This window comes from Tenrec ecaudatus, chromosome 14, assembly GCF_050624435.1.
Source record: "Tenrec ecaudatus isolate mTenEca1 chromosome 14, mTenEca1.hap1, whole genome shotgun sequence".
Taxonomy (NCBI): Eukaryota; Metazoa; Chordata; class Mammalia; order Afrosoricida; family Tenrecidae; genus Tenrec; species Tenrec ecaudatus.
In genome coordinates, this window is record NC_134543.1 from 27,470,205 (window position 1) to 27,540,256 (window position 70,052).

Here is a 70,052-nt window from a genome sequence, read left to right on the forward strand (position 1 = left end):
TACTCCCTGACTGGTCGGCAACTCGAGCTGAGCCGAGGACAATCACCGGCTTTGCGATTGATTTCCTGGAAGGGGGCAGCCAAGCAGTGGGCCTATGACGGATGTGCGCCGGAGGGTGGCTGTCTGGGGTCTGTCACGTGGACATGAGCACAGTGCCCACCAGCTCCGCAGCCCGGTGATGGATGTGCGCTGGAGGAACGCCGGGATGTGTCACGTGGATGTGTGCTGCAGGGTGGCCACCCGGGTCTGTCGCGTGGACACGAGCAGTTCCACATCGAGGCTGCCGTGCCTGGAGAGGTACTCGGACTGGGCACCCGGTAGTGCACCGAGGAATTGTCCACGAAACCAGGTGTGCACAGGCTCACTTGTGCAGACCCACTGGCCGCAGCGAACAGTTTCATAGGCCAAGAGAGGTAAATTCCACGTGGCACTGGGCACAGCAGATTCATAAGTAAGCACAAGCAAGCCTGTGCTTGGCTTGCTCACTGGTAAGCCACCACTGTCCAAAGGCACCTTACCCGAGCAAGGGGTAGTGGGGGAGACAGGGAGCCACAGTGAGTCCTCCCTCAGCCCCACAGGCTGTGCTGACCAGCTCCTCACTGCAGTCACACCGCGTGGCAGGCTTGTCCCTTACTCCTGGACAACAGGCAGAAGAGGGAGGAGGCAGGCTCAGGCAAGGACCTCTGCTGGGCAGTGGATGCCCGAAGAGGGCACTGGTCTCAGGAACCACCACACGCTGGGCTCCCTGTACTCTCCTGATCTCTTCTATTCGGGGTTGCTTCCAGAGTCTTCCTGGCCTTCCAGATCTCTGGACGCCTTCCCACAAGTGTTTGCGTCGCGGTCAGAGGCCTCTGTCCCTCTTCCTGGACGCCTGGCCCCTTTCTGCGGCATCCCCGTGGCCTGGCCGGATCAACAGTCCCCTTCGAAGCGCTCACCCCTTCTTGCAGGAGAGTCAGCCCTGCTGGTGTTCGGATGATTGGAGAGTCCCAGCTCTGACAGGGAGCGGTTCCTTCATCTGTCAAAGCGGGCTGGAGACAGCGGCCCAGCCACAGCCAGAAGCACTCCTGGTCCCTCCTAGTGCTGCACACTGTCGCCCTCCTCCTCTGAGGGCCTTTGTGCGACCAGGGCCAGGCTGCAGACCTGGAGTGAGGAGGAAAGAGGGGTGGGCTGCCCGTAAACCAGGCCTGGGGGCTGATGGCACTTCCGCAGGGAAGAGGGAACAGTCTGGTGGTGGGGGAAACCAGGAAGGAAAATAACACAGATGAAACAAACCCAACCCACCGCCATGGAGCCTGGTCCTTCTCTGAAACCGCCAGGGTGGCCAGGAGCCGCACCCACCCCCAAGGCAAAGCCTTGGGTTGCAGGTCCGCTGGTGCTGGTGCTGGTCCGCTGGCGCACTGGTCTGAGGGGAGGCTGCCAAGGTTCCTGGCAGAAAAGGCGTTTCCTTCCCGGCTCCTTCCCTGCCTGAGGACAGAGGCGCTGCCCCAGCAGAGGAACCTATTGTCTGCACTGAGCTTCCTGGAAGCCAAAACAGTGTCAGGTCCGGCAACCAGGGCCTGTCCTCCACCTTGGCCAGCCCGGTCACACAGTGTCCTTGCCCAAGCTTCCAGGAGGACTGCCTGCTCCCTGTCCCCAAGCCCTGTCCAGCTTATCTCAAACACCTGCGGCATCCCTCTGACTGGTTCTCTTTCCCATCCCACTGACTCTCGGCCTTTGCATAAGCCAGGGTTTTCACATTTTGCGTGCAGGCCCCAGAACCCCCAGGGAGGCTGGGTTGACACAGTGCTCAGCTCACCTCAGAGCTCCTGACTCAGCAGGACTGGGCTCCGCCCCGGTTTTGCATTTCTAACAAGTTCCCTGGAGATGTGGATGCTGTTGGCCCTGGGACCACACGTTGAGGATCCTGGGTACCAGCTGGCCTGGAATAGTTCTCACTTCCCCTGGGGAAGTCTTGCCTTGCCCCCTTGAAGAGAGGAAGGCCCACCCCTGTGCTCGCTGGGGCCCAGCACTGGAGTTCCTATATGGCAGGGCTGGGCAGCCTTTTCTTCTGCCATGGACAATTCAGAGACTTACAGCATCACTCACAGCCATTCTGGTCCACCCTTTAATTAACTCACCCCGAATGTGACAGCTGAGCAGCCTCATGGTGGCATAGCGGGTTACAAGCTGGACTAGCAGTTCAAACCACCCAGCTGCTCCTGGTTGGGTGTGTGTGTGGGGTGGCGGGGATGAGACTCTCCATTCCTATACAGAGTTACAGTCTCGGAGACCCACAGGGGCAGCTCCACCGTGTCCTCCAGGGTCGCCGTGAGTCAGAACTGACTCAGTGGTTGTGAGTTTTAGTTGTTGACGGGATGGCTGGAGCTGCTTCTCTGTGGTGAGGCATGTGATATTAGTGGGTATTGATGATTGTGTGGGCTTCATACAGCCCGTGGGCCAGATGTCCCCTGCTCAGGGGCACAAAATGAGCTCCTCTGCCCCCAGTACTCACACGGCACCTGCAAATCACTGCTAGAACTCACTCGCATTGAGTCACGTCGATGCTGACTCAGCGACCCTTCAGGACAGAGTAGAACCCCCCGGGGGCTTCCAAGACTGACTCTTTCCCAGCATAGAAAGTCTCCTCTTTCTCCCCTGGAGCATCTGGTGGTCTTAAACTGCTGACCTCTTGGTGAGCAGCCTGATGCGTAACCTACTATATGGCCCGGGCCCCTAAGCACTGTCGACAGTTATTAAAATAAGCCCTGGTGATGCAGTGGTTAAGTGTTTGGCTGCTGGCTGGAAGGCTAGAGGTTTAACGACAGCCAGGGATTCGTCGGGAGAAAGAACTGGTGATGGAGCAATTCCACTAGGTCACACGGGGTCACCATGAGTCCAATAGCACCAGCCAGGGGATTGGAGCAGCACGGAGCCACCACCCGCAGCTGCACCGCCCCGTGAGGGGAGGCTGGGGTGTTGCCGGATGCTAAATAGATTTCAGGAGATCTTGCTGACTAAGACTGACAAGGAGACAAGCCCAGGGTCTCCCACTACAGCCCGGCTGCTTCCCCCACGTGGATGGTGCTGGCCCGGCGCGGAGCTGACTCACCACCGGGAGGAGGTGCTGATCAGTATGCAGGGCAGGTGCCCGCAGGAAAGCTGTCCCACGCAGCAGCTCTTGATGTGCGCCTCTGATTAATGTGGCAGAGAGAACGCTGCAGCTTTTTCCTGAATGGTCTCCACGTGGAGCCGGAGTCATTAGCACTGTGTCTCCCGCCTGCCGTGACCTGCTGACCACCCTAAGTAGATAAAAATGAAAATGGCCGAGACAGCGGCAAGGCTCCAAGACAAACGGCCCGGTGGCTTCGCAGCCACCCGAGCGCCGCTGTTTCTAGGGAAGGTCTCCGGCTCAGCACCCCCTCTCCCTTCGATATGGCACCACCCCTCCCCTCGAGGCTTCTGTACCCCGATTCCCAGGGGGGAGAGTCTGACTCAGGAAGGGCGCCCAGGCATGCAGGCTCGGTTCATGGGCTCTCACTGGGTGCTGCCCAGGTGCAAGAAAGACAGAGCAGAGGAGGAAGGGGCTCCAGGCCAAGGGACTCGCTGGGCTCAGCAGGGGTGGGGCAGGGCATGGAGGGATCCTGGTGGCTCATGGTGCGTAGGAATGGTGCAGAAAACAGGTCTGGTGTATGGGAGGTGGGAGGTGCTCTTTGGAGGGGACCATGATGAAAATCTATGGCCAACTTGATTTCCCCAAAAACACCAAACTCACTGCCGGGGAATTGATTCTGACACGCGGGGACTGCCCTTGTGGGTTTCAGAGCCTTTACAGACGTAGAACACCTGGTCATGCTCCTTCGGAGCGGATAGTGGTTTCGAACTGCTGACCTTATGCTTAGTTCCACAAGGAACCAGTGCATGACCAGGGCTCACCCCAAGGGGCTAGATAGTTTTTGCTATTGGTGTGGGGGAAACAATACTGACTCACAGCGACCCCATGTGACAGGGTAGAACCCCACCACGGGAGTCTGGAGGTTGCTTTGTCTGTTGCCTTGTTCGGCGTGCTTTTTGATGAGCCGGGCAACTGCTGTGCCACCCAGGCACCTCAAGAGGGTGACTAATCCCAAACCAAGCCTGCTGTGGGCCTGATTCCCACTCACCTTGCCGCTCGAGAGCAGAAGAGCCTCACTGCCGCATCTATCCCTCACGGCAGCGGCTGATGGCTCTCAACTCCCGCCTTTCGGTTCGTAGCCTGGCACTTAACCAGTGTGCCAGCAAGGCTCCTTGTGGGGTGGATAAGGGGATCCAGTCTCAACGTGGGGAGCGGTTAAGACGCTACCACCGTCATTCAGGTGGGAAATGCTGCCCGCGTGAACTCACTCCATCTCCCACCTCGTCAGTGCCCTGTGAGCCTCCATCCCCCATCCCCTTGGCTGGCATATTTCACTGCCACCTCTACTTGGCGCCTTGTGGCTACAGTGTGCGCTAACTAAAGGCTCGTGGCTTTCTCCCTCCCATCTACGCCGTCACGATCAGGAACACTCTACGGGCACCTGCCCTCTGCACCACACAGGCTCCCCAGGAGCCAGATGCCAGCAGTTTGGTTTGGCCCGTACTGACGGGGAAGCTCTGAGCTGGGCAAAGGGTTCATGAACTCAGCTGCTCTCTGACAGGTTGGAGGCTCAGGTCCACTCGAGGCCCCACAGAAACGTGGGCCGTTTACTTCTGGAAGAATCAGCCGCTGGAACCTCGAGCCGGCGATGAGCCGAGGGCCATTGGTATTTGCGGTCTCTGGTCCTGCTGCAGGAAGAGCCCATGGAAGGTTCCCTCCAAGTCTCTGGAGCCTGGCGGGCCTTCCTCTGTTCTGTGCTTTTCCGTGGCTGTGGGGGCTCGGGCTCAGGTTGCCACGCTGTTTGAAACGATTGCGTTGGGAGCTGGGTGGAGTTTTTCTCCTCACTCCTCTCTTTTCCTTCTTTGGGTCTCGCTTTCCCCATGCGCGGTAGGGATGCGGACAGGAAGGTGGGAAACAGCTACTGGCCTTGCTGGGGAGAGTCACAGTGCCACCAGAAGCCAGCGTGTCGGTTTCTCAGTCCCACCCTGCGCCTCTGCCACCTCCCCCTCCTGATATCCAGCGCCCTCTCAGCATCTGCTTACCAGAAACCAGGCCTCTGAACTCAGCCTGGGCTGGAAGGGAATGCGCAATGGTGCTAATTGCGGAGCAGGCAGGAGAGGTGGGGAGGCGGCAACTGGGAGAGAAATCATTTTGTGATGCGCCAATTACTGATCAGCTGGGACATAATTGCAGGGCTGCCATCCTGGCTGCTAGAGGTACCAGGCCTCCCTCTCATTAATCAACGATAATCCAGAATTACGACCCTTAATGATTTGCAAAGACACTTATGCACACACGCACACATGCTCGGTACGGACACAAGTAATTGATAATCAACCATGTAATTTGAGGCAATAATTCTGTCCGGACCAGATGACAGGCTCCACCCTGCCAACAGAAGAGAGCCCAAATCACAAATGACCTCTGCATGCGGGGGGCACATTCCCTGGGTACCCATGGGGCCTCCCGAGTGTCTGGGAGGTGGGGACGGTGATTTGTTGTCATCTCGTATTTGAGCATATCTGTGTCTTCTCCTGTCCACACACGATTCGGACCTGTGGGGGAGGGGCCCTGGCGGCCAGAAGTTAAGCTTTTACTGTTAACAGATAGTCAGTGTGAACGGACCGGCCTTTCCATGGGACCACATATGGGATGGATTTCAACCCTAAAGGTGTACAGCCTTGGAAGGGGCAGATCCACCCTGTCCTATTACAGGGCTCCTTTGAGTCCGAATCCACCATGGGCTTAGGGTTTCTGGTTTTGTTATTTATGGCATTAAAAAAAAAAAAAGAAAAGCTCCTTGCCATGGTCGCCGATCTAGGATGCCAACCCAATGGTCGCAATGATCAGTGTGTATTCAAACAACCAGGTGAGACGGTGAACACTGGGATTTCCCGGGGGCCACACCAGGAAGCTTAGACCCAAAGACGTGATGCGGCTTTCCCGGATCCGCAGATTTAAGAACACCTCCCCTCCCCCAAGTGGTTTGAATGCAACTAGCGCTCGGAGCACAGTTTAAGAAACCTCCCCCTAATACGGATTGAGTCGTGTGGGCGCCCCCCTTGCCCCACCAAGCCACAGGGTTACTGTGAGCAGCTAGGCTTGGAGTTTTAATCCACTGGGGGATGGGTGTTCTGTCTGATGCTTAAGGAGGGAGATTGGTGTCGGATGTGTCTTGAGTCAGTGTCTCTTGAGCTATGAAAGATCAACAAGCGAGTGAGGAAGCCGAGCTGAGGAGCAGGAGCTGAGGAGGGCTGCAGAGAGAAATGTGTTTGTCCAAGCCACTCCTTTGTTGCTGCTCTGCGACCGCCACACTGGATAACCAAGGCCATTCCCGACGCACACTGCCCGCTGGCATTGCGTGAGATGCTTGTAGAACATTCTGGAGTCCGGAGTCAACCCGTGGAGATGTGGACCTCGGTCATTGCTCTCACGCGCATGCTGAGCCTCAGGATACGGTTTCTACACCACCACCGGGGATCAGGACAGCCAGCCAGGTGTGAGATCTTTTCATCTCAGCTCAGCCGTCCTGACAGCTGTCCTCCCAACCTGTCCCTGCCCTCTACCTCCTGCCTCCCTTGTGGCAAGCTTGATGGCCCAGGTGCAACGCTTGAGGATTTGTGAAGATGCAAATTCTGGTTCGGCACGTGGAGGTAGGAGGGCTGCGTTCCCAGGTGACCTGCATGTCCGACGGCCTGGCAGTCAGACCTTTCCTTCAAGGTCCTGGGAAAAACGCGTGCCTTCAGCACCAGGAACGCCTGTTTCTCCGTCTCATCTGGTTCTTGGTCTATCAAGATGACCCTGGCTCAGCTGGCGAAGTGCCTGGGAGGAAGGGAGCTTGCGTTAGGTTCTTTCAGGTTCCTGGGAGGGACATGCTTGAGTTGGCTTGAGCGAGGAGCCTCGGAAAGCAGGGGAAATGGTCAAATGTCAGACAGACAAGCTCAGGCAAACACTTGTGAAACCACTCTGGGGCCAGGCACAGGGCACAGAGGAGGCATTAGGTAGGAGGCCAGTCACATAGATCTTAAGCATGTGCCTTATACTGAGTTAACAAAAATGAACCCACCTCACTGCCATCGAGTCATACTGACCCACCCTCCTTTGTGGATTTCAGAGACTGTAACTGTTTATATGAGTAGAAAGCCCAGGCTCTCTGCCTCAAGCTGCTGGTGGCTTTGAACTTCCAACCATGAGGATTGCAGCCCAATGCATAACCACTATACCACCAGGGCTCCTTATACTTGGGGCTAGCAGGCATCAATAAGGTCCTGAACATAAGAGCTTCCTGGGACTAAGCAGAGCACGTGGAAGAAAGAGCACACAGCTGACAATGAGGAAGCATTGGCAGGCTGAGTCTCCTCCCATTCTTCTTCTTCTTCTTTTTTGTTTTTAGTTCAAGGATCATTTGTTGGCCTTTAGGAGTGTTTTCCAGTCCAGTCTGTTGGGGCACCACGCCCTGGCCCCAAAGTTCACCTTCAGCATTCCCTGGAGATCTCGCCGCTCCATTCCCTTGCTGTTCCGCTGCGCTCCCCCAGTGCTTTGCCTTGGTGTGGCGGGATCAGGTCGGGCGCAATTCCCACACTGTGTCTCCGGTGCTGTCCCCGCAGGGCCATGGGTCAGTGAGGGGCATCATGTCTCATAGTGTGGCTGGCCATGTGGTCCTCTCTGGAGTGGTTGCTCTAATTGAGGTCATCGTCCGCTAGGCCTGGTGGGCCAGGATGTGCTCCACTCTCTCCTCCTCCCCCATCATCTGCTCCTGTGAGCTCTGATCATATATGTCCTCACAAGCAGGGAAGCCTATGTCTCCTCCATCTGAACCTGTGCTGCCCTTGTGACTTGCTTTGACTCGCTGAATGGTGAAAGAGACACTTCGCAGGTCCAGAGCAAGACTTTTAAGGAGCCTGGCAACTTCTGCTTTCATTCTCTTGAAAGCCAGCTGCCATGTAAGACATCCAACTGCCCTGAAATCACCATGCCTGGCCTCCTGGAGAGGCCGTGTAAAGAGCACTGAGGCACCCCTTTGGGTCACTCCCCTCCAGCCTAGCCCTCAATTGAATGCAGCCAAGTTGAGCAGAAGAACCAGCCAGCTGAGCCCTGCCCAAAGTTATGACTCAGAATCATGAGAAACTGAGTGTTGTCTTGGGAGGGGTTGCTACACAGTAACAGATAACTGAAACACCTGTAGTCTTGTCTGACACTTCTGACACTCACAGATGTGTCCAGTAGCCTTGTCAGGCCTCAGTTTCCTGATTTGTGAAACAAGGGTTAAATGAGATCATGTATATAAAACCCTAAACAGGAGTACATTTAAAATAAGTGAAAATTTTTTAAAAGAGTAAGTAAATGGGGGAGACGGGTAGCCCGGTACACAAGGTCTGGCATGTTGCTTCCACTCAATTCACACTGAGAGTCTGTGATTACTAATGAGGCAAGGGCATGGGTCACTGCCCCACACTCAGCCCTGAGGGGCAGCTGTTCAGACCATGTTGTCCTGGGTCCTTATATGAGTAGCCCCCACGCGCCTCTGTCACCATGGCAGTGCAGTGCCCAAGAGAGGTTGGAGGCTTCTGAGACCCACTGACAGGGATGTAAACGTTTCTCTGCCACTTTCTAGCTTTGTGATCTCAAGTGAGTATTTAAGGTCTGAGCCTTGGCTTCTTCATCTGAAAAGAAAGGAAGTCTACCGAGTTCCTCCTCCAGGAAGCCTACCCTGATGAGCCTCTCCCCACGATTCCCTACATAGAACTTTATCTGGACCTACTGACAAGATAGGTGCTAATTTCTGAACTTTCAAGAGAGGGCAGAAGTGAACGCTGTTGGCTGAAAGGGGAGTGTGGGTGACCTTTGACTATATTTGGTTAATAATATTGAATCCAAGGAGTCTGTTAAGAGTATGGTCCTCATAACACACCGCTCCCTGTGGAGCTCTTTGCCTTTGGAGTTGGGTGGGACTTGGCACTGGACACGAAGCGGGTTGTTGTGTTCAAGTGCGTCTGTGAGTATACATAGGTGGACATGGCTCCTCCCCTGCAGCTCTTAAGAGCTAGGCGTTGAAGATACAAGAGTAACCCTTGCAGGAAGCCAAAGGAACAATTTCGCATCCGCCTCAGCCCACCAGCTCTACCTGCAGAGCACAGCCACACGTAGGCCCTTCCCACCAGGCTGACCGCCATTCCACCCTCCACCCCCATGCCTCTTTCAGCGGGGCCCCTGCGCGCCCATCCTCACCCTCTCCAGAGTGAACCTCTGACAAAGCAGACAGATGTCACCCATCTGCTGAAGCCCCTGCGATGGCTCCCATCCCACTCGGTGAACACCAGTGTCCTCCTAAGGCGGACACTGCGCGCCCCTCCCCACTGCCTCTCAAGCCTCCGGTGCGAGGCCTCCCTTTGTGATCTCCAGAACCGAACTCTCTGGCCACCAGACACTGGCCACCTCAGGACCTCTGGGGGGCCAGTATCCCTGCCTCCAGCGCTCTTCCCCCGGCGACAGGACGCACTCGCTTCCCTCCTGCAGGTCCCTACCTAATGCCACCTGCTTTCTTAGTGAGACTTCCCTGGTCCCCTCCTTAAAACTGCCCCCCTCTCCTAGGGAAGGAGCTCTCCTGGCCAAGTGCTCAGCTGCTAACCAGAAGGTGTGCCGGTCAGACCCCATGCGCTGATCTGCAGGCAAAAGAGGGATCGCCTGGACACCCTACGGAGCAGTTCCACTGCCCTTCAGGCCCGCTGTGAGTTAGAACCAACTGGGCCGCACACAGCTACAGCCCAGGGCACCCGAGCCCCGTGTTGGCTTTGGTTTTCTTCATATCGCCATCCCTTTACTTTTCTGGCCTCGAACACCACACCTTTCTTGTGCGTGTACGCTCCCATGTGGACAGGGATTTGTGCCTGGTTTCTCACAGCCGTTGCTGCCATTCCTGGCACTGGCTCATGGACAGTGTGTCAGGTGAATGAATACAGCAGCACACCCACCCAAGCGGAGTGAGACAAGACCGCAGGCAGCCTCCAAAAGTGACCCAGGTTTCCTCCAGCGTGGTCTAGGTTTCGAAACCGGTGTTCAAGCTTTCCTCCAGCGCCCACCAGTTTGCGGTCTTCACGTTTGTGCGTGCGTGCACGCGTGTTCGAGAGGGAGCGCGTGCCAGCCCTTTAGCGTGAGCGATAAAGGCCGGGGGGTTGGAAACTTGATGACTGTGGTTGCGGATGTTAATAAAACTCACTCACGGAGACGAGGCATTCCCAACTGCCTGAACTCAAACAAACCAAACTCCCTGCCACCAAGTCCCTTCGGGGCCCTGCCAAGTCAGACAAGAATTGCCCAGGGGCCGGGGGACAGCAGGAGCCCAGGTTGCAGGTACAGGCAGGGGCACCTGACTGAGACCTGAGGTTCCTGAGAGCGGGGAGAGGGTCTTACTGGGAAGGACATTTCTCAGAAGAGGAACGGTTCCTGCCCCCGTTCTGTCCGGGCAATGCCGTGAGGCTGGCCAGGCCAGCTCATTCCAGACCTACGGGCCAAAGATTCGCCTGGAGGCCCACTTGCAGCGCAGGCCACTGTTTGGGCAGCTCTTCCTGTTTACCCAATGCTTCCACGTCCCCTCTGATGACCTCTCCTTAGAGCTTAGGGCTCCATTACCCAGAGCAGCCAGGCTGGGGGGGTCTGCAGGGTACCACCAGGTCCCACCCTGAGGGAAGCTGGGGAGATCAGCTGCCATAGGAACCAACAGCGCAGCAGCTCAGGTTCAAGGGGAAGCTGTTGGAGGTGACTTTCAGTGCCCCCCAAATGATTGAGTCTCTGAGATCTCTACCCTCTCCTTTCTGGAGGCTACTGTGGGCTAGACCACTACATTCACCCCCAAGCAATCGGTCCAAGAGCCCTGTGCTCTGTCCCGTATTGGGAACCCAGAGCCGTTTCTGTCCAACAAGGGTGCTCACCCAGAGTCGTGGTCTCTATGAGTTCTACTTCAGGAATGTCACCTGCCTGCCACCCTGTTTGCATCCCCACCGAAGCCTGACACTTGGGTGCTCTGTGATGCAGCATCAGGCTACTTGACACTGCAGCTAACCAGGTGCCCCCGGAGGCCACCTGAGTGGAGCAAGCCAGCACCTTTGCTCCCAGCCAGCAGGGGGCACAAACACATTGCTTTCCAATGGACTTTCCACAAACTCTCACAGCCCCCTTGCCACCTCTCTGCTCTCACGATTGTGATGCTTCAGTGTATAAGCTGCTGGGCGGGAGAAAGAGGAGGCTGTCTGCGCTCCTGAATAGTCTCAGAAACCAAACCATCCTGTGGGGTTCATTACAACTTAGAATCAACTTGATGGCAGGAGCCATTGGTGCCTACGGAGCCCTGATGGCTCAGTGGTTAAGTGCTTGGCTGCTTGCCTAAGGGTCTTTGGTTCAAGCCCACCAGTGGCATTGCACCAGGGAAGAAAGATGTGGTGGTCTGCTTCTGTCAAGATTCTAAACTCACTGGCATCCAGTGGAGTCTGACCCTATAGGACAAGGTAGAATAGCCTCTGTGGAGTTTGTGAAAACTGTAATTCTTTATGGGAGTAGAAAGCCTCATTTTTCCTCTATAGAGAGGCTGGTGGTTTCAAACTACTGACCTTGTGGTTAGCAACCCAACACGTAACTACTCCACCACTAGACCTCCTTCCGCAAAGAGTACAGTCTTGGAAACCCTGTGGGGCCGTTCTACTCTGCCCTATATAGGGTAGCTGTGGGTCAGAATCAAGTTGACAGTGATGGGTTAGGTTTGGTTTGTTAGTGCTGAGCAGGGTGTTAGGCATATGGAGACCCTCCTTCAACCAGCCTATTCAATGTCAAACGGAAACGAAACCCAATCCCTAGTCCCGGGCTATAAATCTTTATGGGAGCAGACAGACTCATCTTTCTCCCTCAGAGTGGCTGGTGGGTTTGAACCACCAACCTGGAGGCTGGCAGTCCAGTGCTCATCAGGATATGCCACCAAGGCCCCTGGCTTTTAACAGCAAGAACTCTATCAGACTGTGCTTGGCCTCGCCAGCAGGCAGCCCTGCAGGCACACGTGGGATCATACTCACCAGGGACTGTGCTAGGACCCAAGGCACATAAGGACGCCCCAGTTTATAATAAGAATGTGCAGGCTTGGCACCAACTGCTTTGTCACCTGCCATGGAGGCCACCCTTTCTGTTCCCAAAGGCAGGCAAGGACAGGGGCCCAGCCTGGCTCAAGTGGGATGGACTGCTTCTTGGAAGAGGAATGGTCCTGCCCAGGTCTGGCCCAGTTCCAGCCTCCAAGTGGACTGTCGCTCTTCCCCAATGCTCTGGCCGGGCACCTTGAGCAGGGCTGCTAGCACCCAGCTGCTCTTTGGGGCATCCAAGAACACTCCTGCTGGTGTCTATTCCAGCCACTTGGCACGCGCCGGGGAGTGTTCTGGGTGGTGACGTTGGTTGGTTGGTTGGGGGAAGAGGCAAGGGAAAGCCCCAGGGGAGGCAGAGAAGGTTTCAGAACTCTTCCCAGCATGTCTATCTAATCCTTACCCTCACCCCATGCCATTTTACAGACAAGGAAACCGGCCCAGAGAGGGGAGACCACAGGCTTAAGGTCGCCCAGCTTGCAGGGACCCCGGCCGGGACTGAAGCCCAGCTTCCTGGTTGCCAGTCCCCAGCAGTCTTCAGTCCCTCCAACAAGTGGTCCCCAGTGTCGGGTGTATTTTGCTCACGACAGACTTCACTGGCCACCTCCTAGCCGAGGTCTGATGATCTGAGCTTACGACTGCCAGCCTTTGCTGTCTTTCTGTTTGTACCTCTGGGCATCCGTCATATGTACTTAGGTAGAATGCTGCAGCGGGTCACATCCTGGTGGTGTAGTGAATTATTCACTGGGCTGCTCACCGCAAGATCAGTGGTTCAAAACCACCAACCCCATCTTGGGAGGAAAATGAGGTTGTCTGTTCCCATCAAGATTTACAGTCTGGAGACCATTCTCTGTCCTAGAGGGTTACTGTGAGTCAGAATTGGCTCGACGGCAGTGGGTCTGGGTCATCCTCGGATGCTCTCTTTCAGATATCTGTTCCCGGCTTCATAAGCCACGTCGATGACAGAAGATGCAATAATGAAAACTTTAAAAAAAAAGAAGCAAAGATATTGAACGTAGGCCAGGACCCATTTCTGACGGAGTTCTTGGGATAAAACCTTGTTGTAAGTGGGGGACTACTTATATTCTCTGGGGATTCACATAGCTTCTATTCTTCATCACCCCCCACCCCCCTGCCAAGTCCCTCATTAAACCCCGATCCTCCCACTCAAGGCCCAGCCCTGCCCTGGCTTCTGGGAAGCCTTCTCCGCTGAAACCGTTCGCTGGAACCGTGTGTTCCCCTGATCACGCCTCGCGGGTCCTTGCCTTCTCTTCCACTGACCGCATCCGCTGGCCCCAGACGATAGGTCAAATCTCGGAAACAAGTGTCCCAGGCAGGCACAGGGAGCCGGGCACGGGTGAACTTGAACCTGGCTCCCGCCCTAACTCTAAGAGGTCACTTGACTTCTCTCGGCCTATTTCCCCTCTGGTCTAGATCCAGGCTTCTTGGCCTCTGTCCCTGGAGTCCGCCTTGGTGGGGAGTGACAGGCCCCCTGCGCTACCCCACCGCCCCGCACCCCCCATTTTGCTTTCTTTTGTGGAGGGAAAGAAGAGCCTGGAGGCTGAGGGCGCGTTGAAATCCGGTCTACACTCATCCTGGTGCTGTGCGGGCATCTTGCTCCCAAGAGTCAAAACCAGTTGCTCTTGAGAGAATTCTGACTCCTGGTGACCCCGTGTGGGTCAGAGCGGAGCTGTGCATCCCCAGGTTTTCCAGGGCTGGTATTTGGGAAGAAGGTTGCCAGGCCTTCCTTCCAAGGTGCTGCAGGCAGACTTGCTGGCAATCAAGCACATGGACCCACCCAGGGTCCTCATGGCTCATGAGCCAGCGTCTCACGGGGAGGTGTCTCACGTAGAGGGATGTCAACAAATGTTTGGGGAGCTGAATTGTCAGTGCTGGGCAGCAGGGCGTGTTAGACTGAGCCAAGCAGGGAGACGCTCCACAGGAAAACCTAACTCACCACCGTAGAGTTGATCCTAACTCTCAGCAACCCCACAGGGCAGGGCAGACCCGACGCCGTGGGTTACCTAGATGCTTTACCTCTCTCCCTCAGCGCAGCTGGTGGTTTTGAACCGCTGACCTCATGGTTAGCAGCCAAAGGAACCCATAACCCACTGCACACCCAGGACTCTGAGGGAGAGACAGACAGGAAGTAGGCAAGCAGAGCCCCACCCCGACACAGTCTACTAAGGGGAGCCTGCCTTGGAAATGGGGCCCAGGCTGTCCCGGTGCGTGACGTCGGTTCCCCGCCTCTTCCAGGCTCCCTCCTGGCTTGCCTCTCCCATAACCCTGCCGATGGTGCCACCGTGTCCTTGCACAAACCCTGCCCAGGCCCCTGCTGCCAGGGACCGCCCACGCGGCTGGGCGGACATGAGTCTGGCAGACAGTGGGGTGGCTACGCTCTCCTGGCATAAGCTTCGGAAGGGCTGTGGGGCTGGCATGAAGCAGGCCTCTGTGGCCTGGTCAGCCAGCCAAAAGGCAGGCCAACCGCCCAGCCCCAGGGCCCCCAAAGACAGGCCTTCCCCAGCTGCAGAATTCTGCGGGGCTGCTGTGGGCGTTTGGGGGAGCTGCGGGGCCTCCGTGCCTCAGTCCACCGCTGGCCCCGTTTATTGTCGAGCAGGCCCGTCAGTTCTGCTTCCAACCCTTGGCTCCTTCAACAGCTACAAATTACACTCTAGCCTTCATCCTGCAGCAGGGCTTCCTTGCCCCGGGCATCAGGGACCACCCGGATGGTTCAAGTGGGACCACCCACCACTAGAAGAGCCTGTTTCTGGCGGCGCTGGTCTGTGACCAGGGCAAGAGAAGGCACCCGTGGAGTCCAAGAGAACTCCTGTCATTCTTCTCCAGGAGCGTCCGTGGGGCAGCTTCCGAACGTGTTTCATGGCCCACACCGACCGCTGTCACCAAGCATCATGCTTACATTTCACGGCCATCATCATCTCCGTGGCCATTCCAGCAGCCACCCACCTCTGAACCACGGCGCTAAGCTTCACGACCCCTTACCATCTGCCATGTGCTTCGCTGTCGGGTCCCTCGTCACCGTCAGCCTTTCCGGAGGAGAGTCTTCAGTTGTGGCTAAGAGCCAAGGCAAACACCATGCTGGTGGGTACTTCTCTTTCGTCAGCGTGGCACCCCTGCCACGGCGACCTGTTGGGATCCTTTGGGCCACCAGGAACCACCACCTTGGCTCTCCTAGTGGAGCCAAAGATTCTTGGTCGAACAATGACAGAACTGAGGATGGTTTCAGGAATTGGGGCACCTCCGGCCAGCTGGCTTGAGGACAAGGCCACTGATTTGCACACCTGTGCCAGGAGGACCCAGGTTCCTTCCATCTCTCCACTCTACCATCATCAGCACGACGGCCTTGTTCTCAAAGAAGCTCCCTTCCCCAGAGCAACATAGCCCTCGCCATCACATCGGACACAACACTCAGCTACAGGAGGGCAGCGTCTCTCCCATGTCTGAAGGGGCAAGGAACAGTGCCTGGAGCTCCCCCCCCCCCCCCCGTGACAGACGCCCCTCTACAGCTCATAGACAGACCCATCCCAGAGCAAATTGCTGGCAAGGGAGTCAGGATACAGATCCCTTGACTGATCAGGATTTCTCTCCGTCAAGTGGGGGAGGAGGTGGCTGTCTGCTGTTGGTGCCAAAGCGTAGCCATCGTAGGCATGAGCCAGGGAAAGTTGCCAGGTCCTGGCCCAACCTCCCAATTATTGTTTGAGTCCGACGTTGCAGCCACTGTGTCAATCCACCTCATCAAAGGTCGTCCTCTATTTCACTGACCCTCTAGGTTACCAAGCAGGATGGTCTCCAGGGACCATTCAATCTCTTCTACTAACAATGTCCAAAGCCCAGGAGACAGAATCTTGCTGTCCTGGCTTCTGAGAGCATGCTGGCTGCACCTCTCCCCAGAGTGATCTGGTCTTTCTCTGGCAGCCTGAGGTGAGCGGATCGTCTTTGTCAATTCCGTCATTCGGATACGCCCGTTCTTCTGAGACCTCCTTGAGCCCCTCGCCAGTTTTCCCCTGCTATAGGAGGGGACTGGAAATACCACGCCTCGGGCCCCTTTCACCAGCAAAGGGACATCTTTGCATTTCCAACACGTTAAAGAAGTCTTCAGTAGCGGTATGTCATTGGGTTTCTTGACCTCTGCTCCCATGGACATTGGTTATGGATCCAAGTCAAATGAAATCCTTGACAACTTGCGTATCTCCTCCGAGGTGACCATGACATTGCTCATTGGTCTGGTGGTAAGGATGTCTGTTCTTTATGTTGACATGCAAACCCAAGGCTTGAAGCCTTTGATCATCCTCAGGAAGTGAGGGGTGCCCTTCACGGTCAGTAGCAAGGCTGTGTCATGTCATCTGCCTTTCACAAGTTGTTAATGAGTCTTCCTCCAGTCCCGACGCTGTTCTTCAAGTCGTCCAGCTTCTCCGATCATTGCTCAGCACACAGATGGAACAAGGAGGGTGAGGGGATACAACTCGGATGCACGCCTTTCCTGATGTTAAACTATGCCGCATCCTGTGTGTTCTGCTGGAACCACTCTCTCGCGCTCTCTGCACAGGTTCTTCACGAGCACAAAGAAATGTTCCGGGATTTCTAATCTTTGCGACGTCAGCCACGATTTGTTCTCATCCACACAGCCGGATTCCTTTTCCTAGCCGGCCAAGCCCAGGTAAACATCTTTCTGGTATTCTCTGCTTTCAGCCAAGATCCATCTGTCGTCAGCCATGATATCCCTAGTTCCGTGTCCTCTTCCGAATCTGGCTTGAGTTTCTGGCAGTTCCTGGTGGCTGTACTGCTGCAACCATTTTAAAAATTCTTTTCAATCAAACTTCACTTGTGCGTGTTATGAAGGATGCAGTTTTGTAATTTTCGTGTTCCTCTGGAGTCAGGCGATCCTGAGTTCAAACTCTGCACAGTCCATGCTCAAAGGGGACCTGAGGCAGGTTACTTAACCCTCAGACTCCTGTTTCCTCCTGCCGAGATGGAGAGACCAGCCCTGCCCACCTGGCTTAGTGAGGATTAGAAGAGAGAACACATTTAACCGGTCAGCACAGGGCCGGACACGTGAGGGGTGCCCGGGGCTTGTTCTTGTTCCCGTACCCAATCTAATGTCTGGGCTCTTGGCCATTTCCCAAACTGGAGATGCTTCCTGGGGTCAGTGTGTCCCCAGAGGAGGGAAAGGGAAATTATTTTCCTGCGGGAACCATGACTATCTTTCTGGGATGTGGTCTTCAGGCTCATGGGACACAGGCTGTGTCCCCTCCTGGCCAGTCCCACAGGTCCCTCCTTCCCCGAGATATCAGTCCTCAGAGCCACAAGGGACTGACCCAGGGACGGGGGAGGGGGGGTCCCTCTCTTGGAGCAGCGTGTGGGCAGCAGCTGGGCTCTCTCAAGGCGGCCTCCCTAGAGACTGCTTTCTGCCTCCCTTGCCAGCCTGACCACAGAGTTTCCAGGAAACACGGGCTACCTTTGCTTTTCAGAGATGCCCTGCAGGGGTGTGGCCAAGAGGGTCCATCTGCCCTGGGCCCCCCAAGGGCCCACCTCCAATGGCTCTGCTGCTTTGTGTGCACATGTTTCTGAGACACACACTCCTGCGGGCTTGAACGTGGTTCTGGGCCCAGGCGCTGGCCAGGACGGGTGTTGTGCATCTCGGTCCACGCCTGGGTGTGACCCCTGCCTGCTGGGTGAGTCTTGATTGCCCTCCATCCATCCAGGACTGGGAGAAGTCCTCCCCGGAAGATATGACTGGTGTTGCTGACTGAAGAATGGAGTTTGTCTGTGAGCCGCCCCTCTCCCCACCCCACCCCTGCCCCCCACCGCCCGTCCTCGGCAGGGCTCCAGAAGACAGGCGTGCTTCATCCGCATGGCTCTACCACATCTCCCAGGCAGCTGTGACACGGAAAGGCTGGAGGATAACCCCCACCTCTGTTTGTGGTCGCTTCTGGACGCACTGAGATCTTTCTGGCACCATCTGTCCTGGGGCTTGGCTGGGCTGGATGCTTGCACAAGACCTGGCTGCCCCCGGCTCCGTCTCGATGGAAAACACGGTCAGCCCTCTCTCCGGAAAAACTCAAAACACAGACACTCCTTATACCCTTTCCTGGAAACATTCTATAGCTCCAGCCTGGGAAAGCTTCCAAAAGTTTCCCGAACCAAAGATAACAATAATAAAATAAAATACTTAAAAAAAAACAAAACAGAGGAAGGGGAGGGAGAGACACTTGGGCAAAGGCCCCAGTGGATGGACATTCCAGGGGACAGACGTTTGGGCTGCAGGGAATAGAAAGAAATGTCCTTTCCAGGTTGGTGCCGACATTTGTGCTGCTCTCTCCAAAGGTTAAGTTCAAACGAACTGGCCTGCCCAAAGCGAGCGTTTGGAATCTCCCCGGAGGGCAAAAGCCTCCCCATCCTTCCCACATCTGGAAAGTTTTCACACCAGTGGCCGGGCTTCCTTGGCCTGAGCTCCCTAGGAGGACTTTCCCAATCTTCCAAGGCTCCTTGGCCTCCAGTCGCCCGCCCGCTGACCTATCAGGAGCTGTGTTTACCTCACCCGCCCCCACAGCAGCTGCATTCCAGCTGTGGAGCGATCAGGAAACCGTTAGGAAGCTCCCCAGGCCTTACAAGGTCCAGCAGGAATCTGTCGGTCCGGAGGATCTGCAGATGTGAAGACACACAGGGAACTCATTCTTAACTTGGGGTTCCTTCCCAGTTCTAGGGCACAGAAGAGCCAGCTATTCGCTTACAGGAAATGTTTGCTGTTGTTGTTGTTTTCTAGTGGCGTCTGCAGAGAAAAAAAATGCTGACCAGCTTAGCCCCACTCCCCTCAATATGAAAGGCAAGCAGTGACATTCAAACACCTTTGTGCAGAGTTGAACACTTCCCATTGACCCCTTTGATGCAAGCTCAACACCAGCCGTGCTCCACCCAGCCAAGGGGGGTGGAGCGAGTGAGGGGGGGGGTTAGGGATGGCGGGGTGGGGAAACCAGAGCAAAGAGTGCCTTCCTCTAAGCATCTACCCATTGATTCTTGACTCCCGTGGGCAGGCAGTACCGAAGGTGGTGTGGATGGCAGTCTGTTGGAAGGTCCTAGGACGTCTTTGCCTGAGGAGTCAGAGAGGGGGAATCTCAGAGCCCAAAGAGGATCTTTTAAATACAGAGGTGACCAGACAGGGCGGGCGGGGCCGAGCAAATGGCCTTTGAGGCAGCTGAAGCCCCTTAGCAGCTGTCTGAACAACTGTCGCAAGCGCGTCCTGCTTGCAAGGAATGCTACAGCATTAAGTAGTCTTTCCCCTCCACCTCCTGGGCCACCAGAGATCTCCGGGGGCTCTGTGGGGCTGCCCATCTCCCTACCTTGTTCTAGAATGACTGGTAGCAGCTGCCCATCTAGACACTATCTACCCCAAACCCATTCATTCTCTGGACTCTTGAGAATCTATCTTTCTACTGGCATTGCTGATCATGCGGCCACCTCTGACTCTTAGAGAGCACCGATCACCCCCCACGGGTATGCCCTGTGACTCAGAGACAGCAGCCCTTGTCTAATGCTGAACCAGGGTGACGAAAGAACGCCATGGGGCCTCCCACGGATTCCTGGCGCTAAAAGCAGCAATGGAACATTGGGAGAGGTGCTAAGTTTTGCCAGAGGAGACCACCAAGCTCCAGGGACCGCTTCCTTCTCCCCACTTCTTTCTGTCATGCTGTCCCACTTTAAATATCCCTTCCCACCCACCTCTTAACACCTTCAGGACCAGCACCCCTGCTACCTCCACTCCCTCCTCACTAGCCTTGCTACTTCTCCAGCAGGTTTGTCTTGTTTGTGGACCATTCTGGGTGAAAGTGTACAGGGTTCATTCGTTTCCCATGCTACCACGTAGACGCATTTTATTGACTGAAATTGCTGCAAACCCTTCCATGTGACTGCATCCTTCCCGCTTCCTCCCTGGGCTCCCGCTTACCATGAGCTCTTCTGTAAGCCTTGTTTTCGGGTTCCATTTGGTTGATTCGTCTGGAGGAGCACACCTGTCATCGCTCCCTGCACAGACCTGTGACCCCTGACTTGGGTCTTGATGATTATGAACGGCGGTCTACATCTGTCTCCCCCTCTGTCCAGCGCCTTCTATCGTGATCCTGATCCGAGTAGTCGGTAGTGAGAATCGGGGCACCATCTCGTTCTCCAGGTCTCAGAGTAGGCGGCTTTGGTTCAGGTGGTGCAGGAGTCCTTTGGACCCATTGTTTCCTTCTCTCTGGAAGGGAAGAGATCAATAGTTGTATCTTTGATGGGCACTTGCAAGCTTTTAAACCCCCAGATACAGAGCACTGTCTTCATGGACATGACCTTGTGGTCCCCAGAGCAGGGGTTTTCTGAGTGCAACCACACGGTTGCCATGGAGAACCCCCCTCCCCAGCCCCGCAGTCCGTACTCCTGTGGCTTGGAGACCCCAGGAGGAAAGTACCAGGAAACCCCCCCAACACCTGAAAGCTTTAGCTTCCGGCGCCTGCCTGTGCCGACACACTGCACCCGAAATAGACTCATTGTCCACTTGTGCAACATCCAGGAATTTGGTGAAACTCATCATTTTTCAGGTTACCGATAATGCAAGTTTGGAAACCGAAACAGGAAGGAGCTTGGGCTGAAAAAGCTTTTATCCTGCCCACAGCATTTCTCTCTCCAGATGCAAGATAGCTCTGGTGTGTGTGTGTGTGTGTGTGTGTGTGTGTGTGTTTCCAGGAGCCCTCTGGTGAGGTTAAAATTAGCTGGCAGCATTCTGGTCACATGCTAGACAACAAAACAAGAGATAGTTGTTCCCCTGCCACTCCTAAACCAGCCTGGGACAGACCTTCCTAATCCCTAGCTTTCTTCTGGGAAGCTGGCTCTTCAGGCCTTGGTAGAAAGGGGCCACACCACAACTCGCCCTCCCCACCACCTCCCCTGTTTGGTTTTCCTCTCTGCACTGCCACCGTGCACAAAACAGAGAATGCCAAGGCTGTTTGGAATGCCAGGGCAGGCCTCCATCTCAGAGGGCACTTGGGGGCCACAGCTGGCTTCAGCAGATCTTCCCACCCTCATTTGGGAGAGGAAGGCTATGGGGAGGGGGTTGCGGAATTCTAGAAGCCGACAAATCAGCAGACAGGTCTGAGGAGATGAGGAGAGAGGGAGGGGACTATCTGAAATGAGAACTTGGGCATGGGCGGCTGCGGGAGTTGGCTGCTCTCAGCATGATGAAAAAGCCCAAACAATGCAGTTGAGCTATCTGAGGCTGTAACTCAGGACCCTGAGCCTTATCTCTGGGCTCTGGTGAGCCACACACCGCCCCCCCACCCACTGCCCCACTTCCCAATCAGCTTTGTTCTTCCACCAGAAACCCACACCAAGAATTCACACACAGAGAGGTAGGAAACATCCCTGGTGCTCAGTTGGGGGATATGTCAGTCAACCTGAGAGAGGCCTGGCCACTGTGAAACAGGCTTCGGGCTCCCCAAAGCTTAGCAGTTTCCCCATTTGTCTCAGAAAGGTGATGGGAAAGGGCCTTGGGCAGGAGGGAGGTTTCCTGAATCGCTGGATATCTACTGCCCGCCAACCCCTCTTCAGTCCCAAGCCCGAACCCACCCTGAAATGTCTCCAAGGCCAACTGCCCCTTTTCAAAAAAAAAAATTGCATTTTAACCCTAGCCCTCCCGGCTGGGCGCTGACAAGGTGAAGCAGACGGTTTGGATGGACTCGTGGACAGATGTAGAAAGGGGCGACTTCTGATCAGGCAACTCCGGAGAGGAGGAGAGGGTGTGGCCCTGGCCACAATGGCTGTGACCATCTTAAGCAGACACCCAGCCAGAGGCGTCCAAGAAATAGTGAAGCTTTTCCTGTCCTTGCCGCCCCATGGGCCGCACCATTACGAAGGAACCCCTCCCTTGGACTCCACATTCTGGGATATTTCAGGGTTCATGAGAGAGCTGCAGGGACCAGTTTGTCACCAAGTCTATTCCACTGCACCCCTTTAGGACAGAGTAGAACTGTCCCAAAGGGCTCCCAACGCTGCCATCTGTGTGCTGGCTTCAAACCACTGACCTGTTCGGTAGCAGCTAAATGCTTACCCACTGCTCCCCACTTTGTCAAAGGAGCCTCTGCTGGTTTCCGCACCTGGACTCTTCAGCACACAAACAGACCCACACAGAAATCCTCACTGCCCCCATGCTCAGCCTCCGCAGAAAGGTCTCTGTAATAGGATCCATGCACCATTGTTTTCAAGGGAACCGCCTCAAGGCGTGGAGAGTACACACAAAGGTCTGTGAGCGGAGCCCTAGATAAACAGGGCGCCTGAATATATTTAGCAGAATATATTGAAAGCCACGGTAAAGAGAAAAAAACAAAACATGTTCCTTTCCTGGGATGTTAAAGGCGTTTTCAAGTCCAGGAAGCCTTCAGGAAATAGCAAGTTGGGTTGAAAGAGAATACTGCTCACCTTTCTTATCCTCAGTGCAAATAAATCACTGAGCCTCTCTGGCTCCCAAAGACTTTGGCTAGAGTGGATTATTTCATTTCCCCCCCCATTAAACCGGCCACCCAGAGAGCTGGCACCACCGACCTGAAAATATACCAGATCTGAACGTGCTGTGCTGTCGCTGTACATTGAACCAGACTGTGCTTTTAAATAACTGTGGTAGGTGAGCACAGGCGTGCGTGCGCTCCATCGTGAGCAAAACTGGGCGCCTTGTGGTCCAGACACCCTCACACACAGCCACCTGAAATCATTGCCTTAAATGACAGACCTGTTTCACTTTGGAACGCCGCGGTGTCTGATGGGAACATACACTGTCATTGTTCCCACAGAAGTCTCACGTGCACGCTCACACCCAGGGTGTTGCGCTAAGCTGGCTCCAGAAAGAACCCCGGAGTCCCTGCATTTCAGGGTGGGGGGAGAGGGGCCGGGCTGCCCACTACGTAAAATAGGTACTACAAGATGGAGATGGCTAGCTAAAACATCTGGCACCCTCCCCTTTCCAAGTTGCCAGGGAAATTTTATTAAAAAGATAAAATGCACACAAGCTGGACAAAATGGGGTGGGGTGGGGTGTGTGTATATGTGTTTACATCCGAGGTTTGATGACTCAGAGCCTTACACTTGGACTTGCTGCAAAGCTCGGTGAAAAACACAGCTTTGTGAATGTCTCCCCCCAACCCCATGAAGGCCTGGGGTCTAGGGGGCAATGGCTACCCACTCAAGGACAGGGGCCCAAGGTCCCTTAGACCAAGGAGAAGCCAAAGAGGAAATTCACCTGCCTTCCCCCGGCTGCCTCCTCTCAGCTCTGGAACCAGAGCGGGGAGGGTTAACCTTTTTCCAGAACATTTATTTCACCATCTCACTGACTAGAGGGGGAGAAGGGGGGGTGGGTGGAGGCGGGGATCGAGAGCCTGCCGCGCTGAGAGGCTGCGGATCACAAGACCATTCTGATAGCCTCCTGTCCCCATGGCAACGACAACGGCATTTATCAGTTCCTTCTGCGCGCAGGCACAGCAAATCTGCATTGCACATGGAAGGCTTCCAGCATTTCAAATGAAAGAGCACTTTGAACGGCTGCCAAGTTTGGAAGGAGCAGAACTGTCAGGGCTGCTTAAAGCTGGCAGTTTATACTGGGGAGGCTTGTGCTTCCCAGCATCCTCCGGGCCTGGCAAGCTGCCAAGTACTTAGCGGAAGCTAAAAAGTAACTCGCTCCCCTCCCTCCTCTCCCCCTGCGCACGCTCCCCCTCCGCACCATTCACCGCAGTGCTCTCAAAATTTTCCACATGTCCTGTGTCACCAGGGCAGACTGTACAATGAAAACCAGAGAGACGGCTCCCCACGATGGGGCGGTTATGAATAATCCAAGGGGGGAGGGGGAGGCGGGCCTGCTCGGCCCCTGACAGCAGAGGCTGGGGTGCGGGCTAGCCCCGCCCTAACCACTGCGTGTGAGTGTGAATGTGTGTGTGTGTGTGTGTGTGTGTGTGTGTGTGTGAGTGATCCTTAAAAACACCTTTAAGAAAAATAAAAGCCCCTTCAGAACCACGGACAGTCCAAATCCTGGGGGTTCTGGAGCAGGCAGGGGGCATTCTGGGTGGGTGATTTGGAGCTTCCTCGAGTTACAGTGGGAAATGGACACTAGGCAGGCAGCCTTCCTTCAGACCAAGCCTTTCCAAGAGCTGGAGGGGGAAGGAGGTTCTGGAACATTCCTTGACTCCCTGGGGTGCCCTGGTGAAAGCTCCGGGCAGGATGGGAGTTGAGAGATGATGTTCAAGGGAAAGTTGACCAGATAATTCGTGACCTTCACACAGCCCCGTGCAGAGGGCTTGTACGGGCAGAAAGTGGAAACTGGCGCAGTTCTCGCTGTGATGTAAAAAAAAAAAAAAAAAAGTCCACAGTGAGATCAAGGGCCCAGGCTTTATTTTCCAGCACAAATAGAACGAAAATTGTCTGCCGCTTAGGCGGTTGGATAGAGTTCAGGAAAACTATGTCTGGCATTAATTCCAAAGTGGAGGTTTGGGTTTAAGCGAGGCTCATTAATTTCAGTAAACTGTTTTCACTGGTCCAGACCCCGCTGCGCAAGGACTATTTATTACCTTTTGCTAACCTGATGTCTGCAGAGTTGTAAAGCATAAAGGGGGCGGGGTGGGGTGGGGTGCGGAATCTGAGGTAGATATATCACTATCTAGCATCAAATGGGTTTTTCACCTTGGGGGGGGCATGGTTTATGGGGAGATTTCACTCCCTGGTTTTTCTTTACCAGATCCAGTTTAAAACAAAACAAAAACTCCATCCTGTAGTGAATTCGAGAGGGGGCTGGAATTCAGATGGAGAGGAATCTGACAGACAGCAAATACCCATCTCTGGCCTCCTTCAGAAGGCAGAAGGGCTCCTCCCCACCTGGGGGGTTGGGGGGGGAGGTTGTGGCCGGTCCCCAGCTTCCAGACTGCAGGTCCCGCCCCAAGCCCTGACGTGATTCACCCTGACCATCAGTTTTAAATACACCAAGACAGTCGATTTGGGCATTTCTGCTCCCTTAGGAATTTTACTAGGTGCCTTAGAAAAGCACAGACATCCTCCTCTCTCTTTTCTTCCATGCCTCAGCTCTCAATCCGCTTCCCTCTCAATCCCTCTCCCCTCCCCCCTGTCCATCTTAATGTCAATTCAAAGAGAAGGATGAAAAAGGGGTGGTACAGCTTGTGTCTTTCCAGGCTCCCCCCAACACACACACACACACACACACACACACACGCATGCACACAACCAGCTGAGAACGTTAATCAGAATTAAAAGCCAGTCCTATTAAAAGCATCAAACGTGAAGACGTGGAGAAGCAGGGGATTAGGGAGGGGGGGTTCGATGCGGAGGTTGAAGGAGTGGGGATAGAATATAATTCAGTCCCCTTGGCTGATGGACTCAGGACAAGGGAGAGATGGCGCCGATTGGGTCCGCTGTGAAATGGCAGCATTATTGGTCTTTCCTTTCCACTTGCCCCCCCCCCCCAACATAGTCAAGTTTTGTGCTGTTCCAAGCATGATGTATCTCTGGCAAGGGCCAAAACCAGGAGTAGTTTTCTTGGCTGCCCGTTCAGATAAACAATCTGTTCTTGGGAAGAGTAGGTGAAGGGGTGGAGGTGGGGGTGAGGGTAACCAGCAGCGTGGTGGGGGCTGGGGACAAGGGAAGAAGAAAAGGGGACCCCCGCCCCAGAACTGTCAGCCCTGCTAACCCAGGCAGAGCCCTGCCCGCCAGGAAAATGCAAGTGCCCCTCCTTCTCCTTTGGGGCGGTGGTTTTGGGGTGGGTCAGGTTTCCTGCCCTTAAGAATGTGAGCAGCACATAGTAGATGCATTCTGCTGCCAGGTCAAAGTAGCCAGGGAGCATTGGGAGTGGGGAGGGTGCAGAGGGCTCTAGGAGGGCTGGGAGGAGGGGGCTGCATGCGGGAGGGAGGGAGGCTCTGACCACTCTCAAGAATGTTCTGGACTGGCAAGACAGGAGGCGCCTTGTACACCTAGACTGCTTGCGGGTTGGGGCTATCCAGGCAGCCTGGGGACAACTGGCTGGGGTGGTGGTGGTAAAGAAGAACAGGGAAAGCCCAAAACTATTCAAAACAAAAGGCAGGAATAACAACTACGAAGTCAATTAAATGGGAAGCTGGGAGCATTATTAGGAGGTGGAGGTCGCTGGTTTGGAAACACTGGAGGCCAGAGAGCTGGCTGTGGCGGGCCCGTTTATTGTGCACACTGAGAAGCCAGGCAGAAAGCTGAGGATGAGACAGTGGGGAGGGGGCTGAGGGCTGCAACGCTGGGCTGGCAAATGTCACCCAAGGGCATGGGGTAGCACCGAATAAAAAGATGAATCATTGGCTACCTTTTGGAAAAGACATAAAAAACAATAAAGGCGAGCAACACTTCTCAGTATGAAAAGCAAATCCATCTCACCTCCTGCTTCTCCTCCCCAACACAGACACACACACACAGACACACACACACTTCCCCAGCTACAAGAAGCCTCAGTCAGGCTCGCTTTCCTTTAGTTTAATTACATGAAAATGCTGAACAAAAACCTGTAATTACACTCTTAGTCCCTGCCACTCAGGCCCAGCGCACTTCCTGCCTGGTTTTGTTTTTGTGAGAAGAGGTCATTGGCTCTTTTCTTTCCAAATTGACCAAAACAAAAAGTAAAAGCCCCAAATAAACCCAGCAGCTCCCAGCTTCCAGCTTCCCCACGGCCACACTGGGGCTCTCGAGACAGGAAATCCTTTTTCCACCCAGAGGGATCAGAAGTGGCAGACTAACCTTGCTATTGTCTCTCTCCACTCTGAGGGTGACTGAGCCATCATGAGTTGTTTGGCGGCCAGCTCTGGGGAGGGGAGGGCGGTTACAACAATGCTAGCTAGATGAGCCACCCAGAGGAAACACTCCGTGGAGATGAGTCCAAGAGCTAAGGGGGACAAGGCTTAGCATCAGGCTCTCTGGCTGTTTTACTGAGAAGATTTGTGACAATGGCTTGCCTTTCTACAGCCCTTGGCAATCACACTGAGAATCTCGCCCCCCCCCCAGGCCCCTGAGGTAGAGAGAACAGATTTTAAGATGGACACTTGACAGGTGAGGAAAACGAGAGCCGGAGGGAATAAATAGATTGCTCTCAGTCGGTCATGTGGCTGCTGAGAGTGTTGGACAAACACTGCTTCTCATGACTTTGAAGCTATTGCATCAGAAAACTAGGGCACTCCGGAGGAAAAGGAAGATGCTAGAATCTAGGCAGGGGCCTGCCTGTCTGCTTTGGGTCGGCACTGACCGAATGGTAGAAAGCGCTTGATACTTCAATGGCAGCGTGGTGTGCGCAGGCATGCCTCAGGTCTAGACAGCCCGCACAGAAACCTACCAGGCCATCTGAAAGCCATGTTTCCGGCTTCGACATCTTGCCAAGGACCTGGCAGGCTTGGATCCATCCTCTGTGGGTCTGGCCAGAAAGAGGGGTCCCCTAGATCAAAGGGAAGGGGTCGGCCTTGTTCCTCTGAAACTTTTAGCTCCAAGGAGACCACCCCCCCCCCCACACACACACACACATGCAAGGTTTGTGAGGCAGGGGTTTGATGAAAGGCTAAAAATACCTTGAGGGCAGCCGCAGCCTGCCAGTCATGAAGTGGCCCTCAGCCCACGGACTGGGCTGGCCTTAATGGGCGCATGTGCACAGTCAACAGTCACTCTGCGTGACCAAATGCAGCCTCTCCCCTTTGCTCCTTCCCCTTCATCTTGCACCCTCCGGGCCTGCTCAGAGGCGCTCCTTCAAAGTGCAGTTCATTGCCTTGCGCTTTCAGAACTGTCTTGAGCAGCAGGTCTGAACCTGTGGGTCGTGACCCCTTTGGGGGTTGAACGATCCCTAATAGTAGCAAAATAACAATTATGAAATAGCAACGAAAATAATTTTATGGTTGGGGGGGTCACCACCACATGAGGAACTGTAAGAAAGGGTCTGGGCATTAGGAAGGTTGAGAACCACGGTTCTACAGCTTCGGATCCTCCTCCCCCGGCCCCTCACCTTTGCTTTAGGGCCGTGTACAAGAAAACCACAGAAGAGAGGAAAAGGGCTCCCTGGAACAGCAGGCAAGGAAGGGCTACACGTCCGTCCCCCACCCCCTACCCCCTAGCTGATAGTGACTGGTTTAACCCAATATAACCGGTGCCAATTTAGGCATAGTCCTGGGTCTACTTCCATCCATCCGATGTAGCATTCTTAACTGTGAACTATGGGGAGGCTTTTACTTTCTGAGTTGCTCCAAGGCATCTGGGACCGGCCAGGGGAGAAGGAGGAGAGCATTTCCAGCACTCTGGACCATCTTTTTCACCTCTGCACAAAGGTGATGAAGTAGCACCTACCTCACAGGGTTGGGGAGGGGATTTGGTGAGATAATGTCTGGGAATGCACTTGGCAGGCCTAGACAAAATCAGCCATGATTCTGTTTATCACCTCTCCCATTTTATTAAGTGCATTATAATATCATGGCTTCCCATTGAAGCAGGCCAGGGCAGCAGTGAAATCATTCCCATTTCACAGATGAAGAAACCCAAGTTCAAGTGGTTTGCTCAAGGTCACGCAGTCATCTGGGGCCAGCTAAGTCCAAGTTGAAGAAGAACCCAATGTAAATAGGTGCCCAAGGTGGAAACGCTCCCCCTTCCTGCCCGAGGTCCGGGTTGAACCACCCACCTCAGACAGAACAAAACATTCAGAGGCCTTGGCCCATGGACTCCAACCAGGCCCGGCAGTTAAAGGCTTCCAGTCTGTACTAGACACGACCCAGGGGATGGGGAGGCCGCCCGGAGGAGGGGCTCCCGGCGAGCTCAGAGGCTCCGCCTCCGGGCGGCCGCAGCAGGAAAGCGCCGGCGGCGCCGGGTCTCCGAGCTCAGCGGTGGAAATCCCCCGCGCTAGTGTGGCCCGGTGGGAACCCGCTGGCCGCCTGGCTCCTAGCTGCCGAGGCCCAGGCACACGCGGGGTGCTTGGAAAGGCCAGGAGGTATGGGCACCTGGGGCCTTGACAACTAGCACCTTGCCAGCCTTTCCGCCTACTCTCCTCCAAGGCTTCCTCCCCTGCAGCTCCCCCACTTGGGGGGTGGGGTGTTTGCTTTAGCCCAACTGGTCGGTGAATAGCGCCCTTGTCTGTCGCTCCCCCCCTCCCCATATCTTTTTCTTTGCCTCTCTAGACCCGATCCCTGGAGTCTCATTCCAGGGCTCCTTTATTTTGGGACTAGAAAAACACCAGCTCTTGCCGAGGACAGCGCTGGGCTCCCCCATACTCTGGCACGATGGCAAGGAGAGGAAGCGAGGAGGAGGCAGGAACCAGACGCGACTCCCCACCTTTCTTTCCCTCCCCGCTCTCCTCCCTTCCAGGAAGAAGGCAGTAAGCCGATCCCCTCGCCGGCCGCGGTGCCAGCAGCAGCCACTACGTCCTCCTTCCCCTTCCACCCGGTTTTGCGCGGGGAGCCCGGATGCCCGCGCGCCCCAGGCTGGGCAGGTCCTGGCGGGCGGCGCGGCTCCCCTCCCCGGGGGCGCTCCGCGCATCGCCTTGTTCTCGGGATTTCACGCTCGAGTGGCTTTTACGTAACCCTATGCCCTGGCCCAAGTTAAGACTCCCTCCCCCCCCCACACCCCTTTTAATACTAGGATTAATCCTTTAGGGAAAGGCAAATACTTCCGCTACGGAACCGGCCCAGGAACACATGTGTAAATCTCATCGTGTTGTGTTGACACCCCCCACCCCACCCCCGCCTCTGCAAGTCCTGGGCTCACACCCCGCCCCCGGGTTTCCTGGCGCGGGGAGCAGGGGCTTTGGAGTGGCCAAAGGAGGGCCCTACCAGACGTTTGTTTTCTTCCTTTGGACTCTGAGAGGCTTTCTGGGCCAGAGCTGGGCCCTGCTTACCGGCCCGGGCTGTGGAGTGTTACCAAAAAAGGCCTTTCTCTCGCTGGAGCACTTGGCGGCAGGCGCTGCAATGGGGTGACGTGAGGTTCAGCCGGGGCCTCCTTAAGGGCTGAGCCAGCTGGCTTCTGGGATGCCAGGCCCCTGTGAGGGGGGCCCCCCCTTCCGCCCCATCTCTACCCCCAAAAACGGTGGTGGGGGAGCCTGCGGGGAGCTTCCAAGTGTGTGGGCTCACCGCGACCTTCTTGTCACCCCTTCTCCCCCTGGCTATGGTGAGCTTACAGGCCTGGTGGGGGGCTTTTTGTCTCATTTGAGAGACTGGGTGCCGGGGAGCACCGACTCCAATGGACGTTTGGAAGGCAGCTCAGGTGGGGCCGATGGATGGCTCCCCCAGGCTGGGCCCACCCCACTCTGTTGGTCCACGGACCCCACGGAAGAATTCTGCCTGCCTCTCCACCCGGAGTCTTTGGTTAAGGCTTTCCTCCATCGGCCCCTTCCGGTTTCTGAGGCAAATGCAACTTTGTCATTGTTGCTTTGCTTCTGTGTTCTCTCCTTCCGTATATAAAAAAAAGTCCATCTCCAAAACCTTGGTGTCCCTGCTTCCCAGAGCCCCTGACTTCAACATCACCAGCAGGGTCATTTCAGACTAGCAGATAAGAGGCCATTTATCAACCTCAGTGATAGTGATTCTTCTGGGGAGAAGGGAGCGGAGAGCGGAGTGGGAGGGCTAGCCAAAGAGCTCTGTTTTCTGAAGGCTGGGGCCTGTAATGGAAGTTTGTTTAAATGCACGTTTATTTCTAACTCAGTGTGTCTGCACGGGCGCGTGTGTGTATATATATCTCCTTCAGTAACAGTGAAGACAGAGACAGACAAGGAGATGGAGACATATGTGTGCGCATACCAAACATAACACTGTGACACGGGATCCAACTTGCTTTCTCCAGCAGCCTGGCTCAGCGGGTTGTGGCTAAATGGTGACTTCCCTGTATTTCTGGTTTAATAAAGGGAACGGCTGAATAAATACATGTAAAGAAATGGGTGAATCAGCCCAGCCCAAAGTAAAGAGCCTCGGGCTGGCTGGGATGCGCCTCCATTTCCCAGGCCGATGTGATGTTTTGACTCACTCTGGGTAGCGGTGGCGGCTTGGGGAGGGCTGACGTCTGCAAGGGTGAGGCAATGCTCCTCCGGAACAGCTCTTCGCAGGACTTGCTGCCCCCAGCCAGGCGTCCGGGGAAGGTTTGTTGTTGTTGGGGAGTGCACAGCGAGCTCACTGTTTTGCAAGAACAGAAATCTGGATGCTTTGAAATGAAAGAGAAGGGCTCCCTAGAGCTCTTTCCTCTCCACCATCTTCAAAATTCCCCTTTCCTCAACAGTCCCGTCCCCCCCACCCCCCCGCCCGCAGTGGTGGGATAGGGCTGGATGGGGGCATAGGCTGGGAAGCTCCAGTCAAAATAAAGCCAGTTATACAGTTCTGTCTGGTGGCTTCAAAAGGAACTTTTTTACAGTCAGTAGTTAGTCATCTTGATCAGCATAACCATCCTTAGGTTTTCTGCTGCTTACAAAGGGCTCTCACCTGCTCACAGTAACAGCCCCAACAGTATGATCAGTACTAATAATAACTAGCACTTACTGCCAAGCTCCCTGTGGGCCCGGCATGGGGCTTGTACCGCCTGCGTGATGGATTTCCACGACAGTCTGGGGCGATGACAGACCTAAAACTTCTATATGGGGGAAGCACGGGATGGCACTGTGGCTTGGGAAGGGGGGCGGGGTTTCTTATGAAAGCAGAGTGGCACGGTACTCTTTGAGGGGACCAAACACAACATGAGGAGGGAGCTGATGGAAAACAAAAACATCCACAGCCCAAACCCCCTTTGGGAGCTTAGTACTTGTCAAAGTCATCTCAAATCAGATTTATTGGGTGCGGATCCCAGCTCTGTCGCTTAAGAGCTGGGTGACCTTGGACCAGCAAGGTAACCTCTTTACTTTGCTAATCTGTAAAATCAGTTAATAATAGAATCTGCCTTGTCAAGTTACTGAGTGTTTAATGGTGATGCAGGGGGCCCCACCTAGCGCAGTGTCTGGCCCACAGCAAGTCTCCGCAAGAGAGAGGGACCCACTATGATTACAGCCGCTGAATGGAGACCTCAAACAACCCTAACAAGCTGGGAGCTAAGGCTGTTCCCATTTTACAGATGGAAAACCAAGATTGTGTGAGGTTAAGTAACTAGCCCCAAGGTCACAAAGCCAGTAACAACTGGAAAAGGCAATTCCTAAGGGGTCGGCCAGAATTCCAGAGCCTGGAATTCCATGATATTGCTTCCCCCTCCTCCAGCCTTCAGGAGGATTACCTCAAAGCGCATAAAAGAATAAACAGACCTGCTCTTCTGAGGAATCGGTTGAAATACCCCCAACTAGATCTGCGACCAAAATAGCGGTGCAGGAATAAGCAGTGTGGCGAAAGCAGTCGTTTTTTTAATGGGAAAGAAATCACAGCACGTGAAAAAACACTTTGAAAACTGCCTTGCGCTTTGCAAAGATGTCACTATCAGTAAATGCTACTCCCTCCCTTCTTTGATGAAACCCGGGGTGGGCGAAGCAAACCCTCACACCATCCAAGACCAAGGGGTCTCGGCTGCACAGAAATCAAGTTCAGAAGGCAGGAAGGAGCCGGGGAGAGGGGCGAGTAGAACCCGGGACGACGCAGGGAGGTAAAGTGGGAAGAGCAGTGTTACATGGGAGGGAACTGCAACCGATGTCAAGCAGCAGAATGCGTCTGCATTGTCCAACGGGACACTAATTTGCTCTGTAAACTTTCACCCAAACCACAATGAAATGTTTTAAGAAACAGCCCAAACCACTCACCTATTTGCCCCCTCCAGCCCTCTCCCTTCCGGGCCCCCCAGCAGCTGTGCGCAGCCAGTACAAGGTTTTCCTTAAAGACCTCATGTTCAGAGTGCTGCGGGGGGAGGGGAGAGCTCAGCCTAGAGGCTCACGGTGAGCCCCGTCGGGTCGTCGCAGCTCCCGTAGCTACACGGGGGGCACAAAAACAGTGACGTGGAAGAGGCAGGTTCTGGGAGGCAGCTAATTTTGCAGGTATTGGCCTCCGTGGTGGCAAAGGGGTGTCACGTCCAAATCGGGGTGGGGGGTGGGGATGAACGACGGCTGGTTTCCTCGCAGCTGAAAGAAGTTAATTCCCCGTAGGAAAAAACACAGACCGAATGTTTCGATTCCCTACTGGGGAATGGGTGGGGGGGAGGACACTAGGGTAAAGAGCGGGGGTCGGAAACGATGTTTGTGGTTCTGAAATACTTTTTTTTCTTCTTTCACTTCGGCAGGCCAGGCGAGGAAGGGAAAGGTCAGCGTCGGTGTAATTTCCACCCCCAGCCCCGGGCTTCCAGCTTTAGCTCCGCCAGGCCTCAGCTGTGGCACACACACGGCGAGGGGGAGGGGAGGACGGAGGCGCGGGGGAGGGGCCGGCGGGGAGGAATCTGGGCGCCTGGCCGCGCATGCGCCGCTCCCAAGCAACAAGTGGGCTCCACACAGAGGAAGTGTAAAGGGGGAAAGGGGGAGGGGGGAGAGAACTGGTGCAGAGCATGGTGGTGACGTCAGCGCTCCGCCCGGGCGGCATCCCGCGCGGCCAAGCCGGGGACAGCGCGAGCCGCAGCCCGAGCGGGAGCGCCGAGACGCGCCTCCGGAACGTAGAGTAACAATCACAACCCCACATTCCGAGCGAGCACGAGCGGGAAGGGATGCGACCCAGGCCGAGGCCCCGCGCGAGCGCCCTGCAGTCCATGTGAGCGCCACCGGACGCGCGGCCCGGGCGCCGGCCAGGCCCGGGGCGGCGGGAGCCTGCGTGCGCTCCGCTCCGCTCCTCTGCTCTCCTCTCCGGCGACCTGGAAGCAGGGGCCCTGCAAGCCCAGCCGCCGCCAGTGGACCGGCCGACGCTGCGGAGGGGACCAGCGCCTTTTGGCTGCCGCCACCCCCTCCCTCCCTCCCTCGGTCCTCGGAGAAAGCAGCGGCTTCAGCAAGATTGGACACAGGCACCGGGTGGCACTGAGCCCTCTAGCCCTCGTCCCAGGGAGCCTGGCGGGGAGAGGACGCCGCTCGTAGGGGGTCCCCCCAGGGAGAGAAAGAGCTCCCATCGAGCTTCCACGCACCAACCACTTCTGGGAGGGGACCCGCGAGGCAACGGCGGCCAGGCACACCCCCCCTCGGCTGACCCCCAGCCGGAGCTTCCAGCCCCGGTCCCGGGCACCAGGAAAAAGGCGCAGGAGCTCCCCTCCCGGGCCAGACAGCCGCAGTAGGAGGGTGGGGGCGAGGAGCGGTCCGCCGGCCCGGCGGCTGAGCCCCTGCGGAGAGGCGCTGCGCCGGCGGCGAAGGCTCCCGCGCCCTCCAGCCCCGGGGGCAGAACTTTCGCCCTCCTCTTCCCTCCCTCGCCGCCGGACTCGCTCCCCAGCCGACCAACGCTTCCGGAGGAGAAGGCGGCGCGGAGACAGCCCAGAGAGCGGCCTGTCTTCCCCGGGGTCGGCATCATGTCGGGGGCACAGGTGTCCTCGTCCCGGAGACAGTCTTGCTACCTGTGCGACCTCCCCCGCATGCCTTGGGCCATGATCTGGGACTTCTCGGAGCCTGTCTGCCGCGGCTGCGTCAACTACGAGGGCGCTGATCGCATCGAGTTCGTGATCGAGACCGCGCGCCAGCTCAAGCGGGCGCACGGCTGCTTCCAGGACGGCCGCTCCCCGGGGCCGCCGCCGCCCGTCGGGGTCAAGACGGTGGCCTTGTCGGCCAAGGAGGCGGCGGCGGCGGCGGCAGCGGCTGCCGCCGCCGCGGCTCAGCAGCAGCAGCAACAGCAGCAGCAGCAACAGCAGCTCAACCACGTTGACGGGTCCAGCAAGCCTGCGGTGCTGGCGGCCCCGTCTGGCCTGGAGCGCTACGGCCTGAGTGCTGCCGCTGCAGCCGCGGCGGCGGCGGCGGCGGCGGAACAGCGAAGCCGCTTCGAATACCCACCACCACCGGTGAGCCTCGGAAGCAGCAGCCACGCCGCGCGGCTGCCCAACGGCCTGGGGGGCCCCAACGGCTTCCCCAAGCCGAGCCCGGAGGAGGGACCCCCGGAACTGAACCGCCAGAGTCCCAACTCGTCCTCCGCGGCCGCGTCGGTGGCGACTCGGCGTGGGACGCACGGTGGGCTAGTGACGGGGCTGCCCAACCCGGGGGGTGGCGGAGGACCCCAGCTCACCGTGCCCCCCAACCTGCTGCCGCAGACGTTGCTTAATGGACCCGCCAGTGCCGCTGTGCTGCCCCCACCGCCGCCCCACGGGCTGGGCAGCCGTGGGCCCCCGACGCCCGCACCCCCAGGGGCTCCCGGGGGTCCTGCCTGTCTCGGGGGCGCCCCGGGCGTGTCAGTCGCGTCGTCTTCCGCGTCGTCCTCGACCTCGTCGTCCGTAGCGGACGTGGGCGTGGGGACCTGTGGCAAAAGGCCGGGTTCGGTGTCGAGCACGGACCAGGAGCGCGAGCTGAAGGAGAAGCAACGCAACGCCGAGGCCCTGGCCGAGCTGAGCGAGAGCCTGCGCAACCGCGCAGAAGAGTGGGCCAACAAGCCCAAGATGGTCCGCGACACGCTGCTCACGCTCGCCGGGTGCACCCCCTACGAGGTGCGTTTCAAGAAGGACCACTCGCTGCTGGGCCGAGTCTTCGCCTTCGACGCAGTCTCCAAGCCCGGCATGGACTACGAGCTGAAGCTGTTCATTGAGTACCCCACAGGCTCGGGCAATGTGTACTCCAGCGCGTCCGGCGTGGCCAAGCAGATGTACCAGGATTGCATGAAGGACTTTGGCCGGGGGCTGTCCTCGGGTTTCAAGTACCTGGAGTACGAGAAGAAGCACGGCTCCGGGGACTGGCGCCTGCTGGGGGACCTGCTCCCAGAAGCTGTGCGCTTCTTCAAGGAGGGTGTGCCTGGCGCCGACATGCTGCCCCAGCCGTACCTGGACGCCAGCTGCCCCATGCTGCCCACGGCGCTTGTGAGCCTAAGCCGCGCCCCCAGCGCACCGCCCGGGACCGGGGCCCTGCCGCCTGCTGCCCCTTCGGGTCGGGGCGCAGCCGCCAGCCTGCGCAAGAGGAAGGCTTCCCCCGAGCCCCCAGACTCGGCGGAGGGTGCCCTGAAGTTGGGCGAGGAGCAGCAGAGGCAGTGGATGGCGAACCAGAGTGAGGCACTGAAGCTCACCATGTCTGCGGGGGGCTTTGCAGCGCCGGCGCACGCGGCTGGGGGTCCGCCCCCACCCCTGGGACCCCATTCCAATCGGACCACCCCGCCCGAGTCAGCCCCCCAGAATGGCCCATCCCCCATGGCCGCCCTCATGTCTGTGGCAGACACTCTGGGCACGGCGCATTCTCCCAAGGATGGCAGCTCAGTGCACTCCACCACCGCCTCTGCGCGGCGCAACAGCAGCAGCCCTGTGTCACCAGCTTCCGTGCCCGGGCCACGCCGCTTGGCATCACGGAACGGGGACCTGAATTTACAGGTGGCGCCTCCGCCACCCAGCGCCCACCCTGGCATGGACCAAGTGCACCCCCAAAACATTCCGGATTCCCCTATGGCCAACAGCGGGCCCCTCTGTTGCACCATTTGTCACGAACGTTTGGAGGACACGCATTTCGTCCAGTGCCCATCCGTCCCCAGCCACAAATTCTGCTTCCCTTGTTCCCGCGAGAGTATCAAGGCCCAGGGGGCCACTGGCGAGGTGTACTGCCCCAGCGGGGAGAAATGCCCTTTGGTCGGCTCCAACGTACCTTGGGCCTTCATGCAGGGCGAAATCGCGACCATCTTAGCCGGGGACGTTAAAGTGAAAAAGGAGAGAGACCCCTGAACCCCTGGACCAGCTCCTCACCAACAGAGGGCCCCTCCACCCCCAGATGTAGAATTGTGAATATAACAAACTGCAAAAAGTTAGTCTTATGTATAGACATTATTTTCGTCGTATGTTTCTATATTTTGAAACAGGTATGTAACTTCTTCATTTGAAGGATAAGCTGGTTTGTGTTAAGCAGTATACTATTGATTGGGTCGTTTGCATCATACTCGTTAGCATTTATTTGGTGGCAGAGTGTTTGCCTAGGTACAGGATTAATAGCCCTTAGCAAAGACTGCTGCTGGTGTGTATTTTTTAAATGTTATGCGCTCTCTGAAAGGATAAGAAAAATACAAAAAAAATAAAAAGACCCCAACAACACAAAAGGACTCCGCCCCTCCCAAGGCCAGTGTTGATGCCTAAAAAAAGAAAAAGAAAAAAAAAAGAAGAAAAAAAGGAAAAAATACAAAAAAACCCACAATGCTATAAAAATGGTGAAAGCTTCTTTCTAAGCAGCCCCCAGTGTCCAGTCTTCAGTTCGTTTTGGTTCGTTTTCTGTTTTGTTTGCAACATGATGGGAGTGTTGGGGGGAGGGGAATGGGGTGTTTTTTGTTGCCAGTTTGTGAGGGAAATGTTTTGGTTTGTTTAAACTGCTCTGAATGTGTTGGATCTCCACGTGTTGTTCCGTTTTGTTTTGTTATTTTGGGGTTTGTTTGTTTGTTTTTTTGCTTTCTTGATGCACGGATGCTTTTGAACAGTAGAGCGAAATGCTAGACCCGGAGATTCTGCTCTGTTTGTCCTTTATACATTTCTGTAGTTAACAGAACACTGTAATGTGCCTTGGAGCTTAGTAACTTGTAATAAATTCAATTGATATTAATTCTGCCCTGAGTCAGCAAGTTTTGTCTTTCTAGGACTTAAAAAGACACACAGCTACAACCGAAGGGCGCCCTCCCACCGCCAACAGGGAACACAATTACCAGTGCCTTCCAAAGCCCTCCGCGGTGCCATCTGTAGCAGTCGGGCGGCCCCTCCCACCCTTGGTACCAGGTTATTTACATTTGACCGTGCTGACTAAGCGTTTTCTGTTTACTCTCCAGCATCTCGCCCCACCCCCACCCCAAGGGCCCCAGCTGCTACCGGCCGTGTCTGGAATTCTTTCTGATGCCCGGCCCTGTGGGACTGGAGTCTATGTTGGTACCTAATGTAACTGACTTGTGCAAGTAGGTGCAAAAAAAGAGAAAAAGGCGGGTGTTTGGCCACTTCAGTGTTGCAGAAATCAAGGCTATTGCACATGTAAACCAAGCATGCCACTGATCTGGGAGCCGGCTGAAGAGGGGGGAGGGCTGGCCTACAGGGACACAACGCTGCGACTAAGCCTGCGGGGTCCCTGCAGCTCCCAGCTGATGCGTTGGCAAAGCAGTTTTCACCCCAAGATGGCTTTTTCTTCCCGTTTTGATAACGTCTTTCTGAAAGCATCACATTTAACGGAGCTGAAGGGAAGGGGAAAGGGAGGGTGTCCTGTGTCAGAGTTGCTCAGGCTAAGGTCACTTAGGATAGCAAATAAAAGCCATTCCTACTGGTAAGAGGGGGTGGGGAGATGCAAGCTATTCATATAATCAACTTGTTCTGGCAGCGCCAGGAGGGTCAGAAGAGAACTGTCCTGCCTAGCCGCCTCCTAGGAGGCGGGCCTGGCCAACCAGATTGGAACCTGGTACTTGCCTGGGAGGCAACTGGACGAAGAGTAGAGAACGAGGGAGGAAGCAAAAAAAAACCTGCAGATCCTATCTGAAAGCCATTCCTGGCCACACCCCGTGGTGGCTTCCAGGCGGGGCAAGCCCAGCCGGACGATCCCCAGTGTGCAGAGAAATAAAATAAGGGAAGGGGCTTGGCTCCCCCACCGACCCCATCAAAGAGGGAGCCAGAGGGTGAGGACGTGGGTGTGGGCTCCGGCACGTGTGGGGGCGAAAGCAAATCACTGGTTAGCCCAGGATGCTGATGTGGATGCTGGGTTGGTGTTGGGACTTGCTGTTTGTTAATAACACCCTTTAAGTTTCTGTTCCTTTGCCATCACCATCACTGAAGTGGTGGAAATGGTGACTGTGTGTGTGTGTGTGTGTGTGTGTAGTGGTGTGGTACATGGCATCTTATCCTGGAACATGGGAGGTGCCTGTTTCACCCCCTTTTAAGAATCTCCCCAAATATAAATAGTTTGTGTGTCAGCTTCCTGCAGATGTGTCCTTGCATTTTCATCTGCTGCCAAACTTTGTATTGGTGCTTATGAGTCATGAAACCTATTTTCATCCTCAGGGGTAATTAACTTGGGGGTGGGGGGGATAATGCATAGCAGACTGGAGGAAGAGTTAATTCTCAAACCCATCTTGCCTGGCTACCAATCACGCATTCCCCAGAAAGGCCTGGGGTGGCTTTTCTCATAAGCTCATTAATAAAAAGCAAGCCTGTTTCGCCTGGAAGATCCGCCAAGGTGCTCCCAGCCCCCACCCTGGCTGCACACACTCTTCAAATGGGGAAAACTCGGACAGCCCGAGCCTCCACAAAACCAGTGCCACGGGTCTAATTGAGCCACTGTCGAGCGGGGGGAGGGGGGCACAACTGGGGGGTGCAGCCATCCATAGCACAGTACCGTACCAGGTGCCAGGCAGGCGTATGCACAGGGATGTGGGCATTACCTGTCTAGGTGTGGAGCCTAAAGCGAGTGTGCAGTGGCTCCGACCGGGAGGCACTTTTAGGGTTACAAGACCCTTGATTTTGATTTCTTGCCCCTCGGTGGGGAGGGAGAGCCCTGGCGTGACGAGCTGGGAGCTGCCCGGCCTTCTTCCTCTTCTGTATGCTGGGTGCTATTATTAGCCGAAGCAGGCGCCTCAGCAGTAAGGAGACCTCAACCAAGGTGGCCAGGCCTGACAGAGCCGGGGTAGTAGAGGTTGTAGAGTAGGAAGAGGAGGAGGTGCTGGTGGAACTCAGCCTGGAAGTGAATTATAATAGTGCAGTTAATTAAAGTTTACCATAGCCAGGGGCCATTTGTTAAATGGAGACTTTTTGTGTGTGTGAGCCATGTGACCTTCCTCCTGCTCTGACCCGCTCAGCCCCTAGTCTGGTGGCCTTCGCCAGTCTTCTTTGATCTCTTAGCTAGATTCTTCTTTCTACCCCAAGCTTTCCTCATCAGACACCTGGCCACATGGGGATTGCTGTGGGTCTCAGGACGACCTCAGTCTCTGGAAGAGCTGGGATTTGTTCCACTCCAGCTCAGCCCAGTCTTCCCAGCCTCCCCACTCCCTTCCCTTCAGTGCCAACATGACCCATGACCCACTGAGGTATATTTCTTTAAAGACTACTGCCAGTGCTGCTGCTGCTGCAGGCTGGCTGCTGCCTTACACATGGATGCAGAGGGCAAGGCGGAAAGGACCTAGCCCAGCCCTTTCTAGAGGATAGGCTGCTGGGTCCTTCCTTGACCTTGATGGCGGAAAGATGCACCAGTGAGTCCACGGTCGGCCCAGCCCTCCGTTCAGGGAGCCTGCTCTTGCGGACATGCATGGAGGCATTGCTTCAAGGACAAAGTCCATGATCGGCACAGATTCAGGTTGAAGTCACGAGTACTGAAGGCCACCCTAGTGCGCTGGTTCCGAACCCTTTCCGGAACTGAGCACACTTAGAAAACCTGGTGAGAATTATGAATCCTCCCCCAGAGAAAACACGTAGGTCTCTCTGTCTCTGTCTCTGTCTCTCTGTCTCTCTCTCTCTATCTCTTTCACACACACAGGCACGGATTTGCAGAGGTTTGCTTTTCTGTTTAATGTAAATCTCTCTCCCAAATGCTGTTTTTTTTTTTTAAACGAGCCATTCCGTTGGTTGAAATCCGAAAGCTGTAAAGTGGGATCCAGCGTGACTGTAACTTCTCCTTTTGCCTGTCAGCCCTACCCACTTCCCTTCTGGGACAAAAGGCTGCCACCCTATTTTTAAAGGGATTCACACACATCTAAAGGCCATCTGTGGACCTGGAGGCTAGAACCCCAGGCTCTGGCCTAAGGACTCCACAACACAGAGAGGTGAAGTGACATGTTCAGTGTCACACAGTAAGTAGCGGAGCATGGGGCTTCACCATGTAAGGGAACAACTCTCGTCTCTTTGTTGCGGTTAAATGGATTGTTTTAAGGACCATTGACTTAATTGTCAAGAGCCCTGGTGGCGAACTGCAAGGGCAGCAGTTTGAAACCACCAGCCGCTCCATGGCAGAAAGGCGAGGCTTTCTGCCCCAGTGAAGATTCTCAGGAGCCCGTAGGGGCGGGGCTATCCCATCATGGCAGGTGGTAGTTATGGACTCTGGCAGTGAGTCTGGTTTTTTGGAGTTTCTGACAAGAAGGGGAGATGAGGAGGTGTCAGCACAAAAGACCAGTGAGGGTCTGAGTTGATGATTTTATGAAATCATGGCAACCTCAGAACCAGACTTCATCCTGGAGTCTCTTTCTCAGCCACATCCTTTGGGAAGGTGACGTTTAGGATGGTTTTAGAAGTCTGACGGTCGATGTCTTGCGGGCCAGAGCCGTGGAGTCTTCCCTTAACTTTTGAGCTGTGGTCCCTTCATGCCAACTTGGTTGTTGAATGGAAACTTTGGAAAGTTTAAGACAGGTAGATAGGCACTTGGATCCAGAGACAGTAGGGAACAGTGGGGTGGGGGGAGGGGTGAAGAGGCAACACCTGCCATTTGGTCCTCACTGCTGATGCAGAGGCCAAATGATATTCCAGATGCTTTGATGGATCTGCCTGATAAGAGCATGCTACTTCATTCCATCTCCAGGCCAGCCTGTGAGGAGCGTGAGAGCCTCAGATGTTTTCCTGAATGCAGAGGTTACATGCCTGAGGCTGTTTATTCCAGTCCACTGCAATCCATCAGCCTGGAGGGCAGACTCCTTTCAGGACTCCTGGTTGTCCTTATCAGGGGGCTTCTGACTTTTGATCCTTCAGCCCAAGAAATGGCCCTCCCCATCATCTCCGACTGAGCCTGGCCAGTGGCCAAAGCAAGACCAGCCACAGGAAGGACGCTGTCAGGGTCGAGCAACTGACCCATTGTCCTTGAGTGGATTCCAATTCAGAGACGCAGCTGTGTAGAGCAAACTGCTGCACAGGCTGTGAAGGTTGTGAGCCTTCAGAAGCAGATCAGGAGTCTGCCTCCTTGGGTACCACTGGATGGGTTAGAACGGCCAATATTTCGGTTCAGAGTTGAGCTTTTAACTGTTTGCACCATCCACAGACACCAGGAAGCCCCTGCCAAGCCCCCAATCAAACCTGTTTGCCATTGAGTCAATCCTGACTCATGGGGACCGTCCCCATAGGGTTACCAAGGCTGTAATCTTGATAGGAGGCACCCTGGTAGCATAGTGGTTACACACTGGGCTGTGATCCATAGGTCGGCAGTTTGAAGCCACCAGCTGCTCATTGAAAGACCGCTGGGCCTTTTTACTCCTGTAAAGAGCTACAGTCTCTGAACCTCACAGAGGCAATCCCAGTCTGTCCTACAGGGTGGCTGTGAGTGCGCATGAACTCCATGGAAGTCATCTCTATAGAAGAGATTGCCGTACCTTCCTCTCACAGAGTAGCTGTCGGGGTCAAACAGCTGACCTTTGGATTAACAGCTGTGTGCTTAACCACTGTTTCTGTGGAAGCTGCCTCCTTGCACCCTGCCCCCCCCCCAAAAAAAAAGAAACCCAACAAAATTCTAGTCAATTCTGATTCATAGGACAGGGTAGAACTGCCCTTTATGGGTTTCCAAGACTGGATCTTTACAATAGCAGAAAGACTTATCTTTCTCCTTTGGAGCAACTGGTGGTTTTGAACTGCTGACCTTGTGGTTAGCAGCCCAAATCATAACCCACTACACCACCAGAGATCCTTGAGGAAGCTCTACTACATAATACTGCCATCGAGTCGATGCCGACTCCAGGACAGGGCAGAACTGCTCCTGTGAGTTTCTAAGGCTAACTCTACGGGAATAGAAAGCCCAGTCTTGCTGCCTTGGTGGGGCTGGTAGTTTCGAACCACTGGCCTTACAGATCGAAGCCCAGTGCATAGCCACCAGGGCCCCCAACTTGTGTTCTGGGCACAGGCAATGATACTACACAAGCCATATTTCCAACCAGGGACTCTGGAGGGAGGCATTTCTTCTGAAGTCTCCCTCGGCTGCCTCTTCCCCTCAAACTCCTTAGTCTCAGCTTTAACTGGACAGGTGGGGGTCCTGGTTGCTAAGGGCTCGTGCTCCTCTGGGACAGCAGCAGCCTGACTGGCCAGTACACCCCCTCTGGGACTTGCTTGTTTTAGGGGGAGAAGTGGTGACTGGTGGCCTCTGAGGTCCAGCTGGCTTGTTCTTTCACTTTGGGGTCACCCTGCATCCTTCAGGGATGGGAGGCTATGTCAGAATATGACCCTGGAAGCTTAGCTCACCCTGGTGCCATAATGGTGGTGCCTGCTTCCTACTAGACCCGGAGGGAGAGCAGTGCCAGTGTCTCGACTGGTGCCTGCTGGCTCTATCTGCTCCAGGAGACCACAGGGGCAGGAACAGTTCCTTTATATACCTGAGCAGGTCACACCCAGGCTTAGAAGCCTCTCTTAGACCTCTCTGGCCGAAAAAGTAAAGTCCAAATTGCTTAGGACAGAGAGAAGAAGGACGCTCTGCCATCTCACCCCTGCAGAGATAGAGTTGTTGTTTTTTTTAAAGGTATTGCATCTATATGGTTAAAACAAAACAAAGCAAGCAGCATGGAGGAAAACTCAGCGAAATTGAAGTCCTTCCCCTTTCTGATCCATCAGTGCTGTTCCCCACGGCGCGCGCGCACCACCCCCTTGCTTCCCTGGGAAGCCCTGTTGGCAGTCATTTATGTAAATTTCACTTAGTTTTAAAACACATTTTATTGTGAATCAGGTGAAGATTTATAGAGCAGATGATCAGTTTCACGTTCAACGATCCATTCATAGTTTGGTTTCGCTTAGGCTTTGCAAGCCCCCGAAATGTAACATCATTTCTCCCACTTCCTCCTTGCGGCTCCTGCTGCCTTTCCTGCCCTGCCGCTGGCAGGGAGTTTGTGGATCCTTCCCAGCACTGCCGGGTGCACCCAGAAGTTGAGGTCTGTCCCAACCCACATCCTGGGAGACAGATCTCAGGACAAGCTCAAGACAAGAAGGAAGGTTCCAGGAAGGAAGTAGTCTTGGCATTGTGTTGCACGTCAGCAGGATGCACCCCAACCCAACTGTGTAACCAAGGATTAGCCCTCCATGCCCACGGGTCCTGGGTTAGGCAGTGTGTGTGTGTGTGTGTGTGTGTGCGTGCGCGCGCGCGCGCTTACCCAGCACACCTCCAGTGGTGGGGAGCTGGGCTCCCTAAGCATAAGCATGTCCCCTGACCCCAGGTTCTCTGCAGGGGGCACACAGGCTTAGGTATCCCCTGCAGTGGGCAGAGCCTCCCTCTCCCATGCCAGCCTGGTGCAGCAGACAGACGGGCAGAGCTGGGTGCAGACAAGGAAACTGTGGCTGAAAGAAGAGAGCAAAGAGAAGCATTCTGGGGTGTAATCATCTCATCTTTGGGTCAGACTGGCTTGTGGGGGAGGGGTGGTGGTGCAGCATTCTCACACGCGCACGAATTCTCCTTTGTGAAGGTAAGCCATCAAGGTTGTGAGTGGTCGTCAGAGCTATGCCCATGGCCCCTGTGAGAGTGGGCTCTGAATCTAGAAACATCACTCAGTCCTGTGCCGTCTTGGGAGTGGTTGGGTCTGTGAGGCTGGAGGTGGTCCACTTACAACCTAGGGATTTGTCTTCCAACACTCTATTGGAAAATAAGCTCCTGGCATCCATAAGGATTTTGACTTTTTAGAATATTTTCTACCGTAGTAACTATACGGGGACCTAGTGACATTGTGGTGTGGAGTTGAACGGCTAACCGCAAGGGCAGCAGTTTGAAACCACCAGCGCTCCTGGAAGAAAGTGCGCCCCTAACAAGTTAGAGTCTCGGGAAGCTACAGGGGAAGTTCTACCTTGTCCTAGACAGTTAGTCGCTGTGAGGTGGCATGGACACAATGGCAGTGAGTTTTGGGTGGAATAGTGGTTAAAAGATGGGGTGCTGACCATAAGGCCAGCGGTGAGAAACCACCAGCCACTCTGACAGCGAAAGAGGAGGCTTTCTACTCCGGTAAGGAGTGTCCCTCTCGGAAACCCACAGGGGCAGTTCCGCCCGGCCCTATGGGGTCGCTATGGACTTCATGCCAGAATGGACTGGAGCAGTGCGTTTTTTAGGGGTTTTGTGTTTAATATATAGGGAACGAGCCCCTTGCCATTTCTGCCATCTTGATCCACAGAGGCTTCTTGGGCAAATTTCCAGCAGATTACCAGACCCTTTGTCCTAGTCTATCCTAAATCTGCAAGCTCCTCTAGAGGTGACCCTGCTGGCATTTGAAATACCAGAGGCAGCATCTCAGTAACAACCTGAATGCTTCCACAGTGCGACACACAGACAGAGGGAAGTCAACTCTGACTCCCCTTTCACAGCTGAGACAACCAAGGCATAGACAGCCACTCTTACCTGCCTGGCCTCTCAAGTCTTCTCTCACATCTGAAGGACGTGCATGCTCTTCCCCATCTCTGCCCCTCCCCCCATTACAATCACCACCAGCACACAGGAGAGGGTGGGGGTGAGGGCGGGAGGGGGTGTCAAGGGGTGCACTGTGTTTTGTTTGAGTTGTAGAGAGAAGTGACCACTGGAAACCTGGAGGTCACAGAGTTTGAGTTCGGACACTGGGGATGCTGGGCTTGATGATGCTGGAGGCCAGTACCCAGGAGGGGCGACTCTGGTATGCAGGACCAGTTGAACCTGCAGGGATTAACTCTGTGTCCCTGGGTTACAGCCCAGACTGTCACACCGCCACAGTCCACCCACCTCCTCTGCCTGCCCTAGAGCAGAAGGCCCCAGAGATAACTTGGTGTAGCTTGGATCCCAGCTAGTGGCAGTGGAGACTGGTTGGGGGGTTGCCAACATGTCCCCTCTGGTGGGGTGGGGAGTCCAGTGACTGGGAGATGAAGCCTCTAAAATAGTGGTTCTTAACCTTCCTAATGCCACGACCCTTTCATACAGTTCCTCATATTGTGGTGACCCCCGCAACCATGAAATGATTTTCGTTGCTACTTCGTAACCGTATTTTTGCTACTGTTATGAATTGTAATGTAAATATCTGATAGGCAGGATGTATTTTCCTTGTAACATAATAAAAGCATAGTTATTCATCGCAAAACATGTAATTATATATTGTGAAATATTTCTTTCTAATTATAAATAAATGAAATTTTGTCTTGAAGCACGGTGTAGCATGGGTAACAGTCTCCATGCCGGGTACTCATACGTGGAGACGGATAGAGGAGCCGTGTCTTGGGGTTCCTAAGACCATTGGAAATATGTGTTTTCTGATGGTCTTAGGTGACCCCTGAGAAAGGGTCATTCGACCTCCAAAGGGGTCGTGACCCACAGATTGAGAACCGCTGCTCTAGCATTAGGAACCTCTGGAATTAGGGTAGTAGCAAAGTAGTTGGGAGCTTTCCAAGGTAGCACAGAGCAGAATGGTGGGTCTCAGGATGGCCCCACGCGCACGTCAAAGCTGGATAAGACTCAGGAAGACGGAAGGAGTATAGATGCCTTTGAATGACAGTGTGGGCGGTGAATCCTGAATACCCCACGGCCGGCTGGAATCTGGTGTGGAAGAAGCCCAGCTAGAATGCTTCTTATAAGCAAGGATGACAAGATTTCGTCTCGCGTACTTGGGACTTGCAATCAGGAGGAATCAGTCCCTGGAGAAGGACATCGTGCTTGGTCAAGTAGGGGGTCAGCGTGGGGAAAAAAGGAAGCCCCTTGGTGAGATAGGATGGCACAGTGGCTGCGACCCTGGGCTCACGCAGAGCAGTGGTTGTGAGGGGGGCCAGGGACAGGGCAGCACTTCCTTCTGTTGGATGTAGGGGCACCCTGAGTTGGAACTGACTCTCGCCACTTAATAACTGAACAGAGAGAGGATGGCTGGGGAGCCCAAGGGGGCTGCTGCTGTGGGACCTTGGCCTTGCCTGGATTGCATTACCGGCCAGGCTGCCTGCCCAGGAAAGGGTTTCTCAGGTTTAAGGGCGCTTTAGTGAGTGGGGTTGAGGATAACTTCTTCTGGGGCTGGGAGGGCAGTCAGCAGGGGTCTGCCAGCCAGAGCCTAGCCCTTCAGCACCCAAGGGGGCCTGTCGGGCCTGTCGGGCAGTATTCCCGAGCAAGCTGGACACCTGGCTTCGCTCTTAACCTGGGGCAGCCACTTAATCTCTCAGGGCCCCCAACCCCACCCCCATCCGCCCTGTGAACCTGACACCCCTCACAAAGTGGTCAGGGGAAGTCAGGGATGTGGAACCATTCTGCTCGGCCCGGATGTCTGCAGATCTTTCTGGACAGATGCGGGCTCCAGGCTTGTTTCCCAGGGTGCCTCTGGGCGTTCAATCCCAGCTGCTGTGGCTCTCGCTGAAGATCCGTTTTTATTGTTACCCTCGTTCTCACTTGACCCCATTAGCTGCCTGTCACCTCAGCACTCATGTCTGGCTGGAGATAGGCAAGGGGGAGACCACAAAGACATGACCATGAGCTATCCCCAGGAAGACCAGAGCACCAAGGCAGCACAACCCATCCAGGGCCTGGGAACAGACGGCTTCCAGAGGTAGGGCTTCTAATGGAGGGTGGGGAGGTCGGGAGAGGTGCCCCTGGCTCAGGTAAAGGTCAGGCGTCTGGAGAAGGGCAGGGAGGGTGGGGATGGATGAAGCAGGGGCAGCAGGCAAGGCCTCTGAGCCTCACTGGGGTCACTATTAGACTTTGTGAGGGCGGGCAAGGGCAGGGAAGGGAGGGACTTGGTCCTGTTGGTTGAGGGACAATGTTCACCAGCTTCAGGCTGTGGACTGGGTTAGAGGGGAAAGAGACCAGCGGTGGAGACACCAGCTGGGGTGTGATTGCAGCAATGGGGTGCAAGGTGCAGAGAGCTGAATGAAAGAGGGGCCTGGGGTGCTGGAGGGGGTGGTTGGGGCCAGAGGACTGGGTGGAAAGGCCTGCAGGCTGTCGCCCAGTGAAGAGTGGCTGGAGCAGAGGGAGGAAGGCAGGCTTGAGTTTCTTCAGCAGGGTGCCCAGGGAGGTGGCAGAAAGAGTGGGCTGGACAGGAAGGATGGTTGCATCTTGGACACTGGCCTGAGGCCTCGGCCACCCTGGGTGGGGGTCAGGGGGGGCGACAGGTAAGCAGGCTCCACAGACAGGCCTGGGCCGATGAGGCCTTCTGTCTTCTTTGTGGGTGGTAGTTGGAGCTGTGAGCTCAGAGCAGTTCCCTGAGGGGAACCTGCAGAAGGAGAAGATTAGGGAGAAGGCCCCCATCTTCCCCCGCGAAGGAGGAGCCCAGAAAGAGCGAGGGACCAGAGAGCCTGTGCCCTTCCCTGCCATGGGCGATTCTGAAAAAGAGGCTCTCTCTCAAGCAGGGTCAGGCTCGGGGCTGGGACAAAAGGGGACGAGGCTCCCAGAATGTCCCTGGAGAGCACGGCCGGAGCAGTGTCTGCAGAACGGAAGGCACACAACCAGGAGGTCCAACTTCTCCTAGAACCTTGACCCCAGTCAGAAGGAACGGATTTGGCCAGCAGGCTGCAGAGGCTGGGGGCTCTTTTGTACCTTCTGAGCGAGGCATAAGCAGGTTTCCAGGGAAGGAGCCAGCATAGAGAGAGAGAGGGTCAGGGAACTAGAGAACGGACAATAACCAAAAACCACCCCCGACCCGCTGCTGCAGAGTCAATTCCGACTCAGCAATCTTGCAGGACAGAGCAGAGCTGACACATGGGCTTTCCAAGGCTGTCCATCTGCATGGGGACAGGCCATAGCGGTGGCTGGTGGGAAGCAGCTGAGCGCTTTAATCCCTGAGCTCCCTGGCTGTACTACAAGCCGGTGGTCATTAATGCAGCGACATTCTTGAAGGTGGGGAGGCGACATCAGGAGAAGGAGTGTAGGTAGCAGGTACTGAAAAGCCACGATAATAATACAAAACCAACAAAACTCGCTGCCATCGAGTCAATTCGGACTCATAGGGACCTTAAGGGACAGAGTCAAGCTGTTCCTGTGGGTTACCAACGCTGTCTCTCATGACCGGAGAAGAAAGCTTCATCTTTCTCCTGAGAAGCGGCTGGTGAGTTTGAACCACCAACTTTGTGCTTAGCAATCCAATGCATAACCCACGACGCCACCCAACAGACAAACAGAAAACCAAACTCACTGCCATCAAGTTGATTTCCAACTCACGGCTATCCGATAGTCCCATAGGACAGGCTTGAACTGCCTCTGGGTTTCTGAGACCGTACATCTCTATGAAAATACAAAGACTAATCTTTCTCCTTTGGAATACCTGCTGGTGGTTTCAAACCGCTGGCCTTGAGGGTAGCAGCCCAACACTTAACCACTATGCCCCCGGGGCTCCTTACTATACCACGGTAATAGCTGCCAATTACCGTATCTACTCCTGTATAAGCTGAGCTTCCCAGCACATTTTTAATGCCGTTTTTGTGGGGTAATTAGGTTCCTCGGCTGATATCCGGGTCAGCTTATCCTGGAGTCTATATGGTATGTAGTATTTAAGGAGCCCTGATAATATAGTAGGTAACAAGTTGTGCTGCTAATTGGAAGGTCAGCAGTTTGAAACCCACAAGCCACTCCAAGCCAGGGACATGGTCAGTACTAGCAAATGCGTGGTGTTGTGGGGAGACTTGGGCTGGGAAGGTAGCTGGGGTGAGAGACACGTTCCTGTTGACAGATGCAGGAGACTCCACCCTTCCCTGCAGGAGCCGCTGAGGGTTGAGCCGGCATCCATGGGCTTCAGGATGTGAGGTGATGGGGTCTTGGGACTGCCAGGTTTGTTCTGGTTCCTACCTTAGTTTCCTGGGATGTCCTCCATCCCAATACAGCCCCCACCCCCTCCACACACACACCTTTTCTTTTCTTTTTTGCACACACCTGTTATAACATGCACTTTCATTTAAGAACAGCCCAGGCCTCTGGGCTCCCCGCACACTCCCCTCCTCCACAGAGTTGTGTGCTCAGACCACCTGCTCCCGCCTCGCTCTTTCCAGGCACCTGAGCTAGATCGAGACCTTCAGCAACGAGAAGAGCTGCCTCTCTGCCCACCCTCCCTCCCACACTCACAGTCAAAATAAAAACAGCTCCAAACCTTAAAATAAGTTATAAGAAAACTCAACAAAGTCCTGATTTTTTTTTCACGATGACTACTTCCTTGCTATTTTTATAATACAAAGTATTAGCTCTTAAAACATCCAACCAGGCCAAGGCACTTTGCTGCCTGCCCTTAGACTGCGTTTTCAGCATGTGGGCTCACCAGGCCTCGCCTGCCCCTCCCTGTGCCAGAGCACAATAGGGGCCTGGCGGGCACCCTGCCCAGAGACTTCCCCAGGCCATTCAGCCCCGGCTAGCGTGGTCACAACAGGAAAGGCCAGAAGGTTTGCCCCTACCACTGGGCCCCTTCCAGCCCACCAGTTAGCCACGGATAGACACCTGGGTTGTTCAAGGTCCCAGGCCTACTGCCCTTCATCCTGTACCTGTTGGACAGGTGTCCTCTCCTCACTGTGGCCCGCCCCAAGTAGCTCACCCTCCCACTGTGGGCAAGAAACAAGCAGCACTGGGACTGCCTCCTCTGGCCGACTGGCTTTTCCAGATCTTGCCTGTAAACTCCGCTTATAAAGAGAAGCAGTGTGTGTCTGGGAGGGCAGGGGTAGGAGAGTGGGGTGGTGGGGACTAGCATAGGCAGGCAGAGGGCAGGGGACATGGGAGGACCAGGCTGGAGCAGTCCTGGAATGCCCCAGGGAGAGCGGCTGGAGAAGCAGAATGGAAAATTCCAGGTGGGACTGCACTTCATTTCACACAGAGAGAAAACAGATCCGGAAGGGACAAGTCCTTCGCTCAAGGTCACCAGGAAACAAATGGCAGGTGGATGGGCTCACTTGGCTGGTCTCCCGCTCCTCGGTTTGCTCTGAGTCTGAACACTTAGGCCAGTGAGGCTTGGGGCCAGGCCCCTGCCTCCTGTGTAAAGGTGGATTTCCCCCCCCCCCCCAATAACAGGCGGTCCTCTGCTCCACCCCTAGAGCACTTCCCATCCAACTGGGATGGTGATCATCATGTGACCCCTGCCCCTGCCTGCCCACGCTCTCTCAGTCGGAGCTGTGGTTTTCGGTCTTTAATTTTGTTGCTGTTGAGCACACATCAAAACACACACAAAACCAACCAGGCTCCCTGCCATCGAGCCGATGCCCACCCAGAGCGACCCCCAGTGGGTTTCCAAGACTGTAACTGAGGGGAGTAGAGACTCCAGTGTTTGTCCCATGGAGCTGCCGACCATGTGGATCACAGCCCAAAGCGTACCCACCACACCACCAGGGCACGCGTGCGTGCAAACACGCGCGCGCACACACACGCATACCCCAATTTAGCAATTTCTCTGTGCTGTGACATTGATCACATCCTTCTAATGGGGCAACCGTTATTTTGGGGTAATCAACCGTCTACTCCTTGCCCCCTAAGCCTCTTGTGCTGTTTTTCTCCCTCGTCCTGCCCTCTCATCTGGTCTTCCTTGGCCTCCCTCGGGAAGGAAGAGTTATTGAGTGTCCAGCCGGGGGCATGTCCTCGTGTACTCTCTGTTTTCCTGGACAAGAAGCCCAGGCAGGAGGTGAGATGTTCCTGGAGGATGCTTCACCCTCCAGTGTGGTGCGCACTGCACAGCATCCAAGACCCTTCCGGTCGATGATATTGGAACCTGAACTTGTCCTGCACTGAGAGGGTTCCTGCAAGGTGAGCAGTTCAAAACCACCAGCCAGCTCCGAGGGAGAAAGACAGGGCTTTCTATTCCTGTAAAGCAGTCGTTCTCAACCTTCCTCAGGCCGCGAACCTTGAATACAGTTCCTCATGTGGTGGTGACCCCCCCAACTATAAAATTATTTTCGTTGCTACTTCATCACTGTCATTTTGCTACTGTGATGAATCAGTCGACCCCTGTGAGAGAGTCGTTTGACCCCCCCAAAGGGGTCGCGACCCACAGGTTGAGAACCGCTGCTGTAAAGAGTTAGTCTCTGAAACTCACGACGCAGTGCTGCTCTGTCCTGTGGGGTCACTCTGAGCAGCATCGACTCGAGGGCAGCGGGTTTGACTTGGCTTTGGAAGAAGGTTCCACCGTTCTGGAGACTAGGTGGTAGACGGAGAGCCTGGAGGAATTGCCCGAGGGTCTCAGCGCAGCGTATCTCTTACTCCTTCGAGGGGTAGGGCTCAGGGATCCCACAGGGAGCTCCGCCACACTCAGTACAGGCCTATGAGGCAGGTGCTCATGATGCTGCCTCATAGTGACCCCATAGGACAGGGCAGGCATGCCCCTGCGAGTTATCGAGACCGGAACTCTCTATGAGAATAGAAAGTCCCATCTTTCTCCCTCAGAGCAGCTTGTGGTTTCGAGTTGCGGACCTTTCAGTAGCAGCCCAATGTGTCGCCACTTCAAGGTAGGCGCTACGACCCCTCCTTTCCATGCAGGAAGGAAGTGGGGCCCAGGAAGGTTTATGTAAAGGTCTATGTCACCCCCATTACAAGAAGTAGAGCCAAGGCTTGAACCCAGGACTTTGAGCTTTAGGGTCAATTCTCGTATCCATGGGCGTGATACCACCCCCCACCCCCAATCCTGTTTTCCAGGTCCAAACCCACTGGCCATCTTTTTCTGCCCTCAAAGGCCCTCTTCAGCAGTTCTGGTCCCTTGCCCCCTATGGCCTGCAGTCTTAGGCAGTAGAGTTTCTGGCTGGTTAGCCTGCTATCTCTCCGGGGAGGGCAAGGTGTATGGGCTCTCATTCTGAAACTCCTTGGGGCACCCCGCACCCAGGAGTTGACTGACGGCCAGCCACCTGGTGAGAGGTTCAGGGAGGCGGGAAGGGAGGACGTGGAAGGGCTGTGGTTTGAGTCTTTGCCTCTCTTGCCCATTCCCCTTGCTTCCTTTGCTCGGGATCACTAAGGTCGTAGTTCCTCTTCTTTAGCCAGCGCTCCTCCAGAATCAGCCATAAGCTACAGAGGACGGAGTGTTTGGAAAGGGTTCACTCAGGCTTTGGAGATGGACAGACAGGGTGGGCTCCAGCTGTCCTCTGACCTAGCGACTGCCAGTGTGACTCGAGAAAAGTCACTCTGAACCTTGAATTCCTCTTGTGAAAAAACAAGACTGGCTGGTTGCAGGTGCCAGCGACATCAGTTCCGACTCCCACCGGCCCCGTGTGCCAAAGAACCACCCGTTGCTCGCTCCTGCGATTTCATCTTCATGGTGGTTGCTGGCTTTGGCCCCCTGTCGCGGTCATGGTGCCCATCCATCTCGTTGTGGGTCTTCCTTGATTGCCGACCTTGTGCTTTACTGAGAATGATGCCCTCCTTCAGGGGCTGGTCCCTCCTGCTCACATGGCCCACGTCCAGACGACGTGGTCTCATCATCCTGGTTTCTAAGGAGGGGTTGGCCTGCACTTTTCCCAAGATGGATTTGTTCGTTTTTCTGGCAGTCCGTGGTCTGTTTAATGTGCTTTGCCGACACCATCGTGTAGAGCAGGGGTTCTCAACATGTGGGTCGCGACCCCTTTGGGGTCGAATGACCCTTTCATAGGGCATAACAGTAGCAAAATGACAGTGATGAAGCAGCAATGAAAATAATGTTATGGTTGGGGGTCACCACCACATGAGGAACTGTATGAAAGGGTCGCGGCCTGAGGAAGGTGGAGAGCCACTGTTTTAGAGGCATGGCCTCTACCCCACCTTCCTTATTCTCCCTCCGGATTTTGCATGCCTGCGGGGCGGCTGAAAATACCATGGCTTGGTCAGGTTCGCCTCAGTCAGCCGGCAAAGTGACGTTTCTGCTTTCTAACACCTTACAGAGGTCTTTCGCAGCAGATGTGCCCAGTGCATTATGCCCTTTGATTTCTTGTCTGCTGCTTCCGTGGGCATTGATTATGGACTCAAGTAAAAGAAAATTCTTGACCACTTCAGCCCCCTTCTGTTTATCATGCTGTTGCCCATTGGCCCGGTTATGAAGCGTTCTGTTTCAGCTCTCTGTTTGGAGGTCTCAGCCATACTGAAAGCTGGTCTTTGATCTCCATCAATCAATGCTTCAAGCCTTCTTTGATTTCAGCAAGTAACACTGTGTCATCAGCATACGGCGGGTTATCAATAAGTCTTCTTGCAATTGGATGCGGCATATATGAAGCTAGTTTCTTACATTATTTACTCAGCGTGCAGGTTGAATAATTGTGGTGAAAGGACGCACCCCTGATTTTAAACCCTGCAGCATGTCCTTGTCCTGTTGGAACAGTTCTAGCTAAAGGATCTGTATCAGCAAAATGAAATGTTCTGGAATTTTAGGTCTTAGCAATGTTGCCCATACTTTGTGGTGTTCCACTGTGTCTTTACATTGCCCAATAAAACACAGGCAAGCATCTTTCTGGTCTTCTCTGCTCTCAGTCAAGATCCATTTGACAACGATGATGCCCTCCTTCCAGTCCTCTTCTGAGTCTAGCCTGGACTCCTGGCAGTTCCTCGCGGGTGTGCCGCAGCCGCCGTTTGTAAGTTACCCCCAGCACAATTTGACTTCCATGGGAGACTCAATAATTTACACATTTTATTGGATAGGCTTTCAATGTCATAGGCACATACTTGGGTCACTCCCCGGTCAAGGGGATCAGATAAACGTCTTCCAAGTTCCTTGGCATAGATGAGTGAGCACTTCCAGTGTCGTATCCATTTGTTGAAGCATCTCAATTAGTATCCTTTCAGTTCCTAAACTCTTGTTTCTTCTCCCCACTGCTAGAAGGCCAGTATCCCCCATAAAGCATCCAGAAACAGTAGATGATTGATAAACTCTAAAGTAAGGAAGACCAAGAAGAGCTGATGCAGTTGAACTACGGAATGTGTGAGGAACATCCCACAGACTGTGAAGATCCAGCAAATTCATCTTGGAAGAAGGACAGCCACAGAATGCTCCTTAGAAGCAAGGATGATGGTGAGACTTCATCGGATGTACGTACTTTGGACGTCATATCAAGAGGGGTCTGTCCCTGGAGCGGGACATCGTGCTCAGGAGAGTAGACGGTCGATGAAAACACGGAGATCTTCACTGAGGGAGACGGGCACCGTGGCCGCCATAATGGACTCCAGCATCAGAACACTGGGGAGGACGGAGCAGGGCCACACAGTGTCTAATTCGGTGGTGCAGGGGGTCACCGTGAACCACAGCAGACTCCCCAGTCCCCCAACAGCAGCCAGAGCAAAGTGAACTGTAGCTGTCGATTCTGATGCCTGATGCCCTGATGGGCGGATGAGTCTCTAAAAGTTGGAAGTCAGTAAGGGCAGTTGGGGGGGTGTGTGGTAGAGGCAGGGAGGCAGTTGGGAATGTGATTTTGTCTGGAGGCCTGAGACCTTTAGGCCGAAAGGGGAGCTGGAGATGGGCCCGTGGGCATTTGTCTTACTTGCGTCCTGTGTGCTGAGCCCCAGGGGTCCAGGAAACTGACTTCCGGGGGCAGTAAGGCAGCAGCAGGTGTTCAAGGTGCCTTAGGGTGGAATGCAGCCTCTCACCCTCCAAGGTCCAGAGGCCCAGGGGCCTGTGGCTACACAGGAGAGCCGACATTCTCTTCCCAGCAGATCCCATCCCAGGGTCCCCAAAGAGGCGTGGTTCTCTGACCCCAAAAGCGTCTTGTTTCCAACAGTTCGGTGGGAAGTGGAGGCTGGTGAAAGATTTAGGGAGTCTGAACTTACATAGGACCAGGTGTCCATGGCTACTAGGGTGGGGGTGGGGTGGGGACTGCTGTCAGGGATGCAGGCTCCTAGGTTATGTAACCATCCTTTGACCCCCCAGCAGAGCATGAGGGGAAGATAACTTGGATCAGATACTGATCTGCTTGCGGCTGGACATCAGAAGCTGGAGCTGAGTGGAGCAGATAGCTGGGCCACAGGGGATGGAAGGGGAGATAGAATCTAATTCTCAGGAAGCATGGCTCATCCTTGATTTGTTGGGTCATTTGGTCAGTTGTCAGTTACTCGGCACTGAGGATGGGGCTGCCCCGTAGTGCTTGCTGAGGTGTTCGCAGTCTAAAGGAGGAGAATTCAAGAAAAGCTCGGCTTAGACATGGGGGGAAACTACTCTAGCTTGGGCAAGTCGGCCTGGGTTTCGTTGAGTCAATAGGAGTTCGTTGAGTATTAACAGGACAATAAACTATCCCAGAGCAGAATTCATGAGTGCTGGGGAGGTGTTCTAAGGTCACAGGACTCAGGAGTGTGACCATTTCCAGGCCTGACGATCAGTATCATTGACACTGTCAGTTTGGCTTCTGGCCAGTTCTCCAGTTCTTCATTGGACCCCACTAGTAGTAAACGTGGCCACAGCCACATTTTTCCCTCTGAGTGACCCAACCAGCCCTAGACAGCCAAGAGCATGGGGGGTGGGGCTTGGGGTGGGGGAGGACATATGAGGGGTGCTATAGAGACAGAGCATGGACAGGGCTCAAATCAGCAGGCAGACCATCTTCTTGTGCTCCCCAGGGCCAGCCTCCTGGAGAGCTCCCAGCTCTCTGATCTGCCCTGTCCACTTCCCCCAATACCCTGATACCCTGATCTCACATAGCCTTCAGCTTTCTTGTTCCTGAAATACCCCCAGGAGAGGCCTTGGTTTCCCCTTTTCTGCACTTCCAAGCTGGTTCCATGGTTCAGGTCAATGTCAGTCATCCCCTGACCTTGCATAAACAACCTGACTCTGCAGCCCCACTCAGGGACTTGGGGACTCAGACTCAGAGCAGCCCAACTCAGGCCCAGAGCAGCTGTGTGCCAACCAGGCAGTCACCACCTGAACTTGATGGAGCCTGAACTCACCCATCCCTGGGGCTAAGTGGACCAACTGCAGGGTGGAGCCATGTGGGGAGGGCACAGCAGGGCTCTTTGTGGCCCCAACTCAGCATCACCGGAACGGCAGGGAGTGCAAAGCTGTCTGTGGAGTTGGTCTCAACGAGGCTGATTCACTTGCCTTTTTCTCTGGAGGCCTTAGTGGCATGTCCGGCAATCATGTTTCCCTTTTCAGAGTTTTCCCACGTCTTAAAGGAGAGGAGGCCTCGTCACCTATTCTAAAGACTGAAAGGTCTTGGCCATGTGGACTCAGTCCTTGTGGTGTTCCTTGACTTGTAGGTGAACTTCAACTGTGTGTGTGTCTGTCTGTCTATTCTAGTCTTCTTACACCTCCCAAGTGTGCCACCTTCCAACAGTTTGGTGGGAAGTAGACTGGTGAAAGATTTAGGGATCCTGCACCTACATAGGACCATGACTGCCGGGGGTGGGGGGTGGGGACTGCTGTCAGGGATGCAGGCTCCTAGATTATGTAACCATCCCTCTTGACTCCCCAGCAGAGCATGCGGGGAAGATAACTTGGATCAGATACTGATCTGCTTGTGGCCGGACATCAGAAGCTGGAGCTGAGTGGAACAGCTGGGCCACAGGGGATGGAAGGGGAGATAGAATCTAATTTTCAGGAAGCATGTCCAGGATCTACTTAAGACAGTCCCTAGTTCCAAACAAGATCACATCCATAGGGACATGGGCCAGGAACACGACACAGTCTAATCCCCCCACAGAGCGTAGTTCCTGGTGGGAGCTAACGAGCAACAAACACAAACAAATGTTTGTCCTTCCCCATAGGTGCTGTCCAGTCGGGTCCAGCTCATAACAGCCCTCCGCACCACAGACAAACTCCCAGCCCCTCGCCAGCCTCACCAGTGTTCTTAGGAGGCTGTATGCATCCGAGGTGCTTCAAGACGGTCCTGAAGATGGAATTCAGGGCAAGGGGATTTTTCCATAGATCCTTCGGAGCTCCCTCGTCTATGTCAAGTGATGGTGAGTGCCACGAGGGAGGAGAAGGTCAAGTTGAGTCGGGGACAATGGTTGATGGGACTGGGAGAAGGTTGTCATTTTACACATGGGGGTCCTGATGTCTGGCTGAGGGAAGAGAGTCCGGCTGCAGACATGAAGACTCTGAGTCGGCACTGCGTACACCTAGAGTTTGGGATGAGCATCTGAGAGGGCAGAGGGGCTGGAGGGGAGTCAAAGAGAGGGAAGAAGGCTGACTGGTCCCAGAAGGTTTTCCTCCTGACACCATTACCCTCCCCCCTCCATCCTTCCACCACGTTTCCCCGCCAAGCAGAAACAGCCCCGTGCCCAGGGCAGCAGCAGCAGCCACTCCCGCCAGAGGCCAGCCAGTGGATGATGTCATCAGAGTGACAGGGAACTGGATCCACTGCTTTTCATCTGTCTGCCCCCCACCCCACCCTCCAGCTACGCCAAGACTGTTAGAAAGAAGGACTGCTGTTGACCCACCTGGGCCTCTAATTCTCTAGGAGAACACGGTCCACACTCTAATCCTCTAGGAGTACGGGGTCCAAATGCTGTCTGGGGCTCTGCACCTTCCCATCCTGAAGTTCTCCTGGGACAGTGTCCCCCGGGTAGGGGCAGTGGCCTTGCAGACTAAGTGTGTGACCAGAGGCCTGCCACTGGAGGTGGCCACAGGCCGAGGCAGGAATCTATCCTAGGGAGAGAGTCAGGGAATGGAATGGACTCGGTGGTTGGGTGCTGATCTCCCACAGAAAAACCATCACCAAGAGCGACATCGTGCCCGTCATGGTCTGAACTGATTTGCAGGCTGTTAGTTGCTGTCGAGTGGATTGCAAATCATGGCAGCGGCCCCTATGGGGGTGGAACCCTCCCCCTACCAAAGGTTTTCAAACAGACCGCCAGCCCCCTCCCCAGAACCTGAGTAGGTGGTTCTAGCTGTAACTGTGTGCGCCACCTGGGAACTCCTGTGCCTCGCCTGTTGGGTGCCGTCAGGTGGGGTCCGACTCTTGGCGACCCCATGGACAGCAGAAGCAAACACTTCCCATCCTGAGGCCAAGGAGCATGCCGACCGCACTTCCTCCAAGACAGACAGGTTCCTCTTTCTGGATCCACTGGCCAGTCTCTGCGGCAGGCCCCACCATCCCAACACCGGCTCTCTTCCCTAGCCGTCACAGTCCTTGTCCAGCCGTCGCCGACCGTGAGGCCATGGGGCACCTCGGGCAGTGAAGGAACACCTTTTCTTTTCAGCACTTTCCTCCCCTGCCATGGAGTCAGGCAGGCGTTCCGGTAGCGCTTGTTCTCTAGGACAGATGAGTACTGCTCTTCAGAGTGCCTGAGACTGTCCATCAGCCTCATCTCTCCGTCTCAGAGCGGCTGCTGAGTTCCGGCTGCAGACCCAGGCAGAACCCAGGAAGGAAGTCTTTTGCAGCTGACGGGCCTGTTGAAGCCTGTTTGGCTCATCCTACGGCTATTGAGGGTGGGTCCAAAGGAAAATGAAATCCTTCTCAGCGTCCATCCTTTATCCACCGTCCTTGATGTTCCTTGTGGTCCAGTCTGAGGATGCTGGGGCACCTTCTGTTGGGGTGTACCCCCAGGGAAGATGAAAGACCATAGCGCTTCAAGTCCTCTTCAGTGTCAGCGAGTGAGGTGGGGTCATCCGAATGGGGTGGGTGATGAGTCTTCCGCCCATCCTGAGGCTGCATCCTCCTGAAGCCCAGCTTCTCAGGTGCTTGCTCAGCGGTCAGACTGAGTAGACAAGGCAACAGAGTACAGTCTGGCCTGGCTTGAAATCTCTCAGCCTTCCCTTGCTCCATGGGAGCCGCCACCTCTTGGTCTAGGGACAGGTTCTACGTGGACACAGCGAAGTGTTCCGGAATGCCCGGTCGTCCTACTGTCATCCAAAATTTGCATCCATTCAAAGTTCAGAAATGCCCTAGGGCAATGGTTCTCAACCTGTGGGTCGTGACCCCTTTGGGGGTTGAACGGCTCTTTCACAGGGGTCATCACCTAAGACCATCGGAAAACACATATTTCTGATGGTCTTAGGAACCAAGACACCACTCCTCTATCCGTTTCCAGGTGGGTCCACCCACAGGGTGTTTGAAACTCAACTTCCGGGAAGCACAGCTGTCAGAGAGAAAGGTCGTGCGTAAGTGACGCCAGCCACCTTTCCATACTGATGGTGGCAAATGTGCCACAGCGAGTGATGACAAAATCCAGGGAAGCCTGGAAGATGAGCAAGAAATGACCACCACGGGCGGGGCTGCAGCCTTCTCTCCCCAGACACTGCTGCCCACCCTGGCTCAGGGGCGACGTCTCCTGTGTGAACACACACACAGACGCACCTGTGTGGATGAAAGTGAATCTCAGTCTGGGTTTGGGCTGGGCTGCCACCTCGGAAGGAAGCGCTACTCTCTGATGATTCAATTCTGGCCTCCTCGGGGGAGTCCCTGGACAGTGAAACCGTTAACGCCTCAGGCTGCTAACTCAAAGACCTACTGGGATTCCAGTCTACTAGAGGCACCTAAGAAGAAAGGTCTGGCCATCTTCTTCCCCCAAACCCAGCCATTGTAAACCCTGTGATGTGAAGCTCTGCTCTGATGCACAGGGGTCACCTTGAGTCCCAGCCAAGTCCAAGGTTACTGGGGAGGTCCAGGGCCCCCCAGGGAGGAGCCCTAGCAGGCAGGGAGCAGGCCTGGGCCTCTGCTCCTAGGGGAGCTTGCTAGGCCTCAGAAGGTCTTGCCTGTGGGGTGTGTAGCAGAAGGACTCCTCCCACAGGAAACTCACCTCACCGAGGCTGCAACGGGCACACAGGATAGGGATGGGTGTCATTCCCGAACTGTGGTCTGTCCTCCGCTTTGCTGACACATCTTTAGAGGTTCTGTGCTGCAGGGGGGAGCCATGAAACCCAGGGGCCAGTGTCCTTCCTGCCCTGTGTGCCCCAGATGCCCACTAGGTTTGTGAAGGCTGAGCAAGAGGAATGTAAGGTGACACTTCCACCCACCCTTGACAAAGTGCTATGGTGCCGCTGCAGAGGACAGGTCTGGTCATTAATGTGCCAGCATCTTCATTAACAGCAAGACGGAAAACACGCGCACACCCACACGTACATGCACACACACACACACACACACACACAATTGGAGGGAGAGAGTCACAGGGTATGTGTGGGGGTGGGGTGGGTGAGGAGGGAGCAGGGCAAGGGTGTGTGAGTAGGGGTGGCTAAAGCAGTGAGAGCTGAGCAGAGAGAGAGAGAGAGAGAGAGAGAGAGAGAGAGAGAGAGAGAGAGAGAGAGAGACTGAGTGCATCTGTGAGCAAATGGCTGGGTGACAGGGAAAGAAACTGTGAGAGTGTGTCTGAGAGGAACTGCTTGGGTGAGGAGAAATGTGTGTGACTGACAGGGAGGGGGAGAGACAGAGAGAGGGAGGGAGGAAGGGTGTGGGGGGCGCTGAGGTGGGGGCAGGTCCCTTCACACCAGGGTCTCTGGAAAGCCCTGCCCTATGGCTGCAGCAGCCTGGAGAGTCATGGCACAGGCCAATGCCAGCCAGCTTGGGCTGGGAGCAAGCTTGCCTCACAAAGTCAAGCTGCAAGTTGACTGCCCTCCCACCCCTTAACCCCCCACCCCTCCATCATCCCTCCTTCTGGACCCAGGAGCCCAGAGTAGAGAACAGATCACCAAGGCTGATCGGGGTAGCCTGGAACCCGTGGCTGGCAGGGTGGGGTCAGCTTCCAAGTGGGCAGCTCGGGAAGATCAGGGATGCCAGGAGGGTGGGCAGAAGAAAACCGGCCTGCCCTGCCATGGGGTCTCGCTGTGCTGCGTGGCCACTGTCATAGACTGGGGCCGGGCCGGGTGTATCCTACTGGATCTCTGGGTGCTCTGACCCAGACACCACCTAGACTGATGAGGTCTCTGGGACATTGAGACCCCAATTCTGCAATCCCGCAGGGGCTGGTATCCCTGTGCCTTATCAGCAAAGACCACCCAAGCTATGATTGATGTATGGCTCTATGTGGGGTTTGGGGTAGCCCCTCTTGGGGAACCCTGAAAGGAGAATTCCCCAGAGTGTTGGGGACAGAGGAGGCCAGTAGGGGGGTGTCGGGGAAGTAGGGGCAGTGAGAGAGCAGGGGGTCACCTGGCTTCCCCAGACTACCTCCCAGAACATCTCCACCTTGATATAAGAAGTGAGAGAGAACTTGTGGGGGTGTCAGCCTTAGGACCCCAGGGACAGAGAGGATCGGGGTTCTCGGGGAGCTTTTTCAGCCCCTGTTATATGCTGCAGCCAGAGCACAGACTGCTGGTGTCCCCAAGAGGCCCCTGGAGCAGGGAGCCAGCCTGCTTTGTTTTCCCCTTGTCTGAGGATGGCCTCTGTTCCTGCCCTGGCCCCGGCTAGCCGTGCATACTCACTGCAGAACTCCTTGAGAACCAGAGGAGGGCCCTGGTGCTAAGTGCCCCCCTGTCCCCCCCCCCTGCCCTCCCATCACCCCCTGTGGGCTGCAGCCTGCCCTCTTGGGGTAGGAACCTCCTGGACTTCCTCCCCTGGGACCTGGAAGGGCCCAGCCCCCTCAGCCCCCATCTGGACAGCTCAGCAGTTTCCTCGCAGCAGCTATCCTTTCCATCCCCTGAGCAAATATTGACCAGGGAGACAAGCAAGGCCAAGGTGTCCCTCCCGGTGGGGGCAGGGGTGGTAACTCAGCAGGCTACTTCCCAGGGCTGCTCAGCCAAGACAAACACCACCAGGTCCAGGCTTCCTCTGGGGAGGGAGTGGGGATGACGACACAGGTCTGGGTAGGAGTGGGGGCTTCCTCCAGAGGATTCCTTGGGGTGGGGTGCACTGAGCAGCCCTAGGCTGGCTTGTGGCAGGATCTTTTCTGGTGGCCAGGGTGGTCTGTCCTTGTTCAGTTTTTCCCAGAACAAACCAATGATGTGGGAATCATGTATCTGGAGTGGCCCCACAGGCAGCCCAGCCATAAAACACAAGAGACCCCAGAGCAAGCTTGCCAGACATCACGGTGGGCTGAGCCAGGCCCTTGGAGCCAGGCTCCAAGGACTCTCAGCCTAGCGGTTTCCAGGGGGTGAGGTTGGGGGTGGGGGTGGAGGTGGGGGCAGGGGACCACCCAACCCCACGAGCTCCTTCTCTCTGCCCTGGGTGGTTGCACCCATCAGGATTCTGGTTGTAAGCAACAGAATCGACGACGCTGGCACTCTTAGGCAGGGAAGAATTCGCTGGAAGGGTTTGGGGGCATAACCCAGCATCAACGGGAAGGCTAGAGACCCAGTTCAGAAAATGGGCAGGACGATGGCAACATATGTACAAATGTGCTTGATACAATGGATGTGTGGGGCTGCAAGCGCCCCCAATAAAGTGATTTATGAAAAATAATAAGATGCGGAATCCCATGTGGGAATCCCTGATTGGCTGAGTCTTGGTTATATGCTCAAGCCCTGGCTACCAGCCACCCAAGGAGACAGGATCTCTGGTTTTGAACCCAGTGGGGGAGGGGAGGGTCTATGTTCTCACCCCAGACCCCATGCAGGAAGCAGGCCCTCTGAGTGGTCGCCTTAGTTTGCCCCTCCGGCTCGCCATCTTCTATCCCCAAAGTCATGCACCCCAAGAGGCTATCCTAAAAGGGCTGGATCGGCTGAGTCTTCTGGCTTCCAGTCGATCTGCCCCTGCCGGAAGTGCCCCCTGGAGCACTGAGAGGAGGGAGAAGGAAGGAAGGTTGGTATATTTGTCCCTCTTGCTTCCTGCGGCTCTCCCCGCCTGTCATCTCCTGCCCTGGAAGACCGCTCTTCCTTGTGAACTTTTAGCACTGTCTGCCCTGTTAACGGTCCCTCCGAAAGGAACAATTGTCCTCAGTTGCCCTGCTAAGGACTGCAACTGACCCAGGTGCTCGCAGGTTGGCAGCCAGTAGAATCCAATGGAAGGCCCCCTGCGTGGGGGTACAGATGCCCAGTGGGAGCCAGCAGCATGGGAAATTGGCAAGGCAAAGACTTGGGAGCCAGACGTCTGAGGGTCTGCATTCCCAGCCCCAGTCCTGTGTTTGTTGCTGTGGGGCGGGGGTGGGGTTGAGTCCGTGCCGACCCACAGCCACTCTGTGCACGGCAGAACGATACACCGTCCAGTCCTGCGCCAGCCTCACAGGGGCCCTTGTGTCTGAGCCCATGTGGTGGCAGACACTGTGTCAGCCCATCTTGTCCAGGGCCTTACTCTTAGCTGCTGCCCTGCTACCTCACCGAGCATGATGTCCTTTCCCAGGGACTAGTCTCTCCTGATGTCCAAAGTAGGTGCTCGTTCTAACTGCCTGTTAGACTTGGTCAAGCTACGTAACCTTGCTGAGCATTGGTGACTTCTCTGAGAAAGAGATCACCGCTGACATCATGGATTTGTTGAGAGGATGGGATACATTTGGTTTTTCGGAGAATGGTGAGACCAAAGAGGAGTCACCCACTCACCAGCTCCCGCTTAGCCACCTGGCTCCTTGGATCACTGTGTCCAGAAGTATTCTAGCACCTCCTCCTGGCCTGGAGGAGATAGTGTGTTCCTAATTGATTGGTGATGTCTGTCCTAGTGTGGTCTAGGCGAGAAGGGGTGTGCTTGCTTTCTTTGAAGTAAATACCGTCTAAATGTTAGCCTCCCTTCTACAACACTCGGCTCTGTCGGGGTGGATAATCTGTGGCAGCGGCCACTCCAAGCTCACCAACAAAAGTCACAATTAAGGGTTTTTTTAGGGATGCTCCCAAACCAAACTCACTGCCTTCAGGTTGATGCTAATCCATCCCGAACCTATAGGGCAAGCCAGAATGACCCCTGTGGGTTTCTGAGACTGTAACTTTTTACGGTAGCAGAAAGCTCTGTCTTTCTCCCATGAAGCGGCTGGTGGTTTCAAACAGCTGACCTTGCAGTTAGCAGCCCAACGTCTGGGTTACAAAATGTTAAGGCTATATAGCTCCTTGGTCCACAGGTCGCTTCTCAGTCATGCTGATAGGCATGTCTCTCTCTCTGGTCCTCGGACTCTCCTCTGCCTCTTTTCGTGAGCCAGGAAGCCTGGCATCCGGCCTCGAGGTCTCTAGGCTGCTCCTCTGCTCTGCCTCAAGGTCCCAGCGCTGTGGCCTCTGCTGCCCCTGCTGCTTCACGCAGGAATCTTGAGTGTAATCTTCTTTCTTGCTCGCTGGTTGTGGGTTCCTGCTCCTGCTTCCAAGATGGCTCGCTTGGAGTCTGAGGAATGGCAAAACTGACCGATTGGCTGGATCCCACCCAGTCATTTGGCAGGAGTTATACGGCCGTGGCTAAAGGAGTCATTTCTCAGCAATTTCATGTCACCAGAGTTAGCTATCGTTTTCCACATTCCTTTGCTTGGGAAGAAAAGCAGGGTTCTGCTGGGGTCAGAACGGTTGGAAGCTGTCCCCAGGAGGACTGCCTCGGTCCTGAGTCATGCAGTCCCCTCTCCTTGGCCAGCACAGACACTCGGCAGCACTGAGCCTGTCCTGTCATCAGCAAACTGCGTCAGCCCTGTGAAGGTTGCTTCAGGCCTTCTTTCTCCTGGGACTCTCTCCCTTTCCTCTCAGTTCCCTGCAGCACCCACACACACCCCCTCCCATATTGTCCCTTTTCTCCACCCTGTGAATTATACCCCAAGCTCACTGCCATCGAGTCAAATCTAGCTCATGATCACCCTCTAGGACCGAGTGGTCTGCTCCTGTGAGTGTCCGAGACTGTAACTCTTTATGGGAGTAGAAAGCCTCATCTTTATTGCAAGGGGGAGCTGGTGGTTTCAAACTGCTGACCTTGGGGTTAGCAGCCCAACGAATAGCACCGGGGTTCCTAGTGAATTACAGGGATATAGAGGCCATCTAGCTGTCGGCATTCTGTGATGTGAACCAGAGCCTTAGTGACCACCCAGAGCTCCCAGCCATAACACAGGAGGTGAGAGGGGCCAAAGAATCCTTCCCCAAACCCATCTCCTCCCTGGTTTCACTCCCATCCAGAAGGTCCCTCTGTCATTGTCCCTTCTGAGCACTGTGCAGGAAGTGCCAGGCAGCAGCGTGCTAAGCAAACATGCTGTCTGCCTGCAGGTGGACGCGGAGGGGCAGAAAAGCCTTCAGGTAGAGCAGCAGAGACTGTGATGGAGGTGAGGGCACCGCCCCAGGAGCCCCTAAGTGGGGTGAGGTGGTGGGCAATCAGGGAAGCGTCCCTGAGGAAGTGGCTCCTAAGTTGAGGCTGGAAGGACAAGGAAGGGCTGCAGGCTGCGGCAGGGAGAGGGGCAGTCAGAGAGCTAGCTGTAGCTGTGTGTTCACAGAGCTGGCTGGCAGGTAAAGGGGCTGGGGCTGGAAGCAGGAAGGGAGGTGGTACTGCTCTGGGGCTCAGGGGTCTTAGAGGGGCAGGTCCTGCAGGGCTCTACAAAGGCCGGAATTTCCCTAAGGTGCCCCCAGCCCCACTCCCAGCCTGTCGTCTGTCTGCTGTGGCAGGTAAACCTTGCCAGGAGTTGCCAAACACCCCCCCACCCACCCATACCCACCCCCCTGCCTCCCCTGAGTCCCCTCCCCTCTCTTCTGGCCTGTGAGTCATTGTGATTGCTGGTGAGTGCTCAGAGCTTGGCTCTCTCTCCTGGAAACTCTCTCAGGCAGGGCTGTGGGTGGTAGTGGCGGAGCCAGGAGGGACTGAGGAGGGGCCACCCCCAGGCAAGGAATGGTGGCTTTAATGGTGTCCTTAGTCACAGGCTGGCCTGACCATCAGGTGTTGTTTCATTTAGAAGGAAGCGGTGTTTGGTGTCTTCTTTCTCGGAGGATGAAGTAGGCTTGCAAAGACCTCTCCATTCTCTCCACCAGCTCCCCCTCCTCAGACCTGTTTCCATCTAGAACATGGGAATGATATGTCTGGGCAGGGGAGTGTGTATGTGCGCTTGAAAGTATCTCATGCGTGTGCTGCGATTTACACGTGCGTAGACTCACCATGGGCAAACCTCTCTTCTGGCGCTGTCGTGCTGCGAGGTGCCAAGTCCTTTCTGACCAACAGTGACCTCATGTCCGTCCGCCTGAAGGCTACCCCGCCTGTCCCGCACCATCCGCACAATTGCTAGGGCGGAGTCTGTTGCTGCAGCTGTGGATTCGAAGGGCAGTGCATCCCTTGAAGGGCTTCCTCTCTTTTTTTGCGGCCCTTTGACTTGACCGAGCATGGTGGCCTCTTCCAGGGACTGTCGTGGCTGACAGCACAGATATTGAGACTGTGTGTTTCCCCGACGGCTCTGGCTGGGTCTGCTTCGGTCAGGCGTCTTGGAAGAAGCTCAGTTGGAATGCTCCTGAGATGCAAACATGAGACGTGCGGTGCTGCCTTGTGCACTTTGGACCCGGTCTATGGAAGGACGGTCCCTGGAGGAGGACATGGTGCTTGGTAAAGGAGAGGGACGGCGGAAAGGAGGAGGGAGCTCAACAAGGTGGACTGACACAGTGGCGGCGGCGACAGGAGCAGGGGGTGGGGGTTCTAACCTAATAAACGTGAGTGTGGGGCTGCTCCAGGTGGGGTTCGTGGGGCTGCTGTGAGCTGGAACCGGCTCAAGGGCACCTACAACAACAACAGCAACAACAGCATGAGTCTGGAAGTCGATAGAAGAGGGACACACGTTTACACACTGGACAGAAGAGTCTGCATGAGGGAGGAGCCCTGAGCGGGGTATGAGTGTGTGTGTGTGTGTGCACACGGCGGCAGCAGGGGGGCATATAGGTCTTTGTCACCCTGGTACCATGCTTATCTGCTGTAGAGAGATTGTTGTATTGACATTAGGGAAAGCAATAACACACAATAAAGCAATAAAACACCTTCCCTTCCAGCTCCCCGGTAATCCATTCTCTGCCCAGCAGCCAGCTCCAGCTTTGAACAATGCAAACTGGGTCAGGTCACTCCTCTGCGGAGAACCTCCAGCGGCAGCTCCCCACTGCACTGGAGTAAGTCCAGACTCCTGACCTGGGCCCACCTGATCGGGTCCCACAGCCCCTTCGTGACCTCCTGCCCTCGTACCCCTGAGGCATCCCCTGCCTCAGCCCCCTTTGCACCATGTTGTCTCCCCGTCCTGGACCCACTGGTGCCACCTCCGCAGCATGACGTGATCAGCGGCGCCTTCCCTGACCCTCCCCTGACCCTGTTTAACCTGGCACCGCTGGGTTCGAAACGGGGGTGAGCCTGTGGTGCAGGTTGACAGGGCCTCCGACAGCTCAGTGGGTGCTCATGAGGGGACTCCTGAACCTGAACCAGGCGGTGGTTCTGCTTTGTAAGAGTTTCTCGTCAGTGCAAATGGCAAAGGAACTGGACTGCCGACCCGAAGGTTGTTGGTTTGTATCCACCCGAGGCATCTTGGAAGCACATTCCACCACGTCAGCCCTAGGAAGCTCAGGTATTTCTCTGACCCATAGGGGGCAGGACTGAGGAGGGGAGAGGCAGCTGGATGCATGTTCTAGGGTTGCGCACAGTTCTTAGGCTACAAGTTTGAATTCAGGTCTGCCCCGGGCCAAGCTCCTACGGGTGGGGAACCTTTTTCTCCCAAGGGCCGTCCGTTTGGACATTTATAGCATCGCTCACAGGCCATTGCTGGTCAAGCACTTGACGTGCTGTTAGCTGGTAGCGGTGACTTTGCAGCGGGCCTTCCTTCTATGGGCTTCAGGCCGACGGGACATTCCACCCTCCTGCGAGGGTTTCTGGAGCCTTCCAGGGGCTGGGACGGAGGCCTCTGTGTGGCATCTTCCCTGGTGCGGTTCTCTATGTCTCTCACATTATGAGACACCGCTCAGAAGGGATTTTGTGGTGGTGCTTTTAGCTTCTGACTCATTTCACAGTGTACAACCCTGTGTTCATCAGAACAAAGCACTGCCCTGGTCCTGTCATCCTTAGAGGGATTAGTATCCACTTGACTCAGGTATAAGGAGCTGTGGGCTAAGCATTGGGCTGCTAGCCACTAGGTCAGCAGTTCAAACCCACCAGCCGCTCAGAAGGAGAAAAATGAGGCTAGGTGTGTCCGTAAAGATTTACACTCTCAGAAACCCACAGGGGCAGCTCTCTGTGGCCTAGAGTCTGTGTGTTGGAATCGAATAGAAGCCCATGGGTTTCCTTAGGAATCAGCACTAATTACCTTAATCTTCATCACGCCAGGCAAAGGAAGACCTGACTGCCAGGCAAGGTCACTTTCGAGGTCACCTGTGTAGGGGTTCATGCCTCAATTCACAGTGAGAGTTGGGGGCCAAAGTGGCTAAGCCTGGCTCAGACCTCAGCTGGGGACCTTACCTCCAGCCACTGAGGTGGAACTGTAAGTGTTAATCCTGCTGTTGGCCGATCACACTCCTGGTGCCGAGACTCAGCCTATCTGAGTGGTGCCCTGGGATGGCGGGGCTGGGGTAGGGGGGTGGACAGGGGATGGGGACCCTGCCACAGACACAGACTGTTTTCTTATTTACTGAGTCTCTCTCTCCCCATCAGGCCCTGGGGCAGGCATCTTCTCTGGGCTGTGTGTGAGGCTCACCTCGGGGCCGAGGACGGTGCTGAGGGCGAGGTGCAGGATTCTGATTTGTGGCAACCTCTTGCGTGTCAGAGCGAAGCACTGCTCCACAGGTTTCCTGGGTTCATTTTTCCAAAGTAAATCGTCAATCCTTCCTTCCGAAGCAACTATGAGACTCTGAAGCACTTCGTCAGAACTTGCTAGCTATTGGCCAGCATGGAATATATGAAAGGGACCTCTTCCTGCACCCCATCCTCCTGGCAGCATCCTCTGTCCCACTCTACACAGGGGCCCCCGTTCTCAGTCTAAAGAAAGCCAGGGCTGTCCCCAACCCGCCACCCGGGCAGGCTCCTTCCACCTCTGTTCCCTACCCCTGTTCTTCCCAGCGCAGTCCGCAGTCTGGGTGTCCTGGATTTTCCCCAGGAGGATGCGTTTGCTGGGCAGGCCGGGTGCCTCCCATCCTTCCCTTCAAGGACTGGCTGGGTCCTGTGTTAAAGGCTTCCCAGCTCACAGGCAGGCCCGGAGGCTTCCTGGCCTCTACCACTTCCCTGCCAACCTCACTGTCTGCGCCCCAGCCTCCTCCCCGGCTGTTGACCTAGAAAGGGTTTTCATAAGCACACGGAAAACGACAGCTCTGT

The 70,052-nt window shown here is 55.3% G+C and overlaps 1 protein-coding gene and 1 long non-coding RNA gene across 2 annotated transcripts; one reads left to right on the forward strand and one right to left on the reverse strand.

Annotated features, from left to right (window-relative positions):
• Window positions 1–5,414: 5,414 nt before the first annotated feature.
• Window positions 5,415–27,095, reverse strand: LOC142425896 (uncharacterized). Its single transcript, XR_012779702.1, has 4 exons — window positions 26,997–27,095; window positions 20,168–20,455; window positions 18,759–18,994; window positions 5,415–6,913 (listed from the first exon to the last, which is right to left on the reverse strand). It is a non-coding gene; the product is annotated as an uncharacterized LOC142425896 (long non-coding RNA).
• A 6,598-nt stretch (window positions 27,096–33,693) lies between these two features.
• IRF2BPL (interferon regulatory factor 2 binding protein like) lies at window positions 33,694–37,842 on the forward strand. Its single transcript, XM_075531355.1, has one exon. The coding sequence runs from the start codon at window positions 34,650–34,652 to the stop codon at window positions 36,978–36,980; it is 2,331 nt and encodes a 776-aa protein (XP_075387470.1). The 5' UTR covers window positions 33,694–34,649; the 3' UTR covers window positions 36,981–37,842.
• The last annotated feature ends 32,210 nt before the right edge of the window (window positions 37,843–70,052 follow it).

Excerpts from the sequence above, each read along its gene's own strand:
- IRF2BPL (XM_075531355.1), top strand. The coding sequence starts at position 34,650 with ATGTCGGGGGCACAGGTGTCCTCGTCCCGGAGACAGTCTTGCTACCTG.